At 41.2% G+C, this 57,354-nt stretch overlaps 2 protein-coding genes across 2 annotated transcripts in view; both read left to right on the top strand.

Annotated features, from left to right (window-relative positions):
* Nucleotides 1–16,141: 16,141 nt before the first annotated feature.
* ELOVL5 (ELOVL fatty acid elongase 5) lies at nucleotides 16,142–33,708 on the top strand. The gene is made up of 7 exons (XM_074895759.1): nucleotides 16,142–16,207; nucleotides 18,108–18,295; nucleotides 25,851–25,928; nucleotides 26,568–26,739; nucleotides 28,210–28,334; nucleotides 30,191–30,325; nucleotides 31,785–33,708. The coding sequence occupies exons 1-7, from the start codon at nucleotides 16,150–16,152 to the stop codon at nucleotides 31,914–31,916; spliced, it is 888 nt and encodes a 295-aa protein (XP_074751860.1). The 5' UTR covers nucleotides 16,142–16,149; the 3' UTR covers nucleotides 31,917–33,708.
* A 23,342-nt stretch (nucleotides 33,709–57,050) lies between these two features.
* The window catches only part of GCM1 (glial cells missing transcription factor 1), an 8,631-nt gene continuing 8,327 nt past the window's right edge, over nucleotides 57,051–57,354 (top strand). Inside the window, exon 1 of the mRNA XM_074922408.1 lies at nucleotides 57,051–57,162. Within this exon, the coding sequence (XP_074778509.1) occupies nucleotides 57,061–57,162 (102 nt within the window). The 5' untranslated portion in view covers nucleotides 57,051–57,060. The remainder of the gene's footprint in view (nucleotides 57,163–57,354) is intronic.

The following is a 57,354-nucleotide window of genomic DNA, read 5'->3' as shown; positions in this document are numbered from 1 at the left end:
ACCTGGCACTCAGGTCCCACAGTCATAGGTGGAAAGCCTGGTGCTGAGAGCCTATTCAGAGCTGCCCTTTGGCGAGCATATTCCTTAAATCACATTCAGTTGGTAATTGGTTAAATGCTTTCAGGTACTGAGCTGACCTCATTCCTTCACCTTCCTCATTTTTTGGGGCAGCAAACATTGCAACATCAAACGCTTCTGTTTCTGCTGAGCTCAGAACAAAAACCACCCATACAGATGAAGGTGGTGGTGCTCACAAGATTAAAATGCTTGTCTTCTGCCTTTCCTCTAGTGGTCTTCCCAGTCCTCACTCCGTAGCAGATGAAGCAAGCATCTCAACGCTATCTGCATCCCACCTGAGACAGATTTTTGGGAGAGAAACAGCAATTGCATGTGGTCCTATGTTAAAACAATGTTGTGACTCTGTGTCCTGTTGTCCCCTCTGTCCCTCTTGGAGCTAGCACTAAGAGGATGTCACTTACGAGCATTCATCCTTGCTGCTGCTGCTGCCCAACAAGCAGGGCAGGACCGGTGCAGTGGTGCAGGTCAGCCATCAGGCAGGAGGGTGGGCTCAGTGGTGTTTCAGGTGTCACCTTGTTGACAGCACAGGAGATGACTTAGGCAGTGCTCTGCCTGCTGCCTGGCTAGGGGTTCCTGCTGCGATGGCAAGAAGCCAGAGCTCCCATACTGTGTGCAGAGTCGTCTCCTGGGGGGTCATGCCAGAGAGTCTCCTTTGGACGGGGAAAGCCTTTTGGAAGAAATGGACTCTTAGTGGTGTGTTTTTTTTATTCCAGGTGTTGAGGGTTTGTTCTCGGACTTCTCACAAACAGGCAGGGATGCTTTTACTGCTGAGGAGCAGAGCCACAAATACTTCTACCTATTATCTCTTGGGGTTTTTTTCTCCTCTCACGGGTGGCATGCTGTCTTGAAATGGGTCACAAGCAGGGATGTTGGCGTAAGCTTTTCATGAGAATGCTTGTTTTCCTCTTTTTACAGTGTACAAAATGATGTTCTTACAGGATGCAATATATGCTTCTGAAAGCTGTTTGACTACACAAAAGAATTAAGGAATTGATGCTTACTGCATGCCACGCAGAGCACACTTCCCTGTGTGCATCCAAACGCTTCACAAAGCTGACCATAATCTTTGTAATCTGTAGCTGTTTCATTATATGCAATACAGTTGCTAATTTGTTTTGTGATTCTTAAATGTGTTAAAAATGCAGAAAATTCCTTCAATCCAAACTGTTTATGCACACTAGCATCAGAAACCTTTTTTCTTAGATGGAAGATCACACACAAGGACAAATGAAAATGATAATCAATGAATTACGTAGAAGTTAGTCTGTTTAAAAACTTCCAGTTCAAATTTATTTGCTGTGACCTTTCCTAAGGCTGTTTAAATTTTGTATTGCAGCAATATGGTTAAGAGGGCATTGTTTAGGCTGACATCTCTGGAGGTCCCAAGTGCTGATTGGTAAAAGTGATTTGTATCTGGGTTCCTGAGGGCACTGCAGCCTAGACTGTTCCCTGTGACCAGCAGAACATCAGTTTTATCTCTCTTTGATAAAGGTATAGCAAACAGTGACTTGGATTGATTTTTTTGATTGACAAGTCAAATAAGTGCTGCCTCCAATCTTACTATGGAGATAACTCATAGAGTTGCTGTGGACTGTGTACACAGTGGCTCTCCCTAGATATGTTTAATGAAATTAATCTCCCAAAACTTATTTCTCTTTTTGTGTTCTGGCATTTCGGACACATTATCTTACATGGTAAATAAAAGCACAGAAGCAAACTTGTCCAAAGTATATGGTCAGCAAATGCCTTCCTGCTGTGTTCGATGCATTGCAGGATTGTTTTAATTTCCTTTATGGACTGGTTGACTTGTATGAAACACACAGTGTCAAGCATTTAGGAAGCACAATGGCAGTCTAATAAATTCTCTTACCAGGTATAGAGATGTTACAGGTGCGTGCTGCTAAGTGTGTCACTTCTCCAGGAACAAATGAATCATGCTGCTACTTCTGCTGAACTCAGTACTACAAATTAAGAGTTGGTCTTGGCATCCCTTTGCATCTGGGTATTTTGCATGCTCTCATTAAAGCATTATTAACTGTAGAGGTTATGCTTGGTTAATGATAGCTTTGCTGATGACCAGCAGCATACTGAGCAGATAGTAATATCTTCCGATAATTTGTATTTATGCTAAAATTGCCTGGATTTAATTGACCTCCATGTCAGAGCTTCGTGCCGAATATTTGCCTGCCAAGTGAGATGCTTTGGGTGATGACTAAATGTGCTGAGTTACACTAACATTTACAGGAGACAAAACTTGCTTGTGTAAAGCTACAACAAACATAGAATAAACCTTTTTTCTCTGCATTTTCAAATTCTGCCCTGCTCTTTGATCCCTATATAACCTCACCCTTTGAGGCACCAGGTCAGTGATTTGAACAAAGTGACTATTCCACTTCTGTTATTGCTTGAAAGCGCTCTTCTCCCTCCTGCTCGTGACTTGGAGAAAACTCTTTCTCTTCTGGCTGGCTGTTTTTGCTGTGACTGGAGGGTAATTACATTCTTCCACTGCACAGGTTCAGGCGCTCTGCTGTAAAATGAAGGACATAGACTTGACTTCAAATAACACTTCAGCTTTTAAGGCATGTGTGTGCTGATGGACGTTTCTGTTGGTGTCACAATTCTTAAGCATGTTGCCAGTGTTAGATGAAAGCTATCAGGTAGTAAGTTGCAAAATAATGTGGTTTAGCTTATTAAACAAAATATACCTCTTGGTATCTTATGGGTTCAGGCTGTATGTTTAGCTAATTAATTCATAAGCATGCAAGTTTGTATTGGTGCCTGTTTTGCTCTTTTCTCCCCCTACCCTGTCCCCTACCCCCTTACTGTATGCTGTTAAAAACTCGCTGGGAAGCATTTTGGATTAAGGCAGTGTTTTTGCTGTGCCCTTGTTGGCTAAGGAACGCCTAGTAAGTGCTAGTTATGGGAAAATGCTTTCTTCCCTTAGATGCCATACAGTTGTGGATTTGGAGCAGAACACAGCTTGGTGGAGCTCCTCAGCATCTGCTGAGTTAAAACCATGGCATCCATATTTCAGGTAGAGGTCTTGAAGATTAAATCAGGTCTTGAAGCTCTTAGAAATGAGCAAAAGAAATCTGTTTGTACATTTGTCACTGCTTTATCAGTTGTCATCATAAGGGTCTAGTTCTTGAGCTGGCCCTGTGTCCTCAAGTTTGGTTTCACTTCAGATGATGAAGACCTGGGGAACTATAGATCTTTATACCTTAATCTTTATAGGTTTCCCCTTACACGTGATATTTCTATGTATGTAATTTAATCAGAAAGCTTCTGTTAACCTTTTCCTGAAGGATTATCCCCTGCTCCTGGGTGGCTTTTAAAAATGCTGATGTTTTAAGTCATCATTTTGAGAATCATCTCCTAGCCAAACAGTAGGGAGAACCTTTGACTGAAATGACAATAATTAAACCTTTAACCAGTTAGGAAGATGACATTCTCCAATGTTTAACATCACCTTGCCCTTTAGAAAAAGAAACTCGAGAAACCTTTTTGCTTGCTGAGGTTCAAATAGCATGCTAGTTTGAGTGCATGGCAAGCGTGCTTACCGAAAAGCCTCTATGTTCATTCACGTGGCTGCTCGCATGCTCTTGAGCAAGACCTCACATGGTAGCTGCGGGGCAATGTTGGTAGAAGCTCAAGTATCTGGATTTGGCTTTGAAGGACACAATGGTAGGTAGTTGTGCTTGCATTTTTACATATTGGATTGCAGGGTAGCAGATGCTGATGGTGAATGTCTGATTCTTGTTTGGTGGTTCATTTCTCTTTTGCAGTACTGGGGTGGAGAGGTTGCTTTTAGCTGATCACAGACCCTGTGAACTGGGGCAAGCTCTCAGCTGTTTGCCCTAAGTTAGGGTCATGCATTTATCTATTATATCATATATTTGTCCCTCAGTTCACTTGTGTACAGTGGCCTTTTGGTGTGTTGTTAAGCTTTATATTAGCTTTGTGAGCTGGACTTAGTGCATGCATGAAGCCTTACTAATGGAGAAAATCCCTGCACTTGTAACACCATCCAGAACTTTTTGTTCATTAACATATGTGATATAGTGACAGAAAGTAAGCACCTAGTCCAGCAGGCCTGTTTACTTACGGATTTTTATCTACCTCCCTAACAGACCTAAGCAGAAAAGCCTTTTGTGAAAGATTTGAGCAGGTTTTTTCATATGGTGTTGAATTCTGACTTGTGTGCCATCCAGAAGGTGCAGTTTACACCACAGTCACCTCCACAGCCTCTGGTTTGCTACAGCAGAAGTGGCTGGGTTTGCCTAGCCCTGGACACTGGACTTGACCATGGGCTGGGAAATTTTGGGTGAGTGTTCCTATCACACTCTACAAGAGGTTAAAACGTAGTGTAAGAGCTAGAGGAAAACACAAGTGTGAGGGAACACCAGCAGACCTTTTATGTAGAGATGGAGAGAGGCAGCTCTAAGCAAGTCAGTAAGGAGCACTGCATTTGCCACGTTAAAAATGAGAACAAATAATACAGCTATGTAGTCACAGAAAAACGCCACTGTGTTTCAGTGTAGAACATTGCCCTGCTAATGCATGAGCTGCTGCTACTGCCTCTTCTTGCTTATAGGTAGAAATTGTGCATGGGCTTCAGCCATTTTTAGAGCCAATGATGGTGTCAGACCACTAGTCATGAGAGTTTAAATGGCTCTGTCCTGTGGTTTTGCAGCCCTTATCAGGTTCCCGAGTAATTCTCCAGAGCCATGCTTGGTCCTCCAATTTTGCTTGACAGGTTCCCGGAACCTCTAGCTTCCCTACATTTTCTTCTGCCCTTTCACAACCATTGTCATCTCCATTTGATGCAAGCAAAAGCACTCCATGAGTTTGGCTGTGCCTTGCAGAACAAAAATAACATCCTTTGGTACTTCTTTATATTGATTTCTTGTTCTATCACCACTGCTAAGTGGTTGTATTAAGGTACAGGAAGGGACTGCTAATGTCATTTTCAAAGGTTTTTCTCTCATTTTTTGAAGTTCATCTAATTGGTCGGTTCCTTTTAAATTAAGTGCAGAGCTCATTTAGATAAGATATTCAAATCTAAACTCTAGTTGAGCAATTGCAGAGCTATCGTGAATTTCCAGTTGTGCAGACTGAATACGTCTTGGTTTCACAAAACACGTCAGGCTAAAACAATGCACCAGCGTGGGTATCAGTTGCATATAGCACAGATCAGTTTTCTAAGCGTTTATGGGGATTGACTTTGTGTCTTAAAATATACATTTAGGAAGCTGCTAAAACACAGATTTGAGTCCTGAAGGATGTACTTAGTGAAAACACAGGGATGTTGCCAGGTTTAAACCACTGCTTACAGTGGTATGAAAAAAGATGGTCTCAGAGTTGAGTGCTTTACATCCTTTAGTACTGTATGGTCTCCAAAGGGGAGATGTATGACCTTGGGAGGAGGTGACTGTCTCTGAACCTACAGTAATGGGGATTTTAAGTGAATGCCAACTGCATGCGTGAAATAGCTTAGCAATGAAGTTAAGGGGTTTTTCACACTTCTCCCAGCTTTGTTTTTCCATGCTGCTCCTTTTCTCACTTTCATATTTCTCCCTGTATCTATTTTTCAGCCTTTGCCTTTTAAAAGTTTTTTCAGCTGATGCCCTGGGAGTTATTTTGCAGAACAGAGGAGCAGGGTTGGGATTTGAACTGAACTGATGAAGGACTTCTAATCAGCCATTGGTGGCTCAGGCACGTCCCCCTTACAGCAGCATTGCTCTGCTGAGACCCCTACCAAATTCCCACCTAAGCCGTCAGTCATTAATGTGAGAGCAGATTATTAACCAAATCTGTGGGTTTGTTTTTTCCTTCCTCTGTTCCTCCACCATGTACCAATTCTTGTGTGAGGCCATGAACTTCAGCATTTAGCTTCTCTGGTCCAGAGTAACAGGTCTGTTTAAATGAAGAGTCCCTTCACTGCTGTTTATTTTATAGATGACACATCTGTGTGGAGGACTTGTATTCCAGGGAGAAAAAAAAAAAAAAAAATGTGGAAAAATAGCTTCCAACCACTGGAATTGTCTTTTGATATTTGAAAAATTGGTTTATGAAAGAATTTTTTTGCACAAAAAGCATGTTTTGCTTTTAGCATGCAGTAAAAACAGAGACATGGTGGTGGCAAGATTCCAGAGCGGGAAACTTTCAGAGAGCTGCCAACATGAATAAGCAATTTCATTGCCTGAAGCATTGTTCTGTATCCTACACAGTCTGTACAAAACATATATGAAATAGGTGCTCTCAGGATGTAAAGGTTTGGGTTTACCTGCTGAGCAACTTTTAATATATTGCCATACATATAATAGATATGCACATAATTTTACTATAGAGGCTAAAGAGCTAAACTCTTGCCCAGAGTTTCAAGAGTTGCTTTACAAGTGTGGCTGATGAAATGCAACTTAATTATTTCCTATCTTTCACTCCTGGCAAAATACGAGCGCTTATAAAACACACTGTGTTAGGCTTTCACCTTGCTGCAAGCAGCGTAGTAAAAAAGGAAGTTTTATTTTCCTTGTGTAAATCACTTTCTAATTATCTAGCAATGTTTTTTTCTCAGTGAATTTATGAGCTTTGGGCATCAAGTAAAAAATGCTTTGTATTCTCAGAAAACCAAACTTCCCATCGAAGTTTAGTCTTAGGCTACTGCACTCAAGGTGTGTCTCAAATCACTAGTAAGGTTGTTGATTATTGTTTCTTAGAGTATAACATGCTTTAAGGCTGAGAATGAAAGGCGGTATTTCCTCTGTCTTAAAGGTCCTCAGTTGCAGGCTGTAGTAAGAGTTTTTGGTCATATTCACCACCTGTTTAGCTTTTTATCTCAATCTTTTTCGGTGTATTTCTTTTCATTAGCTCTGTTTGTACTGGAATACTTTTGCTGTGTTTAGACTGAATAAAACATTCAAGTTGCCTTTTTTTGGGAAGAAATCTGTCATTGGTCTCTGTCTGTTGGGTCCCTTGATGGTTAACATTCCCTCTCCTTCCCATTGAGTCCTGCCCTCTCACAGCTGACCTGCCTTGAGACCATCCTTAGTCCTGCAGTTTTCAAGACAGAAGCATAGCAACACATCTTAAAATCTGTCTCCTTTGTATTCTGAACATTTCAGAGGGTTTTTTTGGTTTACTTTTTGCTGTGCAAAAATTTGTCAGTTTATACTGTAATGATTATATTTAAAAAATCTCTGTACATTAGCTCTGCATGACATTAACATATCCTCTGTGACCTTTTGTTGTTTCATGTTTTCTTTTTTCTGTAATTCTTGCACTTTACACTAGAACCATCCCTATATGTAAAATGATGGGTGTGCAATGCATTTTATTTTGGCCTTCTCTTAATAGCATTTTAGAATTCTGGTTTTAAAATTCCACATCTTTCTTTTGTCTGTTTTATTTAACTTTTTGCTACAGTCTTGGTTTCTTGCTGGATACAATCTGATGGCTTTGCTCAGCTGCAGTCAGGTAAGACCTCTTTGTCACCCACATGTCTTAGCATCTTAAAATGAAGGCACCAAGTATTGGTGCAGCTGCAGCCATACAGGATTAACTCATGTCTCATGGGGGGTACAGCAGGAAAATAGAAAAGTTCTAAGACTGACTTCTCGTAGGGTAGCTGGCTCTATGAAGAAATGGCAGAAATGCACACGAAAGCTGTGGTGTGTATTTACAGTGTCAGCATGTGCTTTTTTGTCCTTTAGGTAAAAGTGTAGAAATTCACTTCCATTGAGGAATGTAACTAATTTAGTGTTTTACATGTTGGGGTTTTTTTTGTGTTGTTATGGACCACCAGGGAATTTCACTTCTCCCATAGCATTCCAGGTACTACTACTCCATGCTCACTGGAAAGAAAAGTAAGCACACAAATAAATACCTAACATGTGGTATTTGCCTAAGGGTGGCTTGTGTATGATTTTTTAGTGTGATCTGTTTCCCAGACTCGAGTGATCCTCCAAAAGGTATTGTTTACCTATCTGAAAATAGGGGTTGTAGCTACACATCTTGGCAGGGCATCTCAGTCCAGGTTTTGTGTGTGCTGTTGTCCCTGTACTGGCCAGTGTTGCATGATGTAGCATTACCTTCGTGACTGTCAACCTCAGCTTTCATGATCTTCCTCTAATTTTTCATCTTTTTATTGGATCGCTGTATCTAGTCAGCGTGTGAACTCCTGATAACCTTTTTACAGCTAAACCTTGTTTCCTGGATAACTGCACACAGCCATTTCTTGCTTTGTAGGATGGTTCACATTTGCAGGAGAATTGCAGGTGCTTTTATGGATCAGATAGCAAGCTTTCATATGTCAAGCTAATAAATGCAATGAAGATAATCAAGAATTACGGACCTATTCTATATGTTGTTTTAATCTTGAAATGTCCCCTGGGTGCAGACCCCAGTGTGGCAGCGTTTTAGCAAGGGGAAGGGGCAGGCTGGTGGTGGATGCTCTCTTGGTGCCACTGCTGCGAGGTGTTGGAGGAAATGAGGGTTCGTGTGGGAGGACAGCCTACTTCTTGCTTTTTAAATTTTAATATGCAATTATGAGATACAGGCATTTTTTTAAAAAAAGTAAATTAACGCTTAATGTCTTGAAGCTTCACAGTACTCTTGAACTCTGCTGCTAGTAATGGTCATACAAGACTGGGCTTCTCCATCCTTTGGACTTGTTGGCAGTATCTCATCATCTGTGTTGTTAGAACATGCAGCCTTTTGACTAAGAAAGCACATTAAAATAGGCTTTGGGGACTGTACCTTTATTTTTCTCATGTGGAAGCAAAAAGTTGGTTTGAGTGAAGTGCACAAACAGCGATTAGAGGAGTCCCTTTAATAAAGAGGAAAAGAGGAGATTTTCAGACCTTCTTGCAGGTGGCACTTGAATAACAGAAAGAAGACCCAAAATGAAAGCTGAAGTCCTTACGGCCCTTAGCTTTTGACTCCTTCACTTCTCAGCAATTTCTCTTCAGCTTTCCAGGCTTCCTCTGGCTCATTTGCCATTGCGAGCTACAGCTAGCAATGTTTTCCCAATTGCAATACCAGCATAGTTTTTGAAAAAAGAGGGAGCTTCAGATCAAAACAGTAAACTTAGTAAATGTTCAAATACTGCTTGGGGAGGAGAGTTTTGGAGCAAAGCTATATAGCAAATGCTGTGCTTTGGCTTTCCTTCCAAAAAAGTCAACTTGTAGCTCTTGTGCCATGTACATATTCTGCCTGTTTCTGTCTAATCTAGTTTGCTACAGATCCGCACTTCTGTTTCTTTCTCACTTAAAAGAAAACAAAAACCAAACTCCTCTTTGAGCCAGGAGTTATCTGTGCAGTGTCCTTGCACATTTTATTGTTGTGTGCTATTACAAACACAGCAGTTGAATAAACCTGCATGCTTTGCATTTTCTTCCTCCCCATTTTATTTCTGTAAATACTTTTGCAATCTGCACTTTATTACTCTAACAGCACCGTGCTATAAGCTGGCAGTAGCAAGGAAGTTTCCAGTATCATGGTGCTTGGGTGTTGGGTACAGCAGCTGGGCACAGGGTACCCCCTCAATTGTTTTATTTCAGGAAAATGCATGCTGTTGCAAAAACCATTTTACTGTAGCACCGAGGGATGTCAGATCTGCTGCTGCTGAGGGGGCCTTTGCAGCATGAGAGATCCTTATTTGTAGCTGGATGCATCTTTCTGGGGATGGAGAGGTGGTGGTGTACCGTTTTTCACCAAGTAATGGCACGAAATCGTTCTCCTAGTTAAGTGGCCAAAGTCTTCCTTTACCCCCTGCATTTTCAAATGTTTCGAAATACCATTGAGGTTAAGCTGTTTGAGACTACCTTCTCTCCTTTGTCCTGCATTTTTTACGCTTCCCTGAGTTTTATACAAATCATTTATTTCTAAACTTCCTTACGCTGGTGCTGCCGGTGAGTGTGAAAGCTCAGCACTGCAGGTCCCAATGAGTCAGCAGCAGGCTGGATTTGCTGCTGATGCAAGGTGGGCCAAAAATCTGCATCGCTTTGCTAGAGATACAGTTGCAAAATAAAGTTTAAAAATAGTTTCTTGCATTTTAACAAAACTAAAGTGCAAAATCCACAGCACTCATGCTTCACCTGGTCTCCCATAAATAAATGTACTTGCACTTTCAGATCAATATGGACTGTGATTTATTCTGAACTTTTTCTTGTTAAAGTTAAGCATGCTTGGGACCTAAGACAGTATTCAAAAAGGGCAAAAAAAGGGAATCACGTTAGCAGCAAGTTGAAAGGCAAAGGGAATACATGCAAGGGCAGTTAAGGCTTTGGGAATAGAAAGTAGAAACTGGACAGCTTTAGAAAATGGACCGAAGATGGTTGGCAGCTTTGATTATCAGTGCTGTCTTCCGGTTCTCAAGCAGCTGAGCATTTTTAATTCCAGTACATTTACAAAAGCAAACAGCAGCATGATCATTGTGGTTTTGGAGGAGGGATAGTTTGTACTTTTGGAGTAGGGAAAAGAGGAGTCACCTCTGCAGTAGCAGGGACTGGGAAACATCACTTTAACGAGAAGACACAATTCAAGATTTCCAAAATCAAGTGCCTAAAATTAGGCTTCGAAGTCCTAATTTAAGAACAGAGAAAGTGGCACTTTTCCAAGAAGGCTAAGCAGCCAGGCCTGATGGTGTGTTGCACTCAGAAGCCAGCACAATTATTTAGATGCCTTTTTTGGGGATTTTTTTGGAACTCAAGTTCAGGCTTTTAAATGTGAAAACTGGGATCTGTTGTTTCAGGGAGTTTTTGAGCAGCAGTGTGAGAGCTGGAGGATCCTGCTGAAAGGCAGCAAGCTTCCAGTGCTTTGAGCTTTCAGCCTAAAATGTTTTGTTGCTACTGTTTGGTTTGCTTAAAAAGGGTGTCATGGGACAAGGGGCAAACCTTTATATTTTTATGCCTCATCTTTGCACCTGTAAAGTGCTGGAAGTTACTCCAAGAAGAAACTCAAGAAACAACATTAAAATGTGACCAATAATTCTTAAATCCCTTTTTGACATAAATGTCCCAGCATGTGTTTTCTGTGGAAAGCGTAGAAGAGAATTCCCTTTGAAGGGCAGGAGCTGGTAAAATACTTAAGTATTTAATAGCCTTTTCCTCAGAGAGTAGTGATGTGCCTTAGAAGAGCAGGTTATCACTGCTCATATCCTGTATGAAAAACTTATTATAAATAAATCTTTTAAAAATATACTGCAAGAAAAGCACATTTCTATGTAGCCTTTGGCTTGTATTTTTGGTTGCCACACCAAGGAGCACCAGGACCATCCATGCCTGGACTGAGTGGCAGGGTAGAGCTTGCATCTTCTGCCCAAGATGGGTAGCTGCTGGAGTGTAGTGCATGTCCCAGCTCATAGCACCAGAAGTGGGCCGAGGATGCAAAACATTCTCTGGATGTCCAGAAAAACCCAGTCTATCTAAATCCAGAGGATTTTTTAAAAAGTATCTTGGTGATGGGGCTCGATCTTGTTGGGGCAAGGTACAACTAATCTTCATAATATTTGTCTTGCAGAATTAGAAGTCTAGATAGATATAGATATAAGAAAGAAGTTTTTTACAATGAGGGTGGTGGGGCACTGGAACAGGTTGTCCGGAGAGGTGGTAGATGCCCCATCTCTGGAACCATTCAAGGTCAGGCTGGACAGGGCTCTGACCAACCTGATCTAGTTGAAGATGTCCCTACTTATTGCAGGAGCGGGATTGGACTAGATGACCTTTAAATGTTCCTTCCAACCCAAACTATTCTATGATTGTATGAATAGGTGCCTTACTGTGGGATGACTTCTAGGTAAAGGAGCATTGCTAGTGATCTGCTTATGTATGTCGTCAGCTGCAGAATGTGCTTACTTTCAGTATTAGGGAATACTCCGATTTCAAATGGCCACTGGTTTAATTTTTGTGGGAATCGATGTTCCTCTGAATTGGGAAAGTATTCTAATTAAAAAAGAACCCTTGTAGTTGCTGCCGTTGAAGCAGTGTTTAATGTTGGCAGGAGACTTGATGCATTTTCACATGACCCCATCTGGAACAAAAGCAGATTGTTTCCCTCTGTTTTTCTGTTACACAAATGAGTTCCTTTTGAAACAATTTCTTTTTCTGCAAATTCTGGAAATCGACACCAGGAGTAGTTCTTCCTTCGCTGTGCCTTTTACAATCTGTTGTCTGATAATGCTGGCACCAAAAGCTGCCTTGGTGTAGTGGCACAGAAAAGCTGAAACCTGCAGAAAGCATCCTCCTCTTGGGGAACAAGGTTTTTCTTCCAATTTTATGGAAGGGTTGAACATGGAGTTTCACAGCTATCTTTGCTATAGCTAAGCAAAGTTTGTTTCTGCTTTCTTAGTTATTTCATTTACATATCTGCATTTTCAGTCTCCAGCAAATTACAGTATATAACAAGTCAGTTCTGAATTGAGCTTTCTTGTATTTTTTGTATAATGAACCTTTGGTTTTGAAACAAACTGTCTTGGTTTTGGGATTGGTTGCCCCATACAGAAGAAGAAATGGACACAAAGGTCATCATATTTAGAAAGGGATGAAGATGCTCTTCCTAGGGAGGAGGAGGAGGGAGGAGAAAACTAGACAGTAACCACCTCCACCCGATCTCTATCCTTGCATGAGCTGTCGGATATACAGAAAGATTTCAGCCTTGTCACTTGGCTGCTCAGATGCTGCGATAACAGGGCCAGTAGCTTGGATTTAGAGGGTAAAGAAGTCAAGCAGCTGGAGTCCCTTGCTAAGGAAGTGACGGGGCTCTCACTTCCTGCCAACCTTCATCCATATACTGAGCATGACATTATATGATATGGAATATTCCACTGACCATTTTGAGTCCAGTAGTCTGATCCTGCGCCCTCCTAGCTTCTTGTACACCTGCACACTAGCAGGACATGGGAAGTTGGAAAGTTCTTGATTTCTTAGTAACAACTGAAAACATCAGTGTATTATCAACATTCTTCTCATACCAAATCCCATACTGAATCCAAAACACAGTGCTAGTCTAGCTACTAAGAGGAAGAACTAGCTCTATTCCAGCTGAAACCAGGACAAACTCCCATCTGAAGCCTTCCTCTGCAAAAAGGGTAGTTGAAGTCAGGTGCAGATGCTAGGTTATTGAATGATGCCATGCTACGTAACTAAATCAGTCAGCACTGGATCAAAGAAGCAACAGACAAATTGAGTAACTAGGGATTTCAAGCAACAAAATTAATAATCTGCTAGGGAGTGCTTTTTCTGGTGATATTTAATAGCTAACAGATTGAAAGAAGAGAGGGGGGGGGGGAAAAAAAAGAACTTGTTCTGAATAACTTTCTTGTCCTTGGAAATTATGTACTCATTTCTCACAGTCTTCCTGATGTTCGTTCTTCTGGTAGCACAGCATAGTCAGGTAAATTTCCTTATTCCTAGGACGCCAGTGTGCCAGTGCTGTGGCTATTCATGCAAGCACTCAGTTTGTGTCACAGCTGGCAAGGCAATTGCAGTGCTAGGGCCTGAATAATAGGCCCTGAAACAAAGTTGACCTCTAGATGAACTTCACAACCAAACCTTATCCATTATTAGTATCTGTTAATTAGTAAAATCTGTATTACCATTAGTGTTAATTATTAGTATCTGATCATTAATGAAATATGGATGCTCACTAGTGAAAGATGTAGCTTAGAATATAATCAGTACTGAGGATGAAATGTCGTGAGAATGTATCCACCTTCCCTTGTTTAGCCTTGTTCAAGGCTGAGAACCCAAGTGTTTGGCCTTGTTAGAAACTCCCTTGGTTCTCCCCCCTGAGCCCTGGCCAGGCTTTGGGTGGAATCCAACAGGAGGATGAAACCAGATGTTTCCACGCAAAACAAAGGTGCCAGCTATTCTGGCTTGCTGATTTTGGGGTATATAAGGCTGGACCCGCTCACAGCGACTCTGGCAGCCTCACCTGTGGGTGGACGCCCCGCATAGGATTTCCCCCTTGCCGGGACAGGCTCTGCAAACCCTCGCTGTAACCGGGGCTGCCCAGCCACTGCGGGGCTGGGTGATGGTGATGTGTGCGAGTGGTGAGGGATCCTTCTTAATTGCCGTTCTCCCCATTGTGTAGTAATGATTAGGTGCATTGCCTTGCTTAACTGTATGTAGTAATTAAGTGTACTATTCTGTATTTTTCTTAATGCTTATTTTCTCTATTACTTAGTTATATCCTTTAATTATTAACAGCAAAATCAGCCTAATCTTTTCACTCTGGTGTCTGAGTTTAATTGGCATCCTCAGTCATCAAAACAGCAATGTAATCCCAAAAATGCACCTTCTTGCGAGGTGTGTGCTTATTTGCGCTGTGCTTCTTCAGTTGGAAAATAAAACCGGTATGAAGCAGGACTGCAGAAGACTTAATGCTCCTGGTTATTTTATTCAAGCTCTTTTCTTTGTGCCTGGTGAACAGATTCCAGGGAAGTTTCTGTGCCTTTGTAGGAAGAGTTGATGGCACATGAAGGGGAAAGTCCTCTTCTGCGCATGGCCCTGAGAGCCCTGCAAGAGACAGTGGGTGAGGGATGCAGCCAGAAATCCTCCATGAGTGCAGTAACCTCCTGCCTGGAGCCCTGTGGTGGAAGGGATGTGGACATATAGAAGACCATGCAATTAAATGTGCAAATCCAAAACCATTGTGGTTTTTTGATCCCACAGGAAGTTGAAACCCTTGTGAGGGCCGAGCAGCTCCCAGTCCCACTTTGGACCAGGGAGAGGACATTATTTGCATCCTGCTTGGCTTTTCTTGCTGGATTCAAAAGAAATGGAGGTGTCAGTCCTGGCTGACTAAAACCAGAGGTTTCATAAAATACTATTCATTTTACTTGCATAAATCAGAAATTCCCTAGAGGCAGGGTTTTCACAGGTGAGAGACGTTTCTTTAGCTAGAACTGAAAAAAAGAGATAGGAACTTTGTTATTGTTAGCAACCAAGTGTAAACTTTCATAAATCATTTTGGTTTGTGCTGTGGGTATGTTGACAGCTTACGTGTTGCTTACATTATTTCTAACTTTATAATTTATAACTAAAAATTGTTAATATTAGTAGTTTGGAGGAGAGAAATGTCAGGAAGTGAAAACTGTCCTATTAAAAATGGATAAAATTATTGTAGTGCAAGTTCAGTACAGTTCTGGATAGAAAAGGAAATTGGAAGGGTAGTTCTTTTTGGTTTGGTTGGTTTTTTTCCTCAAGACAATTACTTCCTCTTTGGAATGGCTTCATATGCAGTTGTCCCTGCTCATGGAAAGTGTTGATAATTCTTCCCTGCTCTAGCCTTAGGGAGGTACAGCGGCTTACGTACCTCACAATATATAGGTGCTACCAGTGAATACTGGCTGTGTGAGGAGCTGACAGATGACATTTGAATCCCTCTACAGTACTGATGTTGAATGAGTTTTATCTGTTAATGTCTTGCTGGTAAGCAGTTACTGGAACTGAAGATGTTCATGCCATGAACTGCAGTGTTTTCTCCCTTGCCACTGCAGCCCTCGCTGTCATTTGGTGACTGTTGATCTCTTGGTTTTATGGGCTGTTAATCAGAGCTCTCATCAGTCACCTATCCATAGAAGTGAAAGCAGAGCCAGTTTTCACTTTTACCTTCCCTCCTCTTCTCCACCTAGTGTTGCCAGCTACTCGAGGCTCTTTGTTAAAAGAGCTTCATAGCATTTATTTGAGAATTTAATTATATCTGTCTTTCTCAAGGTCCAATCCTTCTCCTCCTCCTCCTTCTCCTTGCAGAGGGATCTTGCAAGATGTCATCATGTAGTTGCACTTAAAAAATACAGAATCAAAAGAATTTAAGATTAATCTGAACTCATTATTTTAAGCATCTCTGTATCTAGATTCATGATAAAATATTTCTGCAAGAAATACTGCTCTTACACCAGTGGCTTTATGAGCTTTATATGTGCTAGTAATGTCCAGTATGTCTGCTGCAATTTTTGTATATTAGTTTTTTCTTTGTTAACCCTAACAGGTGGTACTCAGATGATTAAACTACTTCTGTGAGCTGAAGAACTAACTTTTTCCTCTTCTTTCCATTTCAATAGGTTGTAGAATGGAATTTCTGGATAAAACAATCAATAGCTATCTTGATGTTTGGCTTGGACCCAGAGGTAAGATTTGTCAACAAATACCTAAATAAAACTGATATTTAAGTGCAGATACTAGGGCATACAGCTTTTCTGTAACATCCTGACTTTGACAGGTGACTATTTTAGTATCTGCAAACATCAAAATATGTGATTCTGTAATAAATCAAAAAATCTACTCAATGCTTCTGATGTTTTGACCTGAAGAGCTGCTTATTTTTCACCTATGACAATCATAGGAGCTATTTTTCTTACTCAGTTAAGCTCCTGTTGTTAGTCTTAGTGAATGGCTTCTCTCACTCAGATCTTTGCCACTTTTTTTAAAGAATTTAATAATAGTTTTTATTTTTAAAAATCGTTTTTACTTTGCATTTGATGAAATAAAAATATGCTTACTTGTAACCAGAGCTGCTAAGCAATTTTTCACTGAAGAAATGTAGTTTTTGGAGAGCATTGCTTTGAAACAGTTATTTTTAAAGAAACAATGGTTCTGGTAGGTTTTTGACTGGGAAAAATTCTACAGGTGGAGAACAGCAATCCTGGTCAGCATAAAGAAGAGAGATGCAGTGGGACTGGGACAGACAGTAGCCTCATGGTGGGGGCTTCCAGCTAGGGTAGGGATGGCCCTGTTCCACCTGGTGCTGACCAGGGAGTGTTAATGTCAGCATCCTGTACAGAGTGTGCGTAGCAATCCTGCTCAGTGGCATGCGCTTTCTCCTCGGATTGCTTCAGTAGTGTCTTTTCTGCCTCTTTCTTTGTCACAGTGGAATTCGGTGGTGGTGCTGCTTCCTCGCAAGACAAAGTCCACAGGAGGTGGAACAACTCTCTGATCCTTCAAAGTGTGTTTTCTGTTTGCTTTTTGGTAGCTCAGTGCCCTTGTTGCCCCCCTCTTCATACTAAGCCCATTTAAATTACTCTGGATGTTCTGATATAACTTACTGCATGTGCTGGCATATGGTCAATATTTGCCATGTCTTAAAAATAATGAACCATAAAGGTAGCAAATCCAAACAATTCCCCGGCTTTCTTAACTAATTCCCAACCTACATTTTAAGGCCTCATTTCTTACATTCGGGATCCACATGTGAATCCTTTGAAATTAAGTCAGGGCTGTGAATGCCAGCAATAACTGAATTGTTGATTTATGAGTTTGCAAATTTGGTTTCAATCCTTCAGACCGACTTCAGTGAGAGGAGTGAAATGCGGTGCTGTTGCTGGGTACAGACAACACAGTTGTGGTTCAGAAGAATCATGCACTTGTCCCAAGTGTTCCCCTGAAATCCTCTTGTTCAGGGCGGTTTATGTGCTTTTCCCGAGCAGCTGACGTGTTGCCAGCTGGACTGGTTAATCAGTCTGGACTGCCTACTCTGTTTCATTGCTCCCACAAGGACTTCAAAATTTAATCCTTTTGAGTAGCACATACACGAGTCTAATTGTGTTAGCACTGACTAGAAAATAATTATCAGGATCATCCACTGATAACTACAAAGGTATCTGCTTCACTCCTAGCTTTGCTATCTCTGTGAGGAAATAAGATGTGTGCTATCAGGAAAGGTTGATTTGAGAGAATAAAGATTGTTGAAGTTTTTCTTCATAATTTAAGCTCATCTGTGGTATTCAGGATGGACGATGATTCTGAACGGTAGTGACTTTTTAAAAATAATAGCGGTAATAATTTAGGAGTATTTTTGCCTTAAGAAGAGAATTATTTCTGCTTTCTTTAACAACTGTATAACTAAAATCTTGTTTGCAGAGATTGTTTGTAATTAGCAATGTTGCCCTTAATAAAATGGATTGCTGCTCTTCCTTTCCCTTTCCCTCCAGTATTCTGGCACTAGAAGCATTTTGGGTAAAGGTTTTTCTGGATGCATTGAATTCTTCCCCGTATAAAATCTAAGTGTTTCCATGTTTTTGTTTGTTTCAGACCCCAGAGTAAAAGGATGGCTTCTTCTGGAGAACTATACACCTACCTTTATCTTCTCAGTCTTGTACTTACTAATCGTGTGGCTAGGACCAAAGTACATGCGGAATAAGCAACCGTTCTCGTGCAGGGGTATTCTAGTGGTCTACAACCTTGGACTTACACTGCTTTCCCTGTATATGTTTTATGAGGTAGGAGGAAAGGGGTTGGGTCAGGGTTATTTTGCAGTATCTGTTTTAATTATTTTGGCTTATGTTGAAAATCATCTCCGAGGAAAGTCCAGGGGAAATATCTGCAGAAATGTTGCAACTGTTCTTCAATGTCACTTCTCAGGGGAGAAGATTGTAGTTGTAATGTTACCTCTAAGGACAGTGTGAAACAAACCTTGCCTTAAACATCTATGCTGACCTTGGTTAGCAGTGTTTCAAATACACTTCTGTCGCTCAGTGGGAGTGAAGGCCTGATCTTTCAGCAGGAACCTGGCTACTCCTTCAGTAATTCCTCCTTGCCTAGAAGTCATGCTCAATGTGACTGTGCTGGTGGATTGTACAGAGCACTTCATAGCAAAACTACGACTTGATTTGGAGTGCAAAAGGTGTTTTATTTAAATGTGTTTAATCATGCACACACTCCATATCTATTTCTGTAAGCCTACAATTGCTTCATGTCCTCTTAGTTTTGCTGAAACAATTCCATCAACGGCATTGTGATTCATCTGTTTCTTGGAAGTAAAAATCTGAACATACAAATACATTTCCAACTGAATTGGACTTTCTGTGGACTTATTTTCTCTCCTAACAAAACAAAGATTTAGGCAGTATAAAGTGATCCACTTCCCAGAGAGCATTTTAGCTGCTTTTACTCAGAATTATATGGTTTTTCTTAAAGTGAAAATTAAGAACTATGTTAGTGTAAATAAGAATGTGGTCAGAAAATGATTGATTGTGTGGCTTTAATGTACAGGATACTCTGGCTTGCTTTTAACCAAAAGCACTTCTTTCTTTAAGGAGAGATTTCATTTTCATCATACAATTCAAGCTAAAGCCAAAACTACTAATCTCTTTTCCTTTTTTTTTTTGCATTTGCTTAGAAGTATATGCAAGCTGTAATTCTCCTTTAAGTTTCTAGTTAATTCTGTAGTGTTTTACAAGGTGAGCATTTAGATAGCAAGTGATTTAAATTTAAAGTTATTTCTATGTACTGAATTGTTTAGTCAAAAATTACTGAGTTGGGTTATTAAGAACTTTGATACTTGATTCTTCAGGGTAAACAGTCTTGGATTCAGTAGGTACTTGGAACAACTTTTATTCTTGATGTGCTTATATTTCTAACCTCCGAGTCAGGATGTTACCATCCAGAAAAATTTGTGTGTTACCTGTTTAATTTGTCTAAAAGTATTGTTGAGGACTTCATGTACAACATCTGCATTATTTATCTATTGTTTTAACCTCCAGTTATGTTATTGAGTGTTTACAAGTATGGAATTTTCTTCAGTTGTACTGAGTGTGGATAAAACTCTCAGGGTAGCCAATCTTTTTTCCTTGAATACTTGAAATAATATGCATAGTTTCCAAATGAAAATTTCTGTAGCATTCTACATGTTACAAACCATGGTGATAAATTTAAACAGAAGAAAAGATCTGAACTGTTGATCTTACAAATGCCTTTTTCTTGCTAACAATGAACTGGTTACCAAGAAAGGACTATTTCTTGTATGCTGAACAAGTCCTCATACTTGTAGCCAGCTGAATGGCTTTTATATTGTGAAGGAATGAGACAACTAAAATACAGTGACTATTAAGGCTCCTCCTTCCTGTATAGTGAAACAATCAAAGTGAATATTGCTCATAATGTAACTTTATATGAAAGTGTTCACTGGTATTGCTGTAAATATACCTTCCCTTTATAAATGGGAATACACGAAGCTACAGTGTTATGAAGACTATTAAACTTCTGATAGTTGCCATGAAATGTGTTTGACAGCACTTACAAGCTAGACGCGAGGGCAAGCAATGTTGTGCAACCGGGGACTGATCCCATAAAAGTGCTTCCAAGTAGAGAGCTGTGCTGACATAACACTGCACTGCTTGGTGTTTGCAGGGAGAGAGCTCAAGGGCCAGGTGATAGGGGAAAAAAATTGAGCTTCCTGCACCTGCAGGTATGTTCTCTAGCTGTAGTGCCTCCACCATTACCTGTGTCGGTGCGAAGCAGACGATACCTTTGCTCAGATCACATAGTGGAAATTTGGCTTTGAAGGATTAGCCATATACCAGTAGCACTTCATAGTACACATACTTTTAAGATAACATGGTGAAGAGCAGCATCCAAAAGAGATGTAACTCCCTGTTCTCTTCCTTGTTGTCACTTTGAATTTCAGGTGGATTTTTCAGTCATAGTTTGAGGAAAGTCATAAAACATCTCCACTTATGAACTTGTTTAGTAGCCTGTCTGAAAATAAGCTGGTTTAATAGCTTGTGTACAATAAACCTGAAACCCTGCTTTGGAGTTCTTTCTGAGTTACAGCTGTGGTGGTTCAGGTCATGATTCATAGCATCACAGCTCAGTTTAAATATTATATGACTGAAATAAGATGTTAAAGTAAGGCATCCTCCCAACTAGGATGAGAAAGATGACCTGCTTGGTCTTTCTGACCTTTACATTTGAGAATTTATATGCAATAATGTGGGGAAAACAATTTTGCATTGTAGGATTTGTGTAATTCTAGTTACTGTGTACTTGCACCATTTGATCTACTGATGTAATGTAATATAACCTTATTCTTCTTATTTGGAATTCCTAAGATAGTAGTTTCTGTGTGTACTTGCTATAAATTATTTATTTGGGCATTTAATGACTGGTCTGGGTTCTGGTACTAGCAGAACAGAGTATTGGACTGTGCTTGTCCCAGATGATACAAAAGACATGGCAGGCCTAGGGGAGCGGGAGAGGTTTCTCCAGGCTGACATGTCACTCCCATACTTCAGGAAGAGGGGATGCTCATTAGGGGCAAACAATGTTTTATTCTGTATAAATATACAGTGCTTGGACTTTGAGGGGAAAAAAGCACTCCTGTGTTGGGCAGGGGCAACAAGGGGAGGCCTCCCATGTGGTGGAGAAGGTGCGTAGCAGGATATGGGTTAATCTCCCGCTGACTGGCATGGCTGTATCTGAGGGAGCTGTGGGAGTTAGGGAGAGCAGCAGAGGTAGTACTGCTTCCACCCCTGTTGCTGCTCTGCTCCAGGATCACGAGTCAAGTTGTTCTTGCAACGCTGTGAGTAGGGCCCATGCCTCTCTGCTTGAGTCTTGGTGGGGTAATTTGGCAAAGCAGGAAAAGTGCCAGGTACCCAGTTATATGGCATGCAGACCTATTTATTTTGGGGGTGTTTGTTAGCAAAACTAGCCAAGTGATATGAGCCACCAGGATTTGAGCAACTGAGGGAACTGGGGTTGCTTAGCCTGGAGAAAAGGAGGCTCACGCTCTACAGCTACCTGAAAGGAGGTTGTAGAGAGGTGGGTGTCGACCTTTTCTCCCAAGTAACAAGCAATAAGTCACGATCACTTCCCTAGTCCTGCTGGCCACACTGTTTCCTGGCCACAAGCCAAGATGCCATTGGCCTTCTTGGCCACCTGGGCACACTGCTGGCTCCTGTTCAGCCAGCTGTCAATCAACACCCCCAGGTCCCTTTCTGACTGGCAGTTCTCCAGCCACTCCTCCCCAAGCCTGTAGCGCTGCTGGGGGTTGTTGTGGCCCAAGGGCAGCCCCCGGCATTTGGCCTTATGGAAACTCCTCCAGTTGGCCTCAGCCCATGGCTCCAGCCTGTCCAGGTCTCTCTGCAGAGCCTCCCTGCCCTCGAGCAGATCAACACTCCCGCCCAACTTGGGGTCATCTGCAAACTGACTGAGGGTGCACTCGATCCCCTCGTCTAGATCATCAATAAAGATGTTAAACAGGAGTGGCACCAATAGTGACCGTTGGGGTCTGCCACTTGTGACCAGCCACCAACTGGATTTAACTCCATTCATCGCAACTCTTTGGGCTCTGCCATCCAGCCAAGTTTGAACCCAGTGAAGAGTACACCTGTCCAAGCTGTGAGCAGCCAGATCCTCCAGGAGAATGCTGTGGGAAACTGTGTCAAAGGCATTACCAAAGTCTAGGTGGACAACATCCACAGCCTTTCCTTCATCCAATAAACAGGTCATCTTGTCATAGAAGGGGATCAGGTTTGTCAAGCAGGACCTGCCTTTCATAAACCCATGCTGACTGGGCCTGATCCCCTGGTTGTCCTGTACATGCTATGTGATGGCACTCAAGATGATCTGCTCCATAAGCTTTCCTGTCACCAAGGTCAGACTGACAGTCCTGTAGTTCCCTGGATCCTCCTTCCATTCCTTCCTGTAGATGGGCGTCACACTTGCTAACTTCCAATCAACTGGGACCTTCCTGGTTAGCCAGGACTGCTGATAAATGATTGAAAGTGTCTTGATGAGCACTTCTTCCAGCTCCCTCAGTACCCTTGGGTGCATCCCATCTGACCCATAAACTTGTTTGTATCTAAATGGTGTAGCAGGTTGCTAACCCTTTCCACTTGGATTATGGGGGCTTCATTCTGCTCCGCATCCCTGTCTTCTAGTTCAGGGGGCTGGTTACCCAGAAAACAACTGGTCTTACTATTAAAGACTGAGGCAAAGAAAGCATTAAGTACCTCAGCCTTTTCCTCGACCTTGTCACTGTCGTGTGTGTCGTGTCCATTCCCCCCCCCCCCCCCCCCCCCCCGTATCCAGTACAGGGTGGAGATTCTCCTTAGGGCTCCTTTTGTTGCTAATGTATTTATGGAAACATTTTTTATTGTCTTTTATGTCAGTAGACAGATAAGTTCTAGTTGGGAAGGAGCTGTCTCTTTTTGTGTCATTTAAAAATCATGTACTCTGGTGAAAATTTTTATAGTCAGCCTTTTCTGAATAGGTTAATTTCTTGAGAAAAGATACGCCCGTGGTTGTGCATCAGCAATGCCATTAGCAAGCCTGGGCTCCTGCCAACCTGAAAATGAAGGACTTCCTAGGGACAGAGGGCATGGAAAGGTTGTTTCAAGCCTGGGGCAGCTGAGGAGCCACCAGCCCATTGCTGGGCAAGCTGAGACATGCTGTACAGTAACTGTAAGGGGAGATCAGAAACTCTGGCCATCCTGAAAGCAGACCACAATAAGCATGAGCAATGACTTAAATGCACTAGCTAGCCATTTATGACACCTCTATTTATTGCTTTCTAGGTGGCATGTAAGCAGCTCTCTGGTGCTGTACGCCCAGCCCCATGCGTAACAGAACCATTTGGGAATCATTCGTGGTCAGGTCTCCAAGTGGCCCATTGATTTTGTTTTCTGAAGCCTTCCAGTATGTGCTGAAAATATTGTGGATGTAGGAAATAGTGGTGTCAGACAAAGGAGCAGCTGCTTTACTCAGTAAAAGGATTATCTGTGTGTTGTATGTTGCACCAAGCAAGGTTTGTGGGTAGCAGCAGTAGTTTGTGGGCAGCAATAGCAGCTTTTCACCATTTCGTTCCTCTGGAAAGGGAGAGATTAAATTATTTTTGTAACTTTACTAACTATTTATATGATAAAAGATGTTACAGTTTCTTACAAATGTTGTTTTGCTTCTGTAATTTAAACCCCTGTGGCTGTGAGAGTATTACAGCTCCTAGCATGTTACTACATGCTCTTCTGGAAACAAGGGTTCCAGAAGGGGAAACTCAGGTTTAGCTGAAGCGACCTATAGCCACATTGATAGCTTTGCCCTTCCTGAGAGGTGGGATCCATCCAGACACCTTTGGTTGCATTACGCTTTAGGTAGTGAACCTGTATCACTTGCAGGGAAAGCTCTTTGGGTTTCACTATGCTACCTTTTACTTGGGATAAGTTTATGGACTGCAGCATTAGTGATAGATGCTGTTTGGATTAATTACAATATAAACGTTGTGAGTATCACTCTATTCTTAACACTTCCTTGAGCTATGAGAACTGTATGAAAACATCTGTAAGCTCTTAACAACATGATCACAGCACAATGTGGTCTTCTGTCTGAGGGACTGGCAGGCACTTGTGAAGCTGCACAGGCTTCCCCTCGGTGCCCTAAGAGCGGTTTGGTGCAAGGCTTCCTCTGGGTCGTAGCTGGTCCTTTAGCAGGGGACCACTTCTAAACTGGTGTGCCTTGCACAGTCATGCCTGCCTTACAGCCCGGAGAGGAGTCCTCCCGTGGCTGTGTTCCCTTTGCTGCTTGGATAGAGAAATTGCTTGGGTCTGCCATTGATGCGCACGGCTGCCCTGCTTTCACTGTGGCTAGGTGGTATTGATTTATCTGTAATACATGAGATAATTCCAGGTCTATATGTTATGATATAACTAGATGTCTTTTTTTTTCCCCCTAAATAGTGGCAATACTTCTATCTTGGGTCAAAAATAATGACCTAGGCTGATTGGGTATTTTAAAAGCTAATTTAGAGGGAAAATGAGGCATGAAAGAAATAACATTAGGGAAAGGTGGATCATTTAACTGATAATCTTTATTGCACCTTTTAGAATTAGCTTCCCATTCACAGTTCTGAGCAGCATTTTAATCATGCCCAGTTATTGTAGTCCTTTACTCACATGGTCACTTCAAATGACTTATGGTACAAATTGTTTTCCACCGTGGCTTTGCAAAGCTTTTTTATATTCTGCATGAGCATAGTTAGGGCCAAAACTGGATAACTTGCTTGTGCAGGATATCTGTTTCTGCCTTTAAAATGTTTTTTGGGATACCTAACAATTCATTTTTTCACTTGGGAATCATCTAAATCTGTTACTCCTCTCCATATGCTATTCCCAAGAGGAAAAATGTCTTTATAAACACCATCCTGTGATCCCTTCTGTTGCAGTATTAAAGGGGGCTTGCTCCTGTCCTTGTACCCACTCCCTCCTCCCATCCCACCCTCAACCTGCCCCTCCATCTCCCACCCATGAAAGGGTGGGACATGGACATCCAGCTTGCCTCTTGCTTCTCCAGAGGTTTCAGCCAACCCCTTGGCAATGGGCTCCCCATCAGCCTCTCCTGACTGATACCTGCTCATTACTCTTGAAAGTAATTCCATCAGATCTGAGGTGTTATTTGTTATGCCAGGAAGTCAGTCAGGCAATGCCATATCCTATAGAGGAAGTCACTTATACTGGGATGAGTGAATTAGTTAAAAGATCTTGAAGAAACGCAATACCATAAACCATCAGTTGTTGGCTGTTAAAGATAGTAAAGCTGAAGATTTGCTCTGTTACATGGCTGAAAATTTGTAGTCAGATCTCTCTATATAAAGTTTCTTTAAAATAAACTTTCTTTCCAAAAATAATCAGAAGAAAAATATATTTATTTTACTTTGGTTGTTTACTTTCTCCAACAATGAGATCATCAGCCAAGAGAAAAAGATATTTCTTGAGAATCTGTCTGGAATAAGACTGTGCAAAACACACATGCTCTGTGGGATAAGTGGGCGTAAGATGCTACCACCTGTTTTTATTCTGGTATACCCCAATTGGAAGAATTTGTTAATTCACCCTCCACTATGATTAGGTCACTGCTTGGAGCTTGAATTCAACCTAATGCCACACTCGGGTGCCCATAAATCCCTTGACACCAGATGTCTCAGCAGAGCCGCTGTGGAGGTTTGCATGTGCTGCGGGGTACAGCCTTCCCCCCAAATAACACTTTATTCTTTGATCTTCTCAGCTGGTGACAGGAGTATGGGAAGGAGGATACAATTTCTTCTGTCAGGATACGCACAGTGGAGGAGAAGCCGATATGAAGGTAATGTAATGGAGACTTACAGCAAATAACGTTTCAAATTGTCTGCTTGTGTGTACGTGAAAAGCAGAACAGTATTGATTATGCACATAGTTTTGTTCAAACTATATACTTTTTTCCCCTCCTTTTACAGTACAATGGACAATGCGTTGTCAAATGTAATAGTTAATCTACAGTATATTCATGATTAGTATTTTGGTGAGTAATTATCTGTAAATTTTCAAGTGTTCCCAGGTCAAAACACAAGGGCTTGGTCTTCAGATTGTATCCAACCACTGTGTGTTGTGACTCCCCTTTTCCTTCTGAGATGTGATGATTTCTTCTAGTCGCTGTTCAGAGCTCTTCTTTACAGAGAGCACTGCAGGATCAACTTTGGTTAAATATTTTCTCGTTTCTCCCAGGACATCCCAGGTACATAGCAATAGCCTCATAAAGCAGTCTTTGTCATCCTGTTTTAATCTGTAGCTATGGGTTTGTACTTGGATCTCCTACAGAGATTATCTGAGGCAGAAGCATTACACAAGATCTCAGCGGTGTCTTCAATGCTAGTGCAGGACAGAATCTGGGTTTTAATTACTCAGCTAAAGGGTTGAAAGCCCCCATAATGTGCAATGCTTCTAAAACTTGTTTCCTCCTTTCTAGATCATACGTGTTCTCTGGTGGTATTATTTCTCCAAACTCATTGAGTTCATGGATACCTTCTTTTTCATTTTGCGGAAAAATAATCATCAGATCACTGTTCTACATGTCTACCACCATGCCACAATGCTGAACATTTGGTGGTTTGTTATGAACTGGGTGCCTTGTGGTCACTGTAAGTACTGGATTATGGTGGAGAACACTTGGAACAAGGGTCTTGTTTTGGTTTTCTTTTGGTCAAACCAGACATCTCTGGTACCTTCAGCTGTTCTGTCCCATATTAAGATGCTTTTCTGCATTGCAACTGTTGCAGATAGTTGCAGGAGTTAAGCTGCCTCTAGAAAAGGCATGTCTATGTAGTTTGAAGAATTTGCTTGGCAGTGTGACATTCATCAGGGGCAGTAGTCCAGGTCTGATACCTGTCAATTTTGCTTTCTCTATTTTGTGGTGGTTGCAGACTCTCTAAAGAAACAATACTCTTTTCCAGGTCAGGACCAGAAGTTTGTTTCAGCTGCAAGATAGCTAATAGTGACTCTTGTTCTTGTATCTCTCAAGTTTACATGAGATGTTACTTTCTTAATTTAATCTCATTATATGACTAGCCATAACAAATGGTTTCAATTAAAATCTTGTTCCCTGAGTGCTAATGAACTTGACTAAATGCATCTTAAGTGGAAGTTTTCCATGTCTTGTCTAAATCCTGCTAACCTCTGGCAATCTTGCTTTGGTTATTTAATTTAATTGCTTTTAGCTGGCATCTGTTTCCTAACTGCATTAGCATGTCTTAGTTGTGGTTCAGATGTGCAGCTTATAGATACTGAACACTCATCCAAGAGAAACCTTTTCAAATTCAGTGGATGTGAACTACCATCAGTGCAGACCAAGAGGCTGGGTTGCTCAGGAGTCTGCTTTCCGAGCCAAACAACATAGAAACTCTTACTTGTTTTGTGTTGTCGGCACAGCAGTGAGTAATGCTGAACTTATAAAAAGTGTGCATCTGGAACCACATTCTTCTCCAGGGAAGTCAGTCCTTGCTTATACAGCAGTCAAAAGTGCAGATACTTAAGAGTCTATCTTGTGTTTGTGTGGTCTTGAAAATACTTTTGTGCTATTTCTAGTGATGTGTTTTTCTTCTTCCTTTCCAAGCTGTATGTTCTGCTTGGTCATCACAGCTCTGTGTGGTTTGGTGTTAAGCTAAAACTTTCTTTAATGACTAAAGGTGCTGTAAACAAGGACAAATAAAATGGCTAACTTGCAGTTTCTGAAGATATCTGTTGCTTTTGGTTATAAATGACAAAATAGGCTCCTGCCTGGAAGGAAGTGAGATAAGCCTAAAATTAGATGAGTGAAGCTAGTGATTGTTGGGCATGTTTACATGCCTCGTTTTTATCAGCTTCCTCAGTTCCCTTGAGAAGCCAAAATGTAGATGTGAAAAAGAATAAATCAAGGAAACAAAACCAGAAGGCTGGTATAAAATGCACAGCTGCAAAACAGCTTCTCCAATCCAAATAATAAATCTCTTGCCTTTCTTCTAAGAGAAATCGTATTTTAAATAGCATTTTGAACTTGTTATTTTTGTAAGTTCCATGAAACAGCATGTTCCTGGTAACGCAGTGTACTTTCTTTCTCCTTTGCCCTTTTTAAGCTTACTTTGGTGCCACACTGAACAGCTTTATCCATGTCCTCATGTACTCCTACTATGGATTGTCTGCTGTTCCAGCAATGCGTCCTTATCTGTGGTGGAAGAAGTACATCACTCAGGGGCAGCTGGTGAGTGATTAGTCTTTCAGTGCTTCAGCAGGCTCTTGTATTTATAACGAGATCCTCTTTACTGAGTTAGAAAATTTTGGCAGGGGGTGGAAGAAGGGAGAATGAAGGCTAGTACCTTCTACATCTTTAAGTGCCTAAATCACCTTAGATATCTGGCTTTTGCACCTCTGTTTGTTCTGTTTTCAGGACGATGGGGAGCTGGGGACTGATGGTGTACATGAATCAGTGCTGAGATCAGTGGGATCTTTCTCCACCTCCCTGTGTTGTATGGCTGGATGTATTTGGAAGCTGCAGCGCTGGGTTTTCTGAGACTCACTAGCTAGGGAGGAGGGAGAAGCTTTTCTTCCAAGTCAGCTTGAGCTAGTGTGCTCTTCTTTGTGCTTGGTTGCTCAGGCTGATGTTGAGATGACAGACCAGAAACTTGACTGTAATGCAGTCCACAGCTAACAAGGCCCTTCATTCTAGTCCTGTGGGACAATGGATTTTCTGTCTCACTTTTGCATACAGTTGCAAATGGTTTATTAAAAAGTGTTCAATATTTCTGGTCTCCTTCTGCACTTTAAATGGGCAGATTTTTTTCTCTTGTAATTCTGTGTTGAGCTCCTTGTATCCATTTGTATTGTTTCCTGTGTGTACAGTGATGAAGCCCGAATGCTGTGTACTGGAGGTGAAAAGAGCAATGAAATTAAGCAATATGGCACACGCTGTAGTGACACTGAACGAGAACCAGGTTTCAATGTGTCTACATGTCAGAACACCCCAAGGAAACGTGCATGAGTGTTGTGTCTTCCCCAGTTTGTAGGTGGGGAAACTGAAGCCTAGAGATAAACTTTTTTTGTTATCTTCCCCCCACCCCTTAGCACCTTCTCAGAGCTGTCAATAGGTTTAATAACATTTGCTGGTGATGATTAATAACACCTGCTGCCAGCAGTTCAGAGTGTTGATTCTCAAAATCTGTGGGGTTTTTAGCACTCTTTCTTCCTGAAGGATGGCTAAGTATGGTAGCCGTGGGGACGGTTGTTTGAGGGGGAGTTTGTGCTTTGTGGGGGGGGGATTTCCCTTCCAGATTTAGGCTATTTTCTTCATCCTGGCTGGCTGAGGGCTACAGAGTGCTAGTGTCTCAGTGCTTCAGTTGCTCCCCTGGCTATCGTCATAGCTGCTTTCACTTCCCTGCCTCCTCTGTGTGCATAGCTGTTAGGGCAGCAAAACAGCAGAGCTTCAGAACACAACAGTCTTTCCCTTTTTAAATAAACATTCCCTAATCTGGTAGCCTTTATGTGAGGATAAATTTTGCCTAAGGCCCTCTGCAGCATTTAGGCCCGAACTCTGTTTTTCCAAAAGAACTAATTGAAGATATTGAAGCTCCCCCAGCTGCCTTGCAGCCTTTACCCCAAAAATTCTTGCACTAGAGTCATACGTGAGGCAGTCAGGTCTGTGGGAGAGGATTGCAGGATCTGTGTGTAGAACCAATGACCCCAAATCTTTTGCAACTGAAGCAGTGAGATGCAGATCTGTTCTGTTAGGATGGTAGAGTCAAACCCCATGAGCTCTCATAGGAAGAAGGTGGTCTTTGTTCCTTAGTATATGTATAAATCAATTCTATGTAACTTACTCTAATGCTCTAAAATGGAACAATATTAATCAAGCAAAAACACTTAACAGGATACCACAATCTGAATATCTACTAACTCAGGTTTACACTGTTACTAAGATAGAGAAGATAAACTTGTCAAACACACACTATTAGATTTTTTTTTACTTGTTTTGGAAGTAACTAATGAGATTTTGGTCACTAATGGCTCTTTTCCTCCTTGCATTAATGTGTTCTATTTCTCCTTTTTTTTTCCTCTTCCCAGACTCAGTTTGTCCTGACAATCTTCCAGACCAGCTGTGGTGTTGTTTGGCCATGTGCATTTCCTCAGGGGTGGCTGTATTTCCAGATTTCTTATATGATTTCTTTGATTATCCTCTTCACAAATTTCTATATTCAGGTAAAAGTAATATTCTTCGTAGCATTCTGCTGGCTGTATCTCATTGCAAAGCTGTTTACAGAAAGATATGCTTGAAATACCCTTTTGTTATCTTCCAGTAACATGCATATGTTCTTAATGTGCTGTATTTGTTGGTCTGCCCTCCAGTTTTGAATCTTCTGATATTTTGTATCTGTAATTCAGAACAATTAGTAATTTCAGTAAGCAGAGTGGCACAAGAAGACATTTTACTAATGCGATTTAACTGCAGATAAGGGAGAGGAAGAGCTTTATGTAAGAAGCAGCTTTCCAGTCTGAAATAAAAGTGGCCTGTGAACCTGTGAAGCACCCGAAGGAATTGTTCATTACTGCTCTTACAAGGGGAGATGCTTGTTTTACATCCAGGAAAACTTCCCAAACTCCCAATGTACAGAAACCTGGTTTCGTCTCACCTTTACAGGCATTTGTTTTCATTTCCATATGGAAAATCAGCTTTTTGAGTTGCATTTCTACAAAACTGATTTCGTGTCTGGACAGATCCAGACTTGGTATGGATTGTTCTGAGTAATTTGTAATCAGGTTCTGTGCAAAGATGTACCCATCTTCAGAAAATCAAACAAGCACAGCCTACTGCCCCCAAACAAGCAATCTCTGTTATGTATTTTAAAAGTGTCTTGAAAGATTTGAGCATTTCGGGTCTGTTAAGAGTGATCCATGGAGGGAAACAGAGCAGGCTTCCCTGTCTGATCTTCCAGTACTTCTTAAAGTCAGTCCCATGGCTCATATCACTTGATGCATGTGAATGTGCTAATTAAACACGGTGGTATATTCCAAATGTTACTTGACTTCATCAATTTTACTTTAACTTTTAATCATTTACCTTTCTTTCACACACATATTTTGGGAAACACACTCTTGTCAAGTGACTGAGCCCCTTTGACAAAGACTAATTAATGTATGTTTTTTCACTGTCTGTAATTTTTTTTGGTGTCCCGAGCCTCCCTGCCTATTAGTTTTTGCTTCCCTTGTTGGCCAGTGCAAATTCCTTTCGCATTTCTGTCTCTGAACTTCCCTCACAGTTCTTGTTTACCCACTTCTTGTTCTGGATTTGCTTGAGATGGTCGCCTGCAGTGCATCAAACCTCCTTCCTCACTTGTCATTTTGAGTATATTCTTCTGCCATAGTCTGCTCATAAAATTGCTTCCCTTATTTCTAATTTACGGTTAACGTAACACTCCCAGTGCTACCATCATACTACCAAGCCTTTTTGTTTTCCAGTGAACTAATTCTCTTGCTGTGATGAATGAAAGGCATAGTATAGCCTCATACACAAAAAATGGTAGAGCTTGTTAGACTCTGCTACCGGCACAAGGTCTTTAAAAATGATGGATGCAAGTTTACTTTTGAGTTTCTCAAGTTACTGTGAGAAGCATTTATTTCTATCTATTTAAGCAAAACCATGTGTTTCCATATATTCTAGACTTACAACAAGAAGGCATCCTCGAGGAGGAAAGAGTATCAGAACGGCTCTACGGCCACTGTGAACGGGTACACAAACAGCTTTTCTTCCCTTGAGAACAATGTGAAACAAAGGAAACAAAGGAAGGATTGAAGACCAAACTGAAAAACCATTTTGATAACCCCAACAACAAAATCATCTGATTGTAAGCACAATAAGAGTTGTGCACTAATACTCTAACGGCTACTGTAACTATTCCTGCCTAGAATAGTGTGATTTATGTAGGACTTAACCAGTGCAAACACCCTAGAAACTGTATACAGGACATAAAAGTAGGTTAAAGTTTAAAAATAATTCTGGGCTGTCACTGACCCCGCTATAGACTGTGGAAGGGAGTATTATCGTAGTATCCGACACTGCTGTTGCCTTACTAGTCAATATGATAGGTGCTGAATTACGATTCACAATTTGAAAACACTGTAATCTAAACCTCCATTTTTTTTACTGTAGATCATGCATGTGATTGTAGAGGTAATTTGTACAATGCTGGTTTCAGTAGATAAACACACATGCCTTAAATTAAAAAGCAGGGCCCAAAGCTTATTACTGGTTTAAAAATTAGGGTATGTTTCAACTTTTCAGTTGACTGACTTTTTATTAAAAAGTCATTTAGAAGAATCCATTGATCATTTTACTGTTTTGTATGTGATACACAATGTTACGTATCTCTTACGTGATACAGTGAAATTGGAAATGGTGAATTTAGTTTTGTATATTTGGCTTTAACTGACTAAACAGTCACAAACCAGATGGAAAAGTTATTTTACCTTTTTAATAGATCTTATTTTTTTATTTGAAATATGTCACTAATATGTAAAATTAATTGGCGCTTACACAGTCCAGTAAGACTTAAATATTGTCTCTAAGGTTTAGAGTATTTACAGGGTGGACCCATTTTTTCTTTTCTCTTTCTTTTTTTTTTTTTTTCTCCTTATTTCTGACAATTCTTAAATGCTAAATGAAGAGTGGTTTTTAATATGGAAACTGGCAGAATTACAAGTGTTAATACCATAGCCATATCCACATTTTAGGAGCTACTGTTTTAAATCTGTGACATATCTGAAAACAAATTTAAAAACGAAGACAGAAAGATGCTTTTCTGCTGGAATTGTCTGTATTTAGGTTGGTATCTGTACTGTTCTTCATGTAGCATATGTTCATTTTTAAAATGTGCCTAACATAAATGTGTTTTTTTCCCAAACAAGCAAAATTAAACAGTCTAAGTCATATCTAATGTTTTTTAAATGTTACTGAAATGTGCTGGAAATGTCTGTTTCTGTAATGTGAGTTGTGTATATCACCAGTAATGTTTTGGCTTGTTCTCTGAGGATTTGGTTTGAGTGCTTGTTAAAGTTACTCCTTGTAAAATCTTACCTTGCACATATGAGGAGTCAGTTGCAAAGTCAGTATCTATTGCTGGTATTCTGGTATCTGCCATGGTAGAGTTTGGCTTATGAATATTATATTCATTAAGCTCTGAAAAATTGAATTGTGCAAGACATTCTGCTGGTCATTGCTCAAGTTTAACTATTTGTTTTTTGATATTTATATAAATGCCAGTTTTAACATGTTTAATTTTTTTTTTAAATTAAATCTTTTTAAAAATTTTTGCACATCTCTTAGGGAATTAATAAGTTCTCCTACTAGCCTTGTGGGTTTTCATTCCTTGTTTTGAAGGAGACAGTGTCTGTTATGTTTACATTATCAAAGCTTGTGCGTGTGTCTTCATTTCTAGGTACTGGTTTGCAGAGTCTTTACATAGCTCAGTACAGCAGCTATAATGTTCAAAAATAGGCTGTCTAAATGTGCTAGAAGTAAACCCTTGGCTCATCTGAATATACCTACATTGTTAATGTTTGACATGGTTTAATCATTAAAACACTTTTGATGATCTCTGCCTCAATTCTGGTGAGTTTGTACAGATTTAATGCATTGCCCCATCCTGTGTCAGGCCAAGGAGAGGTGTCATGATGGAAGGACAGCTACAGCTACTCAGAGAAATTTAGCGTACCAGAGATTCGGTGACAAATTCCTGAGACACCTTTGTCTGTTACTAAGCACTGCTCCCTTGTCTGGCTGTAGAAATATATAATATAATAATTGTTTAATTAAACCTCCTGCTGGGATTACTGGCTCACTGAATGCAGAGCAGGCTGAATGTCTCTGAGAGGATGAGTGCTGGGTGCAAAGCTTAACGTGGCTGAGACGGACTTTCTACCTCAGATATCCTGTCTATAAAATGTGAATAATACCTCTCTCCAGAATGGGAGCATTTTTGCAATCTTCTTGTATCTCCCCTTGCCCTTAGAAGTGATCTTTTCTGAGCCCTCACTGATTTGAGCGTTCAATCGGTGCATTGCAGCAAGCCCAGATAGATAGCTTGGTGATGGAATTAGTTAAAACAGAACTACTTATGTAGCTGTCTGTCTTCTCACTTGCAGGCTCTTAAAGCAAGAAACCTAGAGCAGGAAAATGGTTTTGCACTTTGTGTGAAAAGCTCAGAGGTTTCATGCTATGCTGGTCTCTTCTGGGAGGGAGCTCCAGATGCCTGACGTGGTTGCTAAGGCAGTTTTGTCTCCTGCAGGTGCAAATTCAACTTTGAAATTGCGTAGTGTTTTTCTAAGTGGGGTTCAGTAACATGCAGTTCTTACGATGATAAGCCAAATCTGTAGGGAGTACCTTGAAGGCAGAAGCCACAGGACCAACCTGGCCTTCCCCACTGAGCCAGCGGAAACAGGGCTGCTGCGCTCCAAACCTAGCCTTCAAAGTCACTGGCACACTGTGACAAGATGTGATGGCTTTATCATCATTTGCCACCACACAGACCCAGTGACTTTGTCCAAAATGACCAAGCTTTAAACTGTTGCATTGAGATCTTGCACAGCTCAGGAGCTTCCCATACTCAGGCTCTACAGCCCAATTGGTGGAGAGGGAGGTGAATACATTTGTTAAGCTGTGAGGAGCTTCCCATACTCAGGCTCTACAGCCCAATTGGTGGAGAGGGAGGTGAATACATTTGTTAAGCTGTGAATGGGATAGGTAAGCAAATGCCCAGAACATAGCTTTTCTTACAGTGGTCTTGGTGTGAGGACCCTGAGTGCTGTGTCATGGATGTGCAAGCTACCCCTGGGGCTGGGGTCACTCAGGCACTGGGATTCCTCAGTTGGCAGGGGGTAGTGGAAAAGCAGAGAACAATTCTGGAAACCCAGGAGATCTTTGTGGTTGATTGATTGTGTACTTAATATCTGCCTTGCATTAAGTAAAGAAAGCGCTGGAGTTTCTGATAGGACTTCTGCCACCAAATTTTGGGTAAAGAAAACCCCAGACCCCCAAACCTAATGGCGAGCTGTTCTGGGAGGTTGCCTCTACCTTCAATATTTGGTAGCTGTCTTGAGGTGTAAGTTGATAAAAATGTGTGTGTTGTATGTGACTGGACTGTATGTTGTTAAAAGGTACACATTATTTTTAAAAAGATGTAAAACTAAGCTAGATGCTGAAGAAAAGTATAAATAAAATCAGAGGCCAAATTACTTTGACAGTGTGGGTTCTGCTGGGAATCCCCTTGAGCAGTGTAGGGGGTGATTAAAATATGGATAGAGATCTCATGTTAGAGAAGTGCTGATGTTGCATTGGTACAGAAGATTAATTTACGCTGCCACTGTCATCCTCCTGCCAAGAATTACTGAACCGACAAAGGTAATTAGTTGTAATCATCAGGATGTTGCAAGAACTGGTTTAAAAAGCAAACTTGAATTCAATTTTCAAGTTTCAATCCATTTAATTTAAACCGATATACAAAACAAGATCTGTATGTTTCTCAATTTCAGTAGAGCAGATTTGGATGATTATGGGAAACTAGAGTCCCCGTGGGCTTCCATGAAATGACAGTAGCAGAGATATGATATATTAAGTCAAAGGTACTAAAATCATCTCAAACAGAAAGGGGGAAAATGAGTAACAGAGGTCCAGTTAAAAAAATAATTAAAACAAAAAGTGTCTTTGTTTAAGACAGTCAAGCTGTGACGAAGAGGAAAAAGAATTACATGTTTCAAGGATATATAATGTAGATACTATATTTTCTATAAGAAGAATGTAAAAAGTGGTACCTGCTAACTGGTAGACTTGATTTTCTGATTTCAGTATGATGAAAGATTTCAGAATAAATGGGAAGTACGGTTGAGTACAAGAAAGGAAACAGAAAATGGAAGAAAATGTAACACAGCTTTTCTGGAAGTGATCACACCTGACTTACAGATATTGTTGTTTAATAAAAAATGCTATGTAGACAAAGGAAATACATTTTCCATCCATCTGAAATAGATACTATTTTTAATCTTGGAAATTATCTAAACTTGAGGGTGTGGTAACCAGCAACAGGATCTATGGACAAGTAAGGGTCAAACTGATGAAATGGTTTGTCTCAATGCTTTCAGCCTGAAGGGAGCCCATTAATAATGTTTTTAGTAATGACTTTGGTATAAAAAGTAGGAATATTTGCAGTGATGTTTGCAGATTACAACATTAAGAAGAACTGTCAGTGCCAAGGAAGATTACATATACTACATCAACAACCAGATGACCTCGATGGCTGAAATAAGAGATGGGATTAGTGTAAATCCCCCTTAGGGACCAGTAACAGAATTTCAGCTGTTTCCATGGGAGTTTTAGTTGGAAATGACTGAAGAGAAGGACAGACATTTGAGAATCATCTATGCAACAGTGTAGAGCTGCTACTATGAAAAGAGAGGGGGGAAAAAATCTTATTTGATCATCAGTCTGTTTCTAGTAGAAAGAGGAATGTGCTAGAGCAGGAGGGTGAGGCTGAGGCTCTGGTGAGACTTCCTTTTGATGGATACATGGTTTTGCCCCACTGTGGTCACCTACTCTCAAGAAAACTGATTCTGAAAGGTAAGAGTTACTGAGGTGGTCAGAGAAATGAGGAAGTCTTGCAGAACTGGAGCGTAGCAAGACCAAGGTTGAGAAGGAATGTAATTGCAGCCTACACAGACATGACAGTAGACAGCATGAAGGAAAATGAGCTATTTTAATTGTGTTGACATAAAACAAATGGGTATAAGCTAGCCAAGAGTAAAGAGGCTAGAAATTGAAAGAGGGCCTTTGTTAGTGGAATATGGCTCTGGAGTAGTTTTCCCATAAGAGCAGCATGTAGGTCTGGGGGATTGCTTGAAGAGGGGGCACTGGCCCCTTTTAAAGTTTGTGGGACCAGGGGCTGGGACTCCCTGGTATCCCCCTGCTCTGCGTTCTGGCAAAATGCAGCTGATGGTGCTTCTGTGAAAGTGTATTTAAGAAAGGACAAAACACTGCCCAGCAGAGGGAGGGGTGAGGATAAAAGTGTGAGAAACAACCCTGCAGACACCAAGGTGAGAGAAGGAGTGGAGCAGGTGCCCCTGCAGCCTGCGGAGAGGACCACACCAGGGCAGATACCCACACTGCAGCCCCTGGAGGACCACATGGTGGAGCAAGTGGACGTGCCCTGAAGCAACTGCAGCTTGTGGAGAGCCCATGCTGGATCGAGTTTCTCCTGAGGGACTGCAGCCCCTGGAAAGGACCTATGCTGAAGGGAAGAGCGGCAGAGAGGAGCTGCTATGGTCTGACCACAAACCCCCCCCGCCACCACTTGGAGCAGGGAGGAGGTAGAGGGGTCACGAATGAAGGAGTGAAGCTGAGCCTTGGAAAAAAGGGGTAGGGGAAAGGTGTTTTAGTTGTTGTCTTTCTCATCATTCAACTCTGTTTTAATTAAGTTATTTTTCCCCAAATCTGTTTTGCCTGTGGTGATTATTGGTGAGTGACCTCCCTTGTCTTTATCTGAACCCACAAGCTTTTCATTTTATTTCCACTCACAATCCTGTTGAGGAGGGGGAGAGAGTGACTGAGCGGGCATCTGGCAGCTGGCCAAGGTCACCCCACCTCAGATTTATCCAAGGCCATGAGGTACCACAGCACCAGAAAGCATAGCCTAAAGGGAATCGGCCATCGTGGTACAGCCAGAGCTCTTGTAGTCTGGGAAAACATGCTCCCTGGATGAAGCAATTGCTTTTTTAAATCCTTGTTTCTTCCAAGTCTAATCTGTGTTAAAGCAACACCTTTTCCACGAATATGGCCCATAATTCTTCAAAGGTTTCTGAAGGCAGTGGAGGAACCTCCTGTTTGCAGTGGCACCATATGTGGAAGAAGCCCGTGGTCAGCAGAAAGGTCCTAAATTTCCTTGTGAGAGGAATTTCCTCAGGCCCTTCAGAGGCAGCTGGAGCTCCATCTTTTCAAACAGGGATGGTCCGGCTGTGTGGCAGTGAGAAAGGCAAACTCACTCTTGTTGCATTTCATTTGGGAACACATAAAACTTCAAGGTAATGGAATCTGTTGACAGAAAAATGCAGTCCTGTGTGAGTTGTCTCCACCTGTGCTTTGCTGCTCCTGAACTGCTGTAATGGGGAATGCACAATTGCGCTATTAGTGCCTTAGACTTGTCTAAGTGGATGTTCACAGTGTTCCCTCTAGGATTAGACAGAGGTAATGCTATGTGGTGATAAATTGCCTGGTAAAAGTGTTTAAAGTGAAACCAAGTGAAATTTCTTCCATGCATACTGAAGCAAAGTATCATCGTATTTGTGTATCTGATTAAACATATGGTGTCTCATCCCATTTAGCAAGTGGGAAGCGTGTCTTTATGAATTGTTCTGTCTGCCACTAGAAGCCAAATGCTACTAATTCAGTTTTACCAGCTGTTGTAGGAAATCAGAAACTCAGCTCACATAGCAGAAACAGGAGCTTTTGAAAAAAAAAAAAAAAATGTAGCCTATGCAGTTACCTAAATACCTTACTTCCTTTAAAATCAATGGGACCTTTCTAGGTCTAAATTGCTAACACGTTTCTTTACCTTTAGAAAGGATTGCCTCTCTAAAAGATCTGTTAATTTATCATTTTTCTCTGCTTCCCACAGCCCTCGGGGTTGGGAGAGAGAGTGTGAGTGGTTCTTGGTATCCTGAGCTATTAGGGACTTAAGACATCTTTGATGCAAATGCACTTTTGCTCAGTAGAATAGTGATGAGTTTGCCAAAAAGACCAGGAAATACCTCCCATGCATACAGATGGCATAACTATTATCGGCTAACTATCATCAGCTTTGTTTCCTTTTTGAATTGTTTGTACAGATTTTTTTCAAATCATGAAAAAGACCCTTCTGTCCCCAGAAGTGTAAAGAGCTAAGAAGTCGACTTTACATCTGACACTGGTTTCCACGGTAACTAAATGGGAAGAATTGCTGTCCGTTCTTGCTGTTATAAAGCTGTACATGTAGATTTTGAAATGAGTGGGAACCCCTGAAACCAGACCAGGCGACTTGGTGACGGATGCTCTGCATGATTTGTCAACATTTTTTCAACATGCAGTATTTACCTAAAGTTCCTTTGCAACACAGGAAAATCAGAATAATTAACAATTAACTCTCATTTGGTCAGAAAGGAGTAAGATGCAAGGTTTTCAGAAATCTCCAAAAGTGCGGGGCCAACTACCTGGCTTCAGGTGGCCAGAGAATGCACTTAGGAAAAAAATTACAGTCAATGTGAGATTTACTTTATGAAGTAAAAGTAAAAAACAGCCCCATATCCAACCAGACAAATACCCTCCCCAAACTTCTCACAACCAAAACCCATCCATCCCACCCCGCTAAAACAGTGACAAAACAAACCCCGAAACACAACTATGTTAATTTTTGCCTTCTGGCCTCGGAAGTGGAGAGAGCAGCTCTAAGTAACATCTGTTAGAGGTGTTTTGTCTCTTATGCAGACGATTTTAAGGAGGTTTAAGAATGATGTAATCAAGCACTGGGAATTTAAACCAAGTCCTCCCAGAGTCAGGTCTGGTTAAACCCAGGACTGATGTCAGCCTTGCTGGCTGAGGAGGAGTTGTGAGACCCGGTGAATCTGGCGAGAAGCACGCAGCCCGGGGAGCCAAAAGCGGGGCAGGGGCGGGGGGTAACTCGGGGACGTGCACCCGAGGGGATGCCCTATAAACCGATGCCCTCTCCTGGCGGCACCCGTGAGGTGACAAGGTGGGGACAGGCTGGTGCCTGCTCTTACCGTGTGACCAGAAGGATTTCATAAAAAGCTGGAGCTGACACCAGTGACAAATATGCCAGCATTTCGTACAAGCAAGGCTGGTGTGTGAATATAAACACTGTGATAGGGATTTCACAGCCAGAGACTTTTTCCCTGCAAGTGGACTGTTGTATGTTCTTCAAAGACCACATTTAGCCCCCTTTTAAAAGAGGAGGACTGGACAGAAAGGCCAGTATCAGGGAAACAGAGCTCCTGTCCTATATTGGAAACATCTGCACAGTGGTTCCTAGTAGATCAGAGTATAATTAATTTTGCATAACGGAGGCAAGAATAAAATAGCATGTTGCCCTTTATTTCACCACTGCAAAGACACTGTAATCAAGAGCTTTTCCTAGTGTGGAAACAGGTTGTAAAGGAAGAGGAGATTAAAAGCAAGCGTATCCTACATAATGGCTTTAATGATGCATCTGACCTTGATTACACAAATAACCTTGGGAGTGCTGGCTTTTGGGGAAAAACAGGCGCTGTTTTGATTAAAATGATCAGAATGCAGATCTGTGTATCCTGATACCCAGGACTATTTCAGATCATTTTATAGGTAGAGATGAATGAATGCATTTAAGCAGGGAAGAAAAAAAGAACAAACTCATTAAACTCAAGCCCAAATCTCAAATCAAATGTATTTTTACATTAAAGCTTAACCTGTAATGGTTATTAACATAATACATCACCAGCTGTCCAGCACATACAAATGGCTGGTAATTATTTAATAGCATTCAGTATTTATCTTGCTTTATACTAGATAAAGCTGGGTGAGCAAACCCCAAAATGTCTGGCCTTGGAAGAGGACCAGGAAGGGTGCTGCTAGGATGGCAGTGCCTCTATATTACAGAACAAAGCATCATCTCTGCTCTGACACCTCAGAGTTGTGCGGATCAGGCTGCTTCACCCCAGAATTATGGTAGTATAGAAAAGACTGAGATTCTAGAACAGCATGGTGAGGGATGGATGGCTTTGGTTATGTTAATTAGAATTAATGATAACCAAGGTCTTGCAGTTGTCTGGAGATCACAGCTGGAGCACTGGGGAAAGACCACTGTTGGCCCCTTCTGTTGAGCAAAGCTGAAGGCTATTTAGGGCAAAATGAGGGAACACACTTCAGTGGAAAACTTTCGGAGGAAGCAGAAAACACAAACTGCCAGAAGAAAAAGCTAATGAGGAGAGAGAAACTAGTGGACAAGAAAGGTTGCTCTGGTGTCAGTTTTGAGGAGAGGGACAGGAAGAGAAACTGGAGAATATGAACTGAATTGCTCTTCTTTTCAACAAGGTGAAGGAGGTTCTGCATAGATGCAAACACAACACCGGATCAGTATTCTGATCAGCTGCACTTACTGTCTGTCTCAGCACTAGGCGCTTAATGAACACCCAAAGGCATCCCTGCTCTCTGCAGAGCAGCTGCAGCTCAGGCTTGGTGCAAGAGTAGGTTTCGTTTGAGCAGCACTAAGACACGGGTTCTCTGTCTTTACTCCTTCCTCCCTTTGGCCTTATGTCAAATGTCCACATTCACTGTCTCGGCACAGTTTCACTTCTCAGGGTGTTAGTCTGGGTCAAATGTTTACCAGGTCAGCTGGCAATCATGCTGCCTCACTTCCTCTTGTCTGTACAGAAACCTGGTGGTGGACTTCAACCACATCTACCGATGTTGCTGTTTGCTAGTGGCACCTTCTGGAGGCTACCTGGTAATGTTTTGCTTACTGAAAGCTCTCCTGTATCTTGCTGAGTAGGATTGTTTAAAGTATCTATAGAGGTAGAAATAGGCTGACATTCAGAGTAGCATGAATAGCATCCCAATACTGATGTTGAAACAAGGGCCACAGCTCTTGGTGGTCATGTTAACCCTTGACCCCTTTCTGATGGAGCAGTTGGGCTAGCTGTGGGCTCTGGGGAACACCTCCCTCCTGGCATCCAGCCTCTGTCTTGGGGAATGGGACCTCAGCGTGAGCTGAGACCCATCCTGGGGGAACATTGAAATACAGTGGAGTATGAGGGCAGTGGGAGAGGAAGGAAAATGGTTGCTGGTTTTCCTCCTCTCCTCAGTCCCACTGACCTCCCCAGGCCCATTCTCAGCACTGTGTTCTGCTGGAGCATCCCCAGGGGAGTGAGGATGGCCAGAGGCTGGGAGCGAGTTTTCATTCTCTCCCCTCAGTGATGTTCTTGCATCAAACTACTGTCTCTTCAAATGCATTCACTGCAGTGGTCTGGCAAGTGCCTGGGAACCCTCCCCTGGGGAATACCATGTCCATTACCTAAACACCAGGTGCCACAGAGGTCCTAAGACAACATTCCCCTGCTATTTATTTTATCTGCTATTTTTCAGTTATTTTGTTGAAAATATTATGGGTTTTTTCCCTGTGGAAAAAATGCATGTCTCTGTTTCTGTCAAAGTGATCTATGAAGAAACACAACACAAAAATACTCTCCTACAAGCAGTACTAAAATGTAAATTGAAAGAGGACACACAGTCTTAGGTGCCTGGGAGCCTCCTTGATGTTTTCCATACTAAAGCAGCCACCTGTAAAGCAAGCCTTGTCCTTGCCAGTTGCTGAAAGATCAAATTGGTTTAGTGCAGCAACTTTCTCTCAAAATAATGATAAAAAATATATTTGATGATTGGACCAGAAGTGCTCTGAAGTTGCAGAACTGTAATAACTTTTCTGGCTCTTGAGATGCAGGTTCTTCCTGAGGGAAAGGTTATACGTTAATCATTCATGGTATAATGTGAAGAAACCAGGTCATAAGGAGACTGAATGCATTCTAAAAATAATGTAATCTGATGGGGAAATGAAGAGGTCTGCAAGATGCAAACTTAGAGGACGCTCTGGCTTGACTCTTTCGTCCTTTGAAACTGAAGATCCTGGGTCAAATCCTACCTGGGCCTTCAGCAGCATAAGAATGGAATCAGTAAAGGCAGCATCTGATGTTTAACTTCTGATTGAGTGAAGTTGGATACCCAGCCCACTAAAGTTTGGTGGGGGTGATCTTCTTCCCTGACTCCACAGGCTTTCAGGCAACTTGAGATATTTTGAAGTGGTTTGTCTGTACTTAAGATAGCTGAAGTCTTTCAATTGTCCTTACTTTTCGAGGATGCCTATTGGCAAAGCATCTGTATTTCCCTGTCCTCTGTCTACCAGAGAGCATCAAGATTCAGGAAGCTGCAGAGTAAAGGGGGGGGGACACATCATCACTGTCCTCAGTTGCCTGGAGGGTGATACAAAGGAGGAAGAGTGACCTCTTCTTGGAGGGGCACAGCAGTTGCAGCAACAGAAATTGAGATTAAATATAAGGAAAAAATTCTTCACAGTGAGAGCAGTCAAAGACTTGCACATGCTTCCCAGAGAGGCTGTGGGATCTCTATCCTTGGAGATGTTCAAATTTCAACTGGTCAGGCTCTGAGCAGCCTGCTCTAACTTTGAAGTTAGCCTTGCTTTGAGCTGGGTGATCATCAGAGGGCCTCCCCTAACCCAAATTATTCTGTGATTGTGGCAGTGCAGAGAGCAAGAGAAGACAGATAATTGAGATCTTGTTTATAGGGGGAAGCAATGACAATAGCTTCGCTCCTCCAGAAAAGTGAAGTGAGGTATCTTGGACTCAGCCCAAGCCAAGCATTTCTGCACAGGAGTTGCTGCAGTGGAAAGCCGGTGTCAAGGTTGTAGCATATAAACTTTGCATAAATGAACGCTAAGAGTAACTAAGAGAAGAAAGCAAATGTCACCCTAAAGCAAATAATTTGAAACCTGAACTTTTAAAAAAGAGCATTGCAATAATAGGACAAATAGCACAACGTTGTTGCTATCTTCCCCCAACTAAGCAGTGCTGAAACACAAAGGTTGGCACCAAAAGGTTCCTGCTTCTCTTTCCTCTGTAGTTAATGCTTCATGGGCTGTCCTGCTCCAGAACCACTCTCCTGCAGAGCTAGGCCTTCTCTTCACAGATGTTTCTGCCAAATACGGTCCAGGAGGGCTAAATTACAATTTTAAAAATACCTGAAGCTTAGCTTGATTGTTACTAGCCTAAGTGGGTGTTCTGTAGTTTTTGGTATTCTACCCTGGATCTTCCCCAGCACACACAGCATAGCTTTTACCTTTTCTCTAGAGAGAAAAAGGTAAGATAGCATCTTCAGAAAAGATGCTATCAAGAAAATGTGATGGTCATAACTCATGCTTTACACCCATATGTTTCAAGTGTTCTGTTTATGTCTTTTGCTTACATCAGGCTCCACCGCTCAGACTCCCATGTTTCTTGCACAGTCATTGCTAAATTAACTTGGTTTTCTTCTGTCTTATTAAACAGTAAGTAAACAAATAAATAAAACTTGTTGTCTTGGACAAGCAGTCCCATATTCATTTTGAGATGTTGTATGTTCCATATTTGTTAATACCTGTTTGCTAGAAAAATTCACCCTCATTTCCTATGTCCTTTACTCTTCGTCCTGCCTCTGTTCAGCTGTCTTAACATTTTACCAAAGATTCAGGTTGTACTTAGTCCATTTATTCCTTTGATTATTTTTCTGCACTCTGCTTCCTACAAGCAAGGAAACACTTCCCCACTCAAAGCCACTTTGCCTCCCAAGGACTGCATCAAAGCTCAGCTGTGCTATAATGCATAGAAGAAAAAAGTGACAGTAGCTTGGACTGTAACCAGTGCTACTGAACTACTCTATTAGTAATGGAGTGCTGCTTACTTGTACCTATCTTCCACAGGGATTCAGTCAAATAGGAACTGAACTTTAAAGAAAGGCAAGTTATAAAGATGAAATAGAAAACAAAACTGGAAGAGAAATGTCTTGCACACTTGGGGGTAAGGTGAGAAAGTGTTACCAAGCACTTGCAGGTGATGTTTTTAGAATTTGTTTCACCAAGGGAACAGTCTGCTGCTATTTCCTATCAAGGGAAATAAGGGCATTTATCGAAGATACATTGGTTTTCTTCATCCATGCTCTCTGCTGGATCGCAGCCTGGAGGTGTTGCGGCTCTCCGTGACAGAGTTGTGGCTGATGTGACCTACTATTCCTTCTGTTACTGATTACATGGTGTGCCAAACCAGGTATGTCATCTACTCTTACACTGACACGCCTTTCAACGTACTGACTGTCAGTACTTGCTGTCTCCAAGCTTCAAGTAGTGTGGAAGCCAGCTTTGTTCATACCCCAGGACACTTTGTCCTCCTGCTCTGTCAGGGCCCCACAGGAACACTGCTGACTCCTTCCTGCAAGTGGCAAAGCCAAAGACTCCCAAGAGCAGGGAGGCTGAATCATGCCTGGTGCAGTTTTGCTTTTTTAAAAATTTATTCTGATCTCTAATCTCTTTCTGTCCACAGACTGTAAAAGACACAGATCTCTGTTGGTTTAATGCTGTTGGGAAAGTAAAAGAACATAAAAGAAGACAAAAAAAGAACAAAATGGATGGGGAAGTGGGCAGGTTGGGTGCGGTGTGTTCTCACCCATGAGTGCAAGGATTAAAGTGACTCACTGATACATCAACACTGAGATGCAGGGAGCCTCTCCAACATTTCCAGCTAGCGAGATCATTTGTTGTAGTGAAATGATTCAGTGACCTTAAGAAGCAGCCAGAGGCTCTCTCTGGAGACTGCTGGATCGGCAGAGGAATCTAATAGATGGGAAACTGCACCGAATACATCTTTTCTTGGTCTTGTTAATGATCTCAGCATGAACAGCTCATTTCAGCTCTCTGAAAACACTTGGCAGGTTGTTCATGAGATTTTCAAATAATTTTAGGGTTGGTACTTAATTACCTCTGAAAAGTATAAAGCATATTTTACCTATGTAGTGTAGTCCAATGTAATTTTTGAGATCTTTCATAAGTGTCCATTTCTTATTTATTAAGGTCACCACAGAACATTTCCCCCCCCCCCCAAAAAAAAAAAAAAAAATCCATCCTAAAGCAAAACTGGAAAAACATTGGGCATACAGTTTGGGGCAGAAAGAATCAATTCAGCCAAGCAGTGGGTTTAGGTGACTTTCCAAGTTTGCCCAACTTTCACAATTCTGGAACATTTTTAAAACTTCATGCAGCTGTGCTAAATATGAAGGCGTATCACATGAAATGGGAACTAGTAATACCCAGAACAAGAAAATAATGTTTCCCCCAGAACAACCTGAGCACCTTATAAATCTCCCTTCCAAACTTGTGCTTAGGAATTGCTGCATTCTGCTCCCACCTGATTCAAATGGGAATTTGCCCTATGCAAAACTCAGGTGAGACGGAGATTCCCGAGGTTATGCTGGAGCATCTGCAGCACTGTGGGGCCATCTGTGCCATCTGTGTGGGAACTGCTGATTTCTCAAGATCCTGAAAGTCAGGCCAAGTCTTCTGCTGTCTGTAGACTATAGCAAAGCTCTGGTTTGCATGCTAGCAAAGAGCCAGTATCAAGGAAGAAAAGGAAGTAGGAAAACTGAAACCAGCAGCTGACTGTCCCACAGCATTTTATCTGGAGGTGCTTACCGGGCCTGTTTATCCAAGAAAGGGTTTGAAGGCGGTTGGAAGTCATTTTACCTTGTGAACTTTGCCCATAGGTTGTCGAAGACAGTGACAGAAAACGAGCCAGAGCAATGTGTAAGGGCATACTGTGCATCCTGCACCTGCACGAAGCCCTTTCCTGTCTTGACCTCTGTTTTCCCTTCCTGTTGCATAACATGGTGGGTATGATCTTAACAGTAGATGTTTATCCCAAATCCAGCCATTTATTTGATTATTGTCCCTAAGAAGTTTGTTCTGAACAAGATAACTGAATCAATCGTTTTTTTTCCTTTTGAAGAGTTTGCTGAATGGAAGTGAAAGAGGCAGCTTTCCCTGAGTGAATAACCACTTAATCATTGCATTCCAAGTAGTTTAATATTTCTGCTTTTTTTTTTTTTTTTTTTTTCCCCACTCTTACGTGTCTAATAGATGTTGTAGTGATTGCTATAGTCATGGCTGAAAAGTCCCTCTGCACAAGTTCTTTATATACAAATAAGTGAGTTTTATGGCTTAAAAAAACGCCTCGGTGAGCTCAGCTGTTGCCTGACAGCAGCAGTCTCCACCTCTGGGATGGCTGGAGGCCTGATACTCGATCCTAATCACCACTTTCCACACGTCCCACAGAAAAGCTGCAGGACCAGGTCTTAATGCCAGTAGGCAGTATTGCCCCTTTTCTTGATGTTGCTTTTCTATTTTTCTGTACAAAAACTTCTAGCAATTAAGACTGAAATGTCAATATGTATTAGAAATCTTGTGTGACCTAGATATGCACAGTAACAGCAAGATTAGAAGACATCATCTTTATGTGCAAGGGAATTTATAAGAACATCTCTTGCTTGTACCTATTTAAAACATAGATGTTTAAAGTATTTTACATTTTAAATGAGGAGGATGATCAGCAAAATGAAGTGGGCAAACAGCAGCTAAGAATGGCAACCATCACTTGCAAAGCCAGAAGACTAAACCATTAGTCAATCTACATGGAAAGGAGTAAGGGCTCACCTGGTGACAGGGGGTAGTGGGAATTTGTGTCTTGCCAGGGTGCAGGCAGTGTACTTTTGAAGAAGGTATGAAAACTGCTGCCAGGTAGAGGCACTAGGACACCACTATCTTCTCAGCACTCCTGAAGATGTAATTCTTCATATGGAGCTTTTCAGATCAATTTGCTGCCTTTTTCAAAGTGTATTGGAGTCATGCACATACTGTGGAAGGAATAGACATGAACATCCTGACTTTCTTTGCCTTTCTCATTTTGCAAGAATTTCTGTTTAGCATCCTTGAAGTTATTTGGGAATGGGGGGAGGGGTGTTAAAAGCAGTTTTCACTTGTGTATCAACAACAATAAAAAAGGCATTTTTTGCCACAAAATGAGACTATCCCCAAAGAAGCAAATAGCTAAAATGCAACTAGAAGAAAGGTAATTTAGTAAGTAGCTGTAAAATCATTTTGGTCTCAGTGCTTTGGAGTGAGCTGTACAGCACCCCAGGTACACTCTTTCCATAAGGTTAAGATGTGTAAGTAACACCACATAGTTAGCAGGAGTTCCTACCGAACACAGGCTGTGGGTGTCCCTGCAGGCTTCTGCTCAAACACACAGGTTCCCTGTCTCCTGTCACTCCTCATTCGTTGTCTTCCTGCTCCTGGTGGCCCCACAGAAGGGAACCGGTGTCAAGGTCTGGGGTTTCAGGACAGTCAATGACAACTTGTATTTGTTCAATGCATGCCGCGCCATACCTTCTGTCCTTGGTCTCTGATTTTCTGTGTCGGTGCTGACAGCAAGGTTCCTAGATCTTGACCAGGACCATGCTACATGGTGCCCTCTCTCACTGCTGCCACAGCTGCAAGTCTGGAGACTTTATTTCAGTAGTGGCCTATGCAGAAAAAGGTGTGGGGATTCACCTTCATAAAGGACAAATGGACAAGTGAAATGCAGAGAAAACAGAAGACGGGCTTGTCTTTCTGTGCTGATAGGAGCCTGAGGTGTAAAAAAACCCAGTGATACTTACTAAACTCCCCCTGCAGTTTGTGCTGCAGTGTGATAGCAGATATGTAGGCAATCACTGGAGCATGTCATCAGATTACCAGAAAATTGCTGCACCATGTTATTAGATATGCTGAGAACTGTACTGTGTTTAGTTCCAGATGCAGGGTCCATCTTCCGAGAGGGCAATGGTTTGTTCAGAGCAAACTCATACCAACCTGCAATACTATGCTGCTCGTGTGGATAGACTTTTACAGCAAGGCTAGTCTGACATCCATCAGACTGAGTGGAAAGGCAGAAAAAAATTCTCCATGTCATAATGTAGTGCAAGACAGAAAAACTACTGCCAGCAGAGCTAAGTAACCTTGGCAGAGCAACCTGGCAGTGCACCTGTACACCTGTACAGTTTCCAGTATCTAGCTAACTACATTGCTTTCTAGACACATACCCAGCTTTCAGTGAGCCTGGGGTTCAGGTTGCATGAATGCTTGCAAGGTAGTCAGTCATTCTGCAAACATGGCTCGATCAAGGCAAAATAGTGTAGGTCAGCCTCAGAGCTAATAAACAAACCAAGCATCCTGGGCCACTAGTTTTGCTGTCTATTATTATATAAAGAGAAACAATTTGTAAAAGCTGTAAGTATTGTAGATACAGTATTGTACACTCTCCAGTTAGCTGGGGAGTATGAGTGAAGAAAGAAAGAGAGGAAGGGATGTGACATGGGGAACAACGCTGCTGTCATCACTTTCAGGAAATTCATCTGTTAGCACGTGAGGACTTTGGTTGCAGTAAAGTCCATTGGATTTTTAGAGAACAAGGTGTTGTCTTTCATTGGAGAAAATACAGGGAGCGTGCACAGGGCTTTTGTAGAGGAAAGCAAACCTGTGGGTGTCCTCCTGCCCATGGGGATATTGTGGGTGTCAGACACCAGCTCAAAAGCCTGAGAAATGCAACTGTGCACCCTGCTCCTGTCAGAGATACAATAGCAAGGACAGACAAAACTCCTAAGAAGGTAGATTTTTTCCAAGCCAATCTTGAGAAAGAGATAAGCTTAGAAATGCACAAATGTTACAGATGGACACTGAATAAGAAAAAAGCATGTTGGTCATCATTTTGACAAAGAAAGAGGCAATAATTACCAACTCATCAGTACAGGCAGGGACTGCCCATGCAGATGGACATATCTGTCAGGGTTTGGCTTGTTTCCAGTTCCCATAAGCAGAAGTGCAGCTGGCCTTCACCGAGTTTTGCTAGGGACCTACAGAAATAGATGCTGGGGACTGATAAGAAGGCCAAGGAGAAAATGTTTGAATAGGGGTTATCAGAGCAGCTTTTGTTGTGTTGGATCAGATGAGGCCAATGGCATGGAGGGAGCTGAGTGGTTCCAAGGGATGACAGAAACCATCTTGGGCGGCTGCCTAGGCTTATTGCTGGGATTCCTCTCTCCTAAGAACAACAGAGGTAGGACCTGGAATCAAATAATCAAGTGTAAATTGGCACTCACAAAACTGAAAAAGACCTGATCTTGTGTCACTGCTATAATTTCCATATATCCCTTGGATACTGCGCCCAGCCCAATTGGAAGAGTAGCTATGCTTTCTCAGGAGTAAAGCAAGCCATGTCCTGATGCAAAGCAAGCAACCAGAATGAGACTCAGTTTCTTTCCCAAGGTATTTCTTTCAGTTGCCCAGACAATGGAAAAGTTCCTCTCATTCTTGAATGTATAGCAGAGCAAATTATTTAGATTTCTAATTCTACTGGAGTACTTGAATCTGTGAGAGAATATAGGCTGTAGAAAGGGGAACACAGTGCATATAGGATCATCACAGCAGCTGATTATAGGAACAGTGGCTGTTCTGAAGTTGGTGCATGATTAACTGATAGGAATTTATTTTGGAATTACCTGCAGCTGAGCATGTATTCAGTAGATATGATACTCCACCTGACCCTGGAGAAAAGCAGAGAGTGCTGTCAGACATACCAGAAAATTATTCAGTTCCTGCAACATGAAAATTAGAATGCATATTGCAACAACGGAGAGGGAACAAGGAAAACAATAATCATAGAAACATACCAAATTCCTGTTCTGAAGCAGATGACATGAAAGACAACTCATTTAGCAATTAGACATTCTTTAAATCACAGAAGGGAAAATTACAGAATTGCAAGGAAGATAAAAGCACCATGTTCAATAAGCAAGTGTCAGTCCATGAGATGAGATTTTGCATGCATGTCATGTTCATGCCAGACAGAACAACAAAATTACATGTATTTGCACCAGATGCAAAAGCAAGACGAGAAATCAAGTGTCAGATCAAGAGACAACATGAGTGAATGCACTAGGCTTTGAAAACTAGCAAAATAAGAAAGCAGAGTGGCCATAAGCTAAACTCATTTTTATATTACATTATAATTCTGCCACTAAGATACTTGAATTTTTAAGCTTAAGACCCACAAAAACCATTCCAGCTAAAATTTTAGGTAATCCATAGAAGCCAGTGATTTCAGCTAAAGCATGTGAATTTTTGTTCTTAGTAAAACAAACAAACAAACAAACCAGAAAAACCTAGGAAAGATAGTTTATACAGTCATCAAGATGCACAAGTTAAACCAAAATTTTATCCAGACCTGAGTCCACCACAGCATCTCAATATAATATAATGCTGTTATGATATTACCATGATGGTTTTGCATCTGTGGAATAGCTGTGGAATAACTACCATGAATTTTACTCCAGAAAGTAAATTCCTATGTCTAGAACATCACATGCTTTACAGAGTGTCTGATTTGTAAAGAGAAAAAAATAAAGACTTCAATAAAGTGAATAGAAAGCTAGACTTCACTGCCAAAGCATTAGAGCTCACAGCTTTAGTAGAGAGCTACCGAGAAATAAAATGAAACATCTATTTGCATACACTCAAAGCATCCCAAACAGATGACTAAAAAGAGCTCAGGCACCAAACCTTTCCGTTGGAGCTATGTTCTTAATGTGGCAGAAAAATACATGTTCCTAGCATTTGATGTTAAAACACTGCCCTGGGGACAAAAAAAAAAAAAAAAAAAGTCTTCATAGATTATACATAATATTCTGTTCAATAGTAAGTCATACAACTACCAGGCTATCAGCTGAGAATACTGCTTGGGAACTAACCCACAAGTGGATGAATATCAGTCTCCCCAAGAAGAGGGACTCTTCCAAGAAGAGGAAGTATCCCCAAGAAGAGGCTTGGCAGAGGCAGAGATATTTATTGTATGTGATACAAGTGTGTAGACATGAAGCTCATGTGGCAGAGTCTCTGGCAAATCATGTCCACAGCTACATCCGTCTGTTGGAAACAGCCAGGAAAGTAAAAAGAAAATTAAAAATGAAACATTGAAGCTGTCCGAAGTTGACAATCATCAATTAACACAGAGGAAAAACTGAGATGATTGCAAGCTGTTGAGTTAGAGCAGTTCAAGAAACTACCATCCCATCCAGCAAGATTTTAATATCCCCTTAGCAAGGTGCTACAATGGCCTGCGCGTTCATCTCTGTTCTGTGCAATACACGCAGACATACATGGTACTTCCCAAGCAGTTTGACAAAGCCACCCTGAGAATCTGTACTGAGTAGTGACCTAACTCTATGAGGGCAAAAGTGATGCAAACTACATATTTGTAGTCTGACAAAAGAAGAGTCCAAGAGATTAATCAGTGTTGAGGCTAATCTGTCTGGTTTATAATCAATCTGTGGTGTAGGATGTGTCTGTCTTACATGATGTGACCATCAGAGAACCCTGCAGAATATATAATTTCAGACAGCACTTCTAGAAAGAGGATGTCTGGACAGGGGTAGGAAATTAAATTTTTAAATGAAAAAAAAAAAAATTAAATGTTCAATGAATGTGAGTGAAGCAGCAAAAGTAGAAAAGCTACACCACCTAAAACTGACTTCTTATCTGGAGCAGTTCAGAACTCAGAAATACAGTAACTGAACAAAAATATGAAACAATCAGCTGGTTCTGATATCAAGGGCAATAACAAGACCCGTTTCAATAAAAGAGTTGAAGAGAAGCAAAGGATAAACAAAATGAACCAAGGATGTAAAAACTCTTCCATCTTAAAATATGTCCATCTTTCTTTCAAAGATCCAGACCACAGGGGAGAAGCTTTCACTTTTGGATACTGAACAGTGAAGACAAGCATAAGCATTTCAAACGATGTTGCATATAGAGGTAGTGAAATTGAGAATATGTCAGGGCCATCTAGGAAGAAAAGCTTGTCTCCAAAGAATGAGCAGCATCCCCAGTGTGCTTTTGCACAGGCTGAAACTGTCTTCTCATTACCAATGATGTGTCTATTTGTGGTGAGTTTATGCTCTGTGACTGAGAGTTTAATCCTATTACTTCATCCTGTTGCCACTGTTGATCAAATAGGAAGGCTGAACTGAAAGATTAAATTGTTATTTTTAAGTCGACAGAATGTATTTGAAAAAAGTAAAAAAATCATCAGGCCAATCCAAAGAACTATTCCACAAGGAGTATCAGGAGCACCTTGGTATGATAGAGTTGTCATCCAACCATACATGTTCCTTGGTTCCTGTGATGCAGCACCATGAAAGCCTGCAGTAATAAAAGGGGGACTGAAGAAGGGTGAGAGGGGTGCAAAGGCTGATGCCTGTAGTGGAGGAGGGGCAGGAAAGCTCCCATCAGCAGGGGGAACCTTGCAGTATTAGGGAAAATCATGCACATGAAGGCAGGGCACAAAGGCAGCCATTGAAGACAGTGAAACATGCTGTTGGCCGGACAGGTAACGCAGCCCATGTAAAGGGCCATCAACTGCACCTGAGATGAGTTAAAGGTTGTAACTGCTGAAAGATGACACCAAAGAGAGAAAAAATAGGGCTGATGGAAACACTCACAAAAGCATCTTCTTTCTGTGATGGTAAAGCGAGAAAGGAGCCTGATCTGGTGACTGCTCTGTTCCTGCTACCAACTACCATCCTTCAGCAGAGCCTGACAGTCAAAGATAGTGGTGGGCAACCTCTGCAGCAACAGCTGCTTTCCTTACGTGCTGCTCTGCAGGGTTGCACAGCTCTCTCCAGAATGAGCCTGAGTGCAAGAAGACTTCTAGGGCTTCAGGGCTTTTTCCAGTCCTTGATCTTTTGTCCTAGATGACTGCTGAAGAACTCCTGACATTGGTCTGTGGTTATGCTCTTCAAGATTGTCGTTCCAAATAAGAGCTTGCAGATTATACTGAATTAATTTAACCTGTAGAGTCATGTAAATTGGTAATATACATAATATCCTTTAAAAATTCTTAATAATTTTCCTAAGTAGTCAACACCAAGTACTTGCAAGGAAAATAGAAGAAATCTTCCTAATCCTTGCTAATTAAAAATTTCCATAAGTCATAAAATAGGAGGTTTAATATCCCTTTCTAAATGTATTATATTTCAGATGTTACACAGATAGAAGTAGTAAATAGCAAATCTTCAAATATTATTTCTTTCCTATGTTTTTGATCTCTTTTTCAGTCTTGCCTAGTGTTCAACCTTCATGGCATACTACAGCAATACTAGCAGTAATGCTGTAGCCCAAGTTTAAAGAAGTAAGTGGGACAAGGCTGGTAAGGAGAGAAAATAGTTTTCATTAGACAAACCGATACTAATTAGATAGTGAATGAAAAATGCATTTCTCTGCCTCACTTCTGATTTTGTCAATTGTTACAACTCTGGGCTTTTGGGCAGTTAAATGAGAAGCACCCCCTGCTTTCTCTACACCCTTCTGCATTTTAGGTAATTTTTATGTCTCTTTTCTAGAGTGAACAGCTCCAATTTTTATGGATTTCCTGTGCTCTGAGGCCTTTCTCTTTCTGGGAAATACTGATCTTTTTGCACAGTATTGTAAGTGAAAAATCAGTAATGGTCTGTGAATTGGTAATAGCATAGTTTATTATATGGGTCTTCACTGCAGTCTTTCTGTATTCCAACAACCTGGTCACTTTTTATCTGACGCCTTGTGTTCATGGACAAGGCCATGAACACAAGGCATCCATATAAATCCCTCACTCACTTAATGGAGTTAATGGAGAGCAATTCTATAAGATAAATAAATACTTTAAATATTACCCTTCTAAACATGAATTGTTTTGTCAGGGTGAAATACAAGTAAATTCTTCTAAAGGATTAATTCAGATACATTTTTGTAATCTGTGAATATTTTTCTCCCTTTCTGTTTTCTTCACTTTCAGATCATCAACAGATACATTAAACATTGGACCAAAACCAGAACTCTGCTACACCCTACTCTTTACTGTCTGTAACGATGAGCATTTACAAGGAAAAAAAAAAAAAAACAAAACCAAAACCCCAAAATAAACCAAAGGATAGGAGAAGAACTAGATTCCTTTCACTGGTTTTCAAGCACAATGAATTGCACCACATTCCAATGCCAAAAGAGGTGCTACTTACATTGTTCCTTCTTAATAGAATAATTACAATTTTTATTACATGTATTTTTCCAGATCAAAATAAGTCAGTGTTGACATCTAAATTTTCACTTTTTTTCTAAGAGGAGCAGAACAGTTTGTTCTGGAGGAGAGGAGAGGAGAGGAGAGGAGAGGAGAGGAGAGGAGAGGAGAGGAGAGGAGAGGAGAGGAGAGGAGGAGTATTTCAAAACTTACAATTTACAAAGCTGCTATACTTTAGTAATAATTAAAGCTACATAAATAACAATCAGAAATTTAATATGCCACATCATCCTGTAATTATTGTTCACAGGTTTTGCTACTATTTCAGCCTTTGCCTGAAAGTAGATAAATATGTATGATTCTCTCTAACTTCATTCTTTTATGCGTATTATTTTGAAATTATCTGTGTCTTTCATTAAACGTTAAGGTAATATTTAATTATTGTTGTATTTCTATCAATATAACATAAAGGAAGAACCATTCAATTTTCTCTAATAAGAAGGAAATTAAAAATCAATTTCTAAGCCATCTCATTTTGAAAACAAATTTTAAAAGCAATGAGACTATTGTTTTGAATTATATAATAAATCATTTCATGTTTTAGAGCACACAATAGTCAAGAGCCATTCGTTTAGTAAATTCAGCTCAGTTTTCCAATGCAGCTCACATTTTTTTTGTCCTGACTTTTACTATCTCCACCTTCATTGCTGTGCAATATGAAAATATATGAAGACCTGATATTTCCTCCAGCTGCTTGTATTTCTGAGCAGTGATGTTCCCTTCTCCTCCAGTCTAACATCTTATTTGAACCTGTAACGGGTTAGTTGTCCTCCAAGAACAAGCCTCAGTTCAAATTCCTGAGCGCACTGGTGCTGACTACCAGGCACCTCTCTGTGGGGTCTTTTTCCATGGGGGATGCTCTGCCATAGCCTTCTTTCTCCCCCACCGCCACAATCTGAGCCACGCAGTGGGGCAGTGGGGCTCTGACTGTGCTGCCAGAACACCATACAACCAAATGTCTGAAGTGTTCTGCAAATATCCACAAACTCTTGCTTTAGAGGTGATAATATAACATGAGAAATTAAGATTGCAGATATTTTATAAATGGGTAAACTAAGGACATGAAGGCTAAGTCACTTTCCAAGGGCCATGCATAATAAAGTCTATGAAATAGAATCACATGGATTAGATTTTACTTCTCCCCCTACTCAGTAGTCTTTAACAAACCTTTAACAATTAAGTCTTTAACAGTTAAATCTTTAACAACTTTTTTAAAAAAAGAAAAAAGGCATAAATTACAGTGACCATCCCAAAACCATTGAACCTTTCTCAGTTTCCAGAAAGAGGAAACTAGTTTGTTCATTTTCTGATTCACCTTTTCTCTGCTTGTCAAAGGAAACAAAACCCAGAACTTTTTTTTTTTCATGTGTAGAATCCCTGAGGGTATGGTACCAAGCTTGGTTGGTACTGAAATTCAGAACAGGACAATTGCCTGCTTTACAAGACTTCAGGCAAAAACTGTTGGTTTCAACAAACATACTTTGGTGGGTTTTTTTCTACTTCAGTCTGCTGTTGAGATAGGAAAATGTAGGTAGCCCAACCCCCTCTTCTACACTTCCCTGATGTGATTGGTAAGCTCTCAGAGATGCCAATGATATTTGAAATGGTTTGAGCACCATTTCATCTGAAATGATGTAGCAGTCCCCTCTTGTTTCTCACCTTTGTCATGTGCCTCGTGAAGTATCTAATGGGTAAACAGCAACTCAAGGAGCCTTTAGCAGCCACTGAGCTGTTCAATCAGTTTAGCTCTGGAAATAATGAGCCAGAGTCTGATCAGATGTACAAAGAGCTTGTGAGCAGAATTACATGACTGTGAACTTGGTATGAGAGGAGACCAAGCAAAACAAAACAGATGACAAAGGCACGATTTGCTTGCTATTAACAATGCCTCTGTAACATCACAGGCTATCTCTAAGCTATATTTTCCACTGCATTGCTGGCTTGCAAAACTTTTAATGGAACAAGTTTTTCTGGCAGAAGAACCCTGATTTTTATCTTTAATGAGCAGCCTCTCTATCATCTTAGCTTCAGGAAACAGCTTCCTGGTTGTAAACTGCTTGAGAGTGCTGACAGCAAGTCAGCTTCAAAAGCAGCCAGAAGAAACTTTCTCGCTAACTTTGGGAAGGAATTAAAAAATGCTTAAAGGTGCAGATGAGGTTGTTACAGAGAAGGAGGACTCTGCTTCCCGGCATGGAGAAATTATGAGTTGGGATATCAATGACATCAAGCTTCCCCAGGTATGTGTCTGTGTCTTAGAAATTTATCCAGTTCTGACCAGTTATCTCCAATTCTCCACTGATTTTAAATGCTTTCTCAGTCATCTATGCCTCATTGACTCTATTCTCTTTGGCACCTCCAGGTATGGGACAGTGTTCTATTGAAAAGCTAGAAAATATTGAGCAAATACTGAATTTTCCATGTATTTTTCC

Source organism: Athene noctua, chromosome 1, assembly GCF_965140245.1.
Source record: "Athene noctua chromosome 1, bAthNoc1.hap1.1, whole genome shotgun sequence".
Lineage (NCBI taxonomy): Eukaryota > Metazoa > Chordata > Aves > Strigiformes > Strigidae > Athene > Athene noctua.
Note: the sequence above shows the minus strand (reverse complement) of the source record. Positions and strands in the feature narration are given on the sequence as shown.

Excerpts from the sequence above, each read along its gene's own strand:
- ELOVL5 (XM_074895759.1), top strand. The coding sequence starts at position 16,150 with ATGGAATTTCTGGATAAAACAATCAATAGCTATCTTGATGTTTGGCTT. Across the intron at positions 18,296-25,850 it reads CCCTGTATATGTTTTATGAG|CTGGTGACAGGAGTATGGGA; the intron begins GTAGGAGGAAAG and ends TGATCTTCTCAG. Across the intron at positions 28,335-30,190 it reads ACATCACTCAGGGGCAGCTG|ACTCAGTTTGTCCTGACAAT; the intron begins GTGAGTGATTAG and ends TCCTCTTCCCAG.